The following is a 72089-nucleotide window of genomic DNA, read 5'->3' on the forward strand; positions in this document are numbered from 1 at the left end:
GACCAAGTGCATCCCCCTGGAGATCCCCCGTCTTGTTTGTCGACAAGAAGGATGGTGCAAATCGTTTATGCACGGACTATCGTAAACTTAACGATGTCACCATCAAAAACAAATACCCCTTACCCAAGATCGAAGACTTGTTTGACCAACTCACCGGATCCCGAGTTTTATCCAAGATTGATCTTAGAACTGGATACCATCAACTGAAGATCCGAGCCACCGACATTCCAAAAACTGCCTTTACCACCAGATATGGGTTGTATGAGTACAACGTCATGTCGTTTGGACTGACCAATGCCCCCGCTTATTTCATAAATCTCATGAATAAGATCTTCATGAACTTTTTGGACAAGTTTGTCGTTGTTTTCATCGACGACATTCTCGTCTACTCCAAGTCCGAAGAAGAACATGAACAGCATTTGGAGATTGTCCTAGAAACCCTTAGACAGCACAAGTTGTATGCCAAGTTTAGCAAGTGTGAATTTTGGCTGGAAGAAGTTGGATTCCTGGGACACATCTTGTCTGCAGGAGGAATTGCCGTAGATCCCGCCAAAATCAAAACTGTTATGGAATGGCAAGCCCCAACCACCCAAACTGAGGTCCGCGCTTTTCTTGGATTAGCCGGATACTACCGCAGATTTGTAGAAGGTTTTTCGAGCATCGCTCGACCAATGACCCAACTGCTGAAAAAGGACAGAAAGTTTGAGTGGACCGACAAATGCGAAGAGAGCTTTCAACAGCTCAAGAGTAGACTGACAACAGCCCCAATCCTGATCATGCCAGATATCGCAAAGCCCTTTGACGTATATTGCGACGCCTCCAAGACTGGACTTGGATGCGTACTTATGCAAGAAGGCAAGGTTGTATCCTACCTTTCAAGACAACTCAAGCAACACGAACAGAACTACCCAACCCACGACCTCGAGCTTGCAGCCGTGGTCTTAGCCTTGAAAGTTTGGTGTCATTACCTCATGGGTAATCACTGCGAGATCTACTCCGACCACAAAAGCCTCAAATACATATTCACCCAGAAAGAGCTAAACATGAGACAACGCCGATGGATCGAACTGATCAAGGATTACGACATGGAGATTCACTACCACCCCGGCAAGGCCAATGTGGTAGCAGATGCTTTGAGTCGACTGCCGTGCCAGTTGAACTCCATGCTCGCAACCGAACAGCCCAGCTTGCATCAAGAGTTTGAACAGTTCAGACTTGAACTTGTTAGTGAAGGATTCCTAGCCAGCATCGAACTGCAACCCACCTTGGTTGGTCAGATCAAGGAAGCCCAGAAAGACAACGCTAGCATTGACGGAATCAAGAAACAGATAGCCGCAGGAAAAGCCCCCGGATTCACCGTAGACGAAGCCGGAGTTCTTTGGTACAAAGAACGTCTCTGCGTACCATCGGACTCTGACTTGAAACAAGTCATTCTGCAAGAAGCCCATGACACCCTTTATTCAATCCACCCTGGAGGTACCAAGATGTACCAAGACCTAAAAGAACAATTTTGGTGGCACGGAATGAAGAGAGAGATCGGTAGCTATATCGCTAAGTGTGACATCTATCAGAGAGTCAAGGCAGAACATCAACGACCCGCCGGATTGTTACAACCCCTCCAGATTCCGGAATGGAAATGGGACTCCGTAGGAATGGACTTTATCACCGGACTGCCCAAATCCAGCAAAGGCAATGATTCCATATGGGTAGTGGTCGATAGATTGACCAAAGTCGCCCATTTCATCGCCGTCAAAACCACCTATCAAGGCCCCAAGTTAGCTGAACTTTACATCTCCAGAATAGTCGCTCTACACGGAACCCCCAAATCGATAGTGTCAGATAGAGGATCACAGTTCACCTCAAGGTTCTGGCAGAAAGTGCATGAAGGACTAGGCACTCGCCTAAATTTCAGCACCGCCTATCACCCTCAGACCGACGGACAGACTGAGAGAGTAAACCAGATACTGGAAGACATGCTTAGAGCATGCGTACTGGAATATGGATCCAAGTGGGAAGACTGCCTACCTTACGCAGAATTCTCTTACAACAATAGTTACCAAGCTAGCCTACAGATGGCCCCCTTTGAAGCTTTGTACGGAAGGAAGTGCCGTACCCCCCTGAACTGGTCAGAAGTCGGAGAGAGCCAAGTTTTCGGCCCAGATGTTCTTCGCGAAGCCGAAGAGAAAGTCCACAAGATCCGAGAGTACCTCAAAACGGCGCAATCCAGACAGAAGAGCTACGCCGACAAGAGACGTCGGGAGATGACCTTTGAGATCGGAGACTTCGTCTATCTCAAAGTATCCCCCTTGAAAGGAATGCAAAGGTTCCAACTGAAAGGAAAGCTTGCACCCTGCTATGTCGGACCTTTCAAAGTCCTCAGCCGCCGAGGTGAAGTATCTTATCAACTGGAGTTGCCTGAAGAAATGTCGACTGTGCACGACGTGTTTCACATCTCACTCCTCCGGAAGTGCCTTGAAGTCCCGGAGAAGACCGAAGTTTTCAAGAACATCGATCACCGATCGGTGGATATCAACAAGGATTTGACTTACCACGAAGAGCCGATTCGCATCTTGGAAGAAGCTTACCGAACCACCCACACCCGAAGCATCAAGTTTCTGAAAATCAAATGGAGCAATCATACCGAGGAAGAAGCCACATGGGAACGCGAAGACTTCATGAAGAAGGAGTACCCAGATCTCTTTTAGTACCTAACTTTCTTTTCGATCTCGGGACGAGATCTTTTGTAAGGGGGAAGGGTTTGTAACACCCCAAATTTCAATAAAAAGAAAGTTAGAGAATTCCAGAAAGCAAAATTTCAAACCAACAAAAACTTTTCTATTTGCATATAGTACCATGCATAGGAATTGTGTATTTGAGTGATATGCCATGATGATTGCTTTTACTTGTATTTGATATGCTCTAAAACCCTAGCGTGATCATATGAAGATCACCAACCCAAATAGATCAAAGAGGAAGAAATTCCATTAAATGGAAAACCCTAAAAACCCTCACATATGCCCTATGGCATTTTTATAAATTTTGACCCTAGACCTATTTGGTCTTCACCATTAGTTGAATAATGTTATTAAACACTTATTACAACTTTTGGAATCAAAGTTTCACAATTCAAATGGATTTCAAACACAAATCCCACTCACATATGATAATGGTCAATTTTGACAATTCTAGTCTGATCACCACTTTGAGCCCTTGCCATTCAATTTTCCCAAACCAACTCTTGCTAACTCTTTGCACCATTTCAAAGTCAACATCAAGGTGAACCACTTTGATGAAGATCACCATGCCAAAATCATCTTTGATCATGAGCAAGGCTCATCCAAAGTTTCAACTTTCTCACATATGCAACATTCCCCACTTAGCCATTTTGGCAAATTTTTTAATTCTAAAAATTCCACCACCACCTCAAATCACCTCTGGTCATTTACAACTATTATCAACACTCACTTTTCAAACACATTCACCATTTGAATTATTTCAAATTTGGACAATTTGGCAAATTCCAAATTCGGGCACTATTTGCAACTATTGCAAATAGTGATCTACCTCACCTAATCTAACCCAAAGCTATACTACATTGTCCCCTGGTCCCCTTAAACCATCAAGGCAACATAGCAAACCTAGGGAGAGGAGGAGCAAGGCTAGGACATGGCCATGCCGACCATGTCACCAACCCGACCACCTCCACCTCTCTCCCTTCCTTCCCCAACCTGGCCACCATGCCGTTGCTCGCCACCTCACTCTACTGGACCACCTAGCACCGGCCATTGTCGAGGAGGAGCACTGCATCGGCCAGACCAGCGCGTGCCCATGGCGGCCAGTATGCCACTCGCGTCGCACGTGTGCGCGCCGCAGACACGCCCTGGCCACCTCTCGCCTGGCCACCTCGCACACGCCCTGGACCACCTAGCTGCGGGTTGAGCATCGCCGCGTCGCCACGAAGCTCCCAGACAGCAGCTCGACCACGACCCGTGCCCGCCGCCGCCGGAGACGAAAAGCCGCCGTAGACGCGCCAGAACCCGCGACGCCCCGACCGCGTTAGGCACCGCCTACCCTACCTGTCGCCACCCAGAGGACCACCGTGACGCAAGGAACACCACCGCGCCCTCGCCTAGCTCGCTAGACCGCCGGAGACGCCGCGCCCTTGTCAAGTTCGCCGCAGAGCCTCGGGCACTCGCTCGCCTATAAAAGGAGGCCTCGCCTCGTCGATTCCTTCACACCACCACTCCTCCCTCTCCTTCCTTGGTCTCCCAGCCACCTCGCCGCTCCACATTGACCACCAGAGCCGCCCAATTTCTACCTCACTGCCGCACGCCGCCGCGGAAGCTCGCCGACGATTGGAGCCACCTCAGGCGACGCCGCCGGTACCAGGAGCTCCACCGTCGTCCACAACTTCACCACGCACACTGCCCACCCTAGCTGGAGCCACGGTGAGCTCTCCGACCCCCTACCCTCGCCGCCAGCACGTCGGGTTCTCGTCGGCGACGATGATGAACCACGGCCGTTGATCTGGATTCTAATCCAACGCTCCGCTTTAAAACTTACCGCTTCGGCGTTTAAGAGCCGCTGACAGGCAGGACCCTCTGTCAGGCAGCCCGCGCGGCACTGGACCGTGGCTGGGCTGGCCTTGGGCCGTTTAAATTGAATCTGGCCCGTTTAGTTTTCCCGCCGGCCTTTTAATTCAAATCCAGTTTAATAAATTGCAAATGAATTTCAATACTGCCTCCACTTTGAAAATCAATAGATTCAAATTGGCTAAACCAAATTTGATGAACTTTGTATTGTTGGAAAGCTACTGAAATTCTCTACAACATGCCACTAGTCCCATGGCCAGATTCTTTGTAGAATTAATGTGATAAAAATAACAAGACAGGGACTTTTCCCTATTCAAATAATTCTTAAAAATCAACCAAAATAGATATTAAGTTAATTCCAACTCTAATAGCTCACATTTGACTTACACTAATTGTTTATGCAATAAAATGGTGTGGTCACTTTGCATTATCATGCCCTAGTTTAATTAATGGATCATTTGACTAGTTTAACTAGTTGATATTGTCCAAAACTATTAAAGTAAATTATGTGGAGTCTTATACTTCATTTAAACTTGTCTCACATGAATTCATGGGATGTTTGGACCCCTGGTCCCAAACTCTCTTATATGAATTACTTGAGATTTAAATCAAATGTAGTGTTATTTAAATAGTATGAGGTGATCTACCTCATTTAAATCCTTTTCACAAATGATGATGATGAACATTTGACTTAGGTCAATATGAGTTCATCCATGAGAGTTTGAGAAATTAAATCTTAATAAGATTTCAATGAGAGGAAATTATTTCTCAAGAACCCTATGGAAACTATCATTTACATATGAAATACAAAGAAGTGAATTCTATTTAAACCCCACAACCCATGCACCCTAGTTAATTTATTTGTGTGCATAGACTAGTTTGTGTGCTATATGTGATGTATGGAATAGCCATTGAATTAGTGAGTAATTATACTCGTATTCAAATTTAGACGGTAGCACCGGAGAGTACGCCGAAGAAGAAGGTTGCTACCAAGAGGAGGAGGAGGAACAGTTTGAGAACTACCAAGGCAAGCTAATATTCTTGCAAAGTGCAAAGCCCCTTGGGGCAAGGCACCATGTTTCTTATCTTTTCTTATATGAACCCATCCCAAGTTTTACTTTACAAGTTTTTACTTGTTTTCTAAATGAGTTACTTTGATAGTTAACTTTGGTCCAAGTACAAGTTGATTACTAGAGTAGTGAGTTAGTCTTCTCCAAGCAAAGCAAGTTAGCACCCCTCATGAATTAGAGCTAGTGCTAATGAATTAAAACTTGACTACTCTAGATGGGAACAATGTGAATTTGAAGTGATTTTTAAACCTTGGAATGAAGATGCATTCCATTGAATGATTTTTGAAGGTGAATGTGAACAAGAGAAGATGGTGATTTTTGATAAACAATGATGTTGGTTTGAATGCGATACCTTTCCAATTACTAAGTACCCCCACAATACCTGATTATGGGTAGGGCTTAACTGGAAGTTTATGCGTCTTAGTATGGGTTCCCTCTAAACAAGCGTCATCGGGGTTATGCCGAAAGCTGCCTCTACAACAAAAGAAATGATATGATACGATGCGAAATGTGGTGAATGTCCGGCCCAAGCCCTGTGCAGTTCCCAGGTTGACAGTTGGTCTTCACTGGGAGGCCAAGCTCATGGGGAGAGGTGCTCATACTAGGATTTGTAAGTGAAAGGTTATGGTTGATGATCCGCGTACTGTGTTACGATGATTCGGGGTAATCCCGACGGATGAAATCAAATGTTGTGGCACAAGTGTGCAACCTCTGCAGAGTGTAAACCTATTCGAATAGCCGCGTCCACGGTTACGGACGGTTGGAAAGGCCATACAGTTTCCAATGTCATATCTTTGAAATTGATGTTGAAAGATGATGGTGAAATGACTTGTGGTGAATTGAATTGAAATCACCACTTGAAATGGTGGGAATGACACTAATGTTCCCACTTGAGTTAGTTAGCACTTGAATAAGCTTTTCTCAAACTTTGTGAACTAAAACTAGCTTTATGCAAATAAACTAGAGCTTAGCTAACCATACTAGAATGTCTAGCACTTACATTAGTATTAGTTGCGAGTACTCATCGTACTCACGGCTTTGTCCCTGGCTATTCAAATGGCCAGAGTATGAAGATGACCAAGGAGATGACCAGCAGGACGCCTACGACAACTGAGCGCCTTCCGACGTCAAGCGTTGGCCTGTGGACTAGAGAGTCCTTGTATCTTACGCTTCCGCTATGTTGAACTATGAACTTGTGTGTGTTCGTTGATCAATAGATCAACTATTCATGTAATATGGATCATGTGATTCCAAATTTGTAAGACTTATGGTTTGTAATGAATGATGACTGTGATATTTAACTATTATGCCTCGCAACAACAATATTCCTGGGATTGCGATGTATGACATAATAGGCATTCGGACTTAAAAATCCGGGTGTTGACAAGCTTCCCGAAGATCCCAAAGTCTTACTCGCCACGGAGGAGAGTTGCGGCGACTGTAAGGGGCCAGCCCATATTTCCCGCTGGGGCTTAGCGGGTTTTGGAAGATCTGCTTGGCCTTAAGGACCAAGTCAGTAGGGCTCAGCCGGTGGGTTGTGATCCTTGTCGGGTCCATTGGCCCCGACATCTCGCTGATCTTGTGGGCGCGCCGCTGAAGGGGCAGCACCCGGCGCACGAGGAAGGCGCGGACCAGATCCTGCGCACAGAGGCTGGTCTCGTCTTTGTTGGTGTCGATGAAGCCGGCGATCCGGATGGACTCTTTGTCGTCCTTGGGATGGTGGAGCCAGTTCTTCATGGAGGGCGGCCCGGGAACATATGCCGGAAGATTGATGAAGTCTTCCGGACCGCCGTTCCGGACGTAGAAAAAGGTCCTCTGCCAGGTCCGAAAAGAGTCCAGACCGGAGAGTTTGTAGAAGTTGCTCCCGGAGCGGGGAGACAAGATGCATCCCCCACATCGGATGAAGGGTTTGGACTGAGGAAGTTTCCTATCCTGGATAGAATTCTTCCGAGGATAGTAAAAGAAAGAGAAGTTGTCAACGGAAGGAGTGATACCGCAATATCCCTCCATGAAGGCGGTGAAGGAAGAAAGATAAAAGATAGCATTTCCCGGAAGATGGTGGGGCTGAAGCTCGTAGAAGTCTAGAAAGCGCCGGAAGAAATCCGACGCTGGAAGGCCTAAACCGCACTCAAAATGAGCGGCAAAGACCACAACCTCACCCGGCTGAGGCTCGGGCTGGCGCTCCTCGCCCGGGATCCGGCACCAAACCTCTTCCGGAATCCTCTGGGAGCGGTAGAGCCAGTCGATTTCCGCCTGGGTCACATCGGAGCCCATCCAGGCTCCTCGCGTGTAGGAGTCCAGATCTACTCCGGTGCCCTGGCTGGAGCTGCCGGCTTCTCCTTGGTTTCCGGCAGCAGGAGTCAAGCTACCGGTACCGGCCTCGCTCTGGGCAAGATCTTCCTCGAGACCATCGGAGTGCGTTTCAGACAAAGCTCCTCTGGAAGAAGATGAGGGGATTACGGTGTGGTGGCTACCGGAAGAGGAATCCGAAAGGTAGTCCACGGAAGACATTTTCTGGAAGGGTACACGATCTAACTAGAAACAAGTTTCACAAGATCAAGCCCCGCGCGAAGATCTGCGAGTAAGAGGAAAAGCAAAAGAAAAGAGAAAGTAAATACACTACCGGCCCAATAACTGGAAAGCGAAAAGGAAGAGGGCAAACAGGCATTGGAACTCACCCGAGGCAGCGGAAGATGTGAAGAAGAAGGTTGCCGGAGGCGCAGCAGGCTCGCGGTCGTTGGAGAAGGCCGGCGGCAAAGAGGAGCAGAGGTAGCCCTCGGGAGCCCGACGCAGTGACGGCGGAGGCGCTTCAAAGGCTCTCTGAGCGGCGGAAAGTCCTGGCGCAGCGCGAGGAGCGGATGGACTTCGTCGAAGTAGCGCTCTGGCGGAGACCGGCGGCGACGGGAGCGCAAGGGGCGAGAGGCTCTGTGCACAGGAAAGGGGGCGAATGCGAGAAGAAGACGAAGAGGAACCGCACCTCGATTATATAGGAAGAAGGAGAAGTGGGCCGGCAACCGCTGGGCCGCGGCGGTTCGGTTCGTGGGCCGCCACATGGCATGCGGATACACGCGCCAAAAATAAGAGGACACAGGGAGGCCACATGGATCCAGAACGGCAACGCGGATCTGGTGTGGCGCCATAAATGCTCGCACAGAAGACGAACCGAAGTGACCACTGACACTGACGCGTGTCAGGCACAGTGCGCATGTCACTGACAGGCGCGGTACCCGAGATATTCTCGACCTCGTCGAGGAGAGTTTTAATGATAGAGATGCCGGAGAAAATCGGTACAAAGACATAAGTTCGGCAAGGACGCCGAGGAATTTGATCCACATTCCGGAAGGGTTAAACCGGTACCTTGAGAAAAGAGAACCTGGCATGGTCCGTTGGATAGGATCCACCGGACTATACCAGCTTCGGGGACTAATGTTGGGGGGGATGACCCCCGGTATGCCAAAGGCATGCCAAACCGGATGGTTTGAGCCATCAAAGTACCAGTTTAAAGATTGTTCCGGATAACGAAGGTTGATTCAGAGAATCATACCGGTATACCAGGAAGGGGGATACCGAAGCTAGCTAAGAACGTACCGGAATACCGGAGCAAGCTACACTGTAGCACATCGGCAAGACCGGTCAAAGATGCTCTCCAGAGCTAGAAGACAAAGATGAGCGAAGCACTTCAGCTTTAATCGAAGCCATGACGCTAAAGGCGAAGGATGACGTAAAAGGTGCCGGAGGATGTCACAGCTCCTGATTAAAGGCATACCGGCATCACCGGTAGCTAAAGTAGCTTTGTAAAGTAGTTTGTCTAGTCAAAGATCCCATTAGGATTTCTAAGGGTTTCTTCCCCTGTAAGCCACCCTCTCCCCTATATAAGGAGAGGGGGCACAGCCCTTCGCGGGCACGACCTAATAGCTATCTTTACACAGAAACTTGTAAGCATTTGTGATGAAGAAATAGAGAGATCTAGTGCTGTCTTTGCTCTTGAGTTCTTCATCTTCCACCTTCGACCAAGGCCAAGTTCTTGAGGAATCCATCCGGAAACCTCTCCATCTATACCAAAAACCCTCCCCCGAATCCTCTAGCGTCCATTCGGCCCCAAGATAAGCCATCCCATGGCATATGTCTGTTCACCACGACGACAGCCATGCCTGTGCTTGTGCTGCTGCTTGTACTGCGGAATGATGCTAGCTGCTATGGCTGTGCTCTCTGCTGCTGCAATTGTGAACTAGTGGCTGCTGCTCTACTCTCCATGGCCTAGCTTAAGCTGTGCTATCTTTGCTATGCATGATTCTGTGCAATTTTCCTAAGCCATGTGCTTGCTTATGCTTGCATTTCTTGCTTGAAACTATCCCTGTGCCTCTGTGCTTGATACTACTCTTGCTAGATCATCAAGTGTATTCAATTACTTGCCCTGGCTTGATTAATGTGTGTAATCCTTGCAAATTGCAAGAGCCAGTGCTCCTGGTGTGCTACCCCTTGTGCTAAAATTCCTGGAAATGCTCCATTGAGCATGTTTGTTGGCTGGACAGCACCATCCCTTGATGGTGTGCTTCTGGATACAATTGTAATGCTTCTATTTAATTATTTGTGATGCAATTGTTCAGGTTATGTGGCTATTTAATTCATGTTGTTACTGTGTTGGTGCTAGGCTTGGTTCTAGCAGGCCTTAGCATGCTTTAGCAAGCTCTGGTGGTCAAGTGATCATCAGCTGCTTGCTTATTTCTTGCTCTACTTACTGCCTGTGCCTGTCTGGTGCTTATCCTGTGACTGTGTATCACCATGCCTTGTGCTGGTTGATGGCGTGTAACTCACACGTTCGTTGGGAACCCCAAGAGGAAGGTATGATGCGCACAGCAGCAAGTTTTCCCTCAGAAAGAAACCAAGGTTTATCGAACCAGGAGGAGCCAAGAAGAACGTTGAAGGTTGATGGCGGCGGGATGTAGTGCGGCGCAACACCAGGGATTTCGGCGCCAATGTGGAACCTGCACAACACAACCAAAGTACTTTGCCCCAACGAAACAGTGAGGTTGTCAATCTCACCGGCTTGCTGTAACAAAAGATTAACCGTATTGTGTGGAAGATGATTGTTTGCAGAAAATAGTAGAACAGTATTGCAGTAGATTGTATTTCAGTATAGAGAATTGGACCGGGGTCCACAGTTCACTAGAGGTGTCTCTCCCATAAGATAAACAGCATGTTGGGTGAACAAATTACAGTTGGCCAATTGACAAATAAAGAGGGCATGACCATGCACATACATATTATGATGAGTATAGTGAGATTTAATTGGGCATTACGACAAAGTACATAGACCGCCATCCAGCATGCATCTATGCCTAAAAAGTCCACCTTCAGGTTATCATCCGAACCCCCTCCAGTATTAAGTTGCTAACAACAGACAATTGCATTAAGTATTGCGCGTAATGTAATCAGTAACTACATCCTTGAACATAGCACTAATGTTTTATCCCTAGTGGCAACAGCACATCCACAACCTTAGAACTTTCTGTCCTTGTCCCAGGATATCAATGGAGGCATGAACCCACTATCGAGCATAAATACTCCCTCTTGGAGTTACAAGCATCTACTTGGCCAGAGCATCTACTAGTAACGGAGAGCATGCAAGATCATAAACAACACATAGACATAACTTTGATAATCAACATAACAAGTATTCTCTATTCATCGGATCCCAACAAACGCAACATATAGAATTACAGATAGATGATCTTGATCATGTTAGGCAGCTCACAAGATCCGACAATGAAGCACAATGGGGAGAAGACAACCATCTAGCTACTGCTATGGACCCATAGTCCAGGGGTAGACTACTCACACATCACTCCGGAGGCGACCATGGCAGCGTAGAGTCCTCTGGGAGATGATTCCCCTCTCCGGCAGGGTGCCGGAGGCGATCTCCTGGATCCCCCGAGATGGGATCGGCGGCGGCGGCGTCTCTGGAAGGTTTTCCGTATCGTGGCTCTCGGTACTGGGGGTTTCGCAACGGAGGCTTTAAGTAGGCGGAAGGGCAGGTCAGGAGGCAGCACGAGGAGCCCACACTACAGGCCGGCGCGGCCAGGGCTTGGGCCGCGCCGCCCTGTAGTCTGGCCACCTCGTGGCCCCACTTCGTCTCCTCTTCGGTCTTCTGGAAGCTTCGTGGCAAAATAGGACCCTGGGCGTTGATTTCGTCCAATTCCGAGAATATTTCCTTACTAGGATTTCTGAAACTAAAAACAGCAGAAACAAAGAATCGGCACTTCGGCATCTTGTTAATAGGTTAGTTCCAGAAAATGCACGAATATGACATAAAGTGTGCATAAAACATGTAGATAACATCAATAATGTGGCATGGAACATAAGAAATTATCGATACGTCGGAGACGTATCAGCATCCCCAAGCTTAGTTCTGCTCTTCCCGAGCAGGTAAAACGATAACACGAGATAATTTACTGAGTGACATGCCATCATAACCTTGATCATACTATTTGTAAAGCATATGTAGTGAATGCAGCGATCAAAACAATGTATATGACATGAGTAAACAAGTGAATCATAAAGCAAAGACTTTTCATGAATAGCACTTCAAGACAAGCATCAATAAGTCTTGCATAAGAGTTAACTCATAAAGCAATAATTCAAAGTAAAGGCATTGAAGCAACACAAAGGAAAATTAAGTTTCAGCGGTTGCTTTCAACTTATAACATGTATATCTCATGGATATTGTCAACATAGAGTAATATAATAAGTGCAATATGCAAATATGTAGGAATCAATGCACAGTTCACACAAGTGTTTGCTTCTTGAGGTGGAGAGAAATAGGTGAACTGACTCAACATTGAAAGTAAAAGAATTGTCCTCCATAGAGGAAAAGCATCGATTGCTATATTTGTGCTAGAGCTTTGATTTTGAAAACATGAAACAATTTTGTCAACAGTAGTAATAAAGCATATGTATCATGTAAATTATATCTTACAAGTTGCAAGCCTCATGCATAGTATACTAATAGTGCCCGCACCTTGTCCTAATTAGCTTGGACTACCGGATCATCACAATGCGCATGTTTTAACCAAGTGTCACAAAGGGGTACCTCTATGCCGCCTGTACAAAGGTCTAAGGAGAAAGCTCGCATTGGATTTCTCGCTATTGATTATTCTCAACTTAGACATCCATACCGGGACAACATAGACAACAGATAATGGACTCCTCTTTTATGCATAAGCATGTAACAACAATTAATAATTTTCTCATATGAGATTGAGGATATATGTCCAAAACTGAAACTTCCACCATGGATCATGGCTTTAGTTAGCGGCCCAATGTTCTTCTCTAACAATATGCATGCTTAATCATAAGGTGGTAGATCGCTCTTACTTCAGACAAGACGAACATGCATAGCAACTCACATGAAATTCAACAAAGAGTAGTTGATGGCGTCCCCAGTGAACATGGTTATCGCACAACAAGCAACTTAATAAGAGATAAAGTGCATAATTACATATTCAATACCACAATAGTTTTTAAGCTATTTGTCCCATGAGCTATATATTGCAAAGGTGAATGATGGAATTTTAAAGGTAGCACTCAAGCAATTTACTTTGGAATGACGGAAAATACCATGTAGTAGGTAGGTATGGTGGACACAAATGGCATAGTGGTTGGCTCAAGTATTTTGGATGCATGAGAAGTATTCCCTCTCGATACAAGGTTTAGGCTAGCAAGGCTTATTTGAAACAAACACAAGGATGAACCGGTGCAGCAAAACTCACATAAAAGACATATTGAAAACATTATAAGACTCTACACCGTCTTCCTTGTTGTTCAAACTCAATACTAGATATTATCTAGACCTTAGAGAAACCAAATATGCAAACCAAATTTTAGCATGCTCTATGTATTTCTTCATTAATGGGTGCAAAGCATATGATGCAAGAGCTTAAACATGAGCACAACAATTGCCAAGTATCACATTACCCAAGACATTTATAGCAATTACTACATGTATCATTTTCCAATTCCAACCATATAACAATTTAACGAAGAAGAAACTTCGCCATGAATACTATGAGTAGAAACTAAGGACATACTTGTCCATATGCTACAGCGGAGCGTGTCTCTCTCCCATAAAGTGAATGCTAGGATCCATTTTATTCAAACAAAACAAAAAACAAAAACAAACCGACGCTCCAAGCAAAGCACATAAGATGTGATGGAATAAAAATATAGTTTCAGGGGAGGAACCTAATAATGTTGTCGATGAAGAAGGGGATGCCTTGGGCATCCCCAAGCTTAGACGCTTGAGTCTTCTTAGAATATGCAGGGGTGAACCACCGGGGCATCCCCTAGCTTAGAGCTTTCTCTCTCCTTGATCATGTTGCATCATACTCCTCTCTTGATCCTTGAAAACTTCCTCCACACCAAACTTAGAACAACTCATTAGAGGGTTAGCGACAATAAAAATTAACATGTTTAGAGGTGACACAATCATTCTTAACACTTCTGGACATTTCATAAAGCTACTGGACATTAATGGATCAAAGAAATTCATCCAACATAGCAAAAGAGGCAATGCGAAATAAAAGGCAGAATCTGTCAAAACAGAACAGTTCGTATTGACGAATTTTATCGAGGCACCAGACTTGCTCAAATGAAAATGCTCAAATTGAATGAAAGTTGCGTACATATCTGAGGATCACTCACGTAAATTGGCATAATTTTCTGAGTTACCTACAGAGAAAACAGCCCAGATTCGTGACAGCAAAGAAATCTGTTTCTGTGCAGTAATCCAAATCTAGTATGAACTTTACTATCAACGACTTTACTTGGCACAACAAAACACTAAACTAAGATAAGGAGAGGCTGCTACAGTAGTAAACAACTTCCAAGACACAAAATAAAAACCAAGTACTGTAGTAAAATAACACATGGGTTATCTCCCAAGAAGTTCTTTCTTTATAGCCATTAAGATGGGCTCAACAGTTTTGATGATGCACTCGTAAGAAATAGTATTTGAAGCAAAAGAGAGCTTCAAGAGGCAAATTCAAAACACATTTAAGTCTAACATGCTTCCTATGAAGAGGAATCTTGTAAATAAACAAGTTCAATAAGCATAATGCAACAAGCGTAGAAAGATAAAACAAGTGTAGCTTCAAAAATTTCAGCACATAGAGAGGTGTTTTAGTAACATGAAAATTTCTACAACCATATTTTCCTCTCTCATAATAATTTCCAGTAGCATCATGAACAAACTCAACAATATAACTATCACATAAAGCATTCTTATCATGAGTCTCATGCATAAAATAATTACTACTCCCAACATAAGCATAGTCATTCTTATTAATTGTAGTGGGAGCAAATTCAACAAGGTAGCTATCATTATTATTCTCATCACCATAATCATCAAATGTAGGAGGCATAGTATAATCATAATAAACTTTATCCTCAATTGTAGGTGGCACCAAAATACCACTATCATAAATGGGAGGCAAAGTGTCATCAAAGTAAATTTTCTCCTCCATGCTTGGGGGACTAAAAATATCATGCTCATCAAAACCAGCTTCCCCAAGCTTAAATTCTTCCATAGCATTAGCAATAATAATGTTCAAAGCATTCATACTAATAACATTGCCATTAGCACACATATAAAGTTCCATAGGTTTTTTAATTTTCTCTTCAAACACCTCATGTCCTAACTTAAGATAAATACTATAAAGATCTCTAATATTTTTGTTGTTTTCCATTAAGCCTAACTAGTGAAATAAAAGCATGCATGGAATTAAGTAAAGTAAAACAAGTAACTAATTTTTTTGTGTTTTTGATATAGCGTGCAAGACAATAAATAAAGTAAAGCTAGCAACTAATTTTTTTTGTGTTTTGATATAATGCAGCAAACAAAGTAGTAAATAAAACTAAGCAAGACAAAAACAAAGTAAAGAGATTGGGAAGTGGAGACTCCCCTTGCAGCGTGTCTTGATCTCCCCGGCAACGGCGCCAGAAAAAGAGCTTGATGGCGTGTAACTCACACGTTCGTTGGGAACCCCAAGAGGAAGGTATGATGCGCACAGCAGCAAGTTTTCCCTCAGAAAGAAACCAAGGTTTATCGAACCAGGAGGAGCCAAGAAGCACGTTGAAGGTTGATGGCGGCGGGATGTAGTGCGGCGCAACACCAGGGATTCCGGCGCCAACGTGGAACCTGCACAACACAACCAAAGTACTTTGCCCCAACGAAACAGTGAGGTTGTCAATCTCACCGGCTTGCTGTAACAAAGGATTAACCGTATTGTGTGGAAGATGATTGTTTGCAGAAAACAGTAGAACAGTATTGCAGTAGATTGTATTTCAGTATAGAGAATTGGACCGGGGTCCACAGTTCACTAGAGGTGTCTCTCCCATAAGATAAACAGCATGTTGGGTGAACAAATTACAGTTGGGCAATTGACAAATAAAGAGGGCATGACCATGCACATACATATTATGATGAGTATAGTGAGATTTAATTGGGCATTACGACAAAGTACATAGACCGCCATCCAGCATGCATCTATGCCTAAAAAGTCCACCTTCAGGTTATCATCCGAACCCCCTCCAGTATTAAGTTGCTAACAACGGACAATTGCATTAAGTATTGCGCGTAATGTAATCAGTAACTACATCCTTGAACATAGCACTAATGTTTTATCCCTAGTGGCAACAGCACATCCACAACCTTAGAACTTTTACATCACTTGTCCCGAGATATCAATGGAGGCATGAACCCACTATCGAGCATAAATACTCCCTCTTGGAGTTACAAGCATCTACTTGGCCTGAGCATCTACTAGTAACGGAGAGCATGCAAGATCATAAACAACACATAGACATAACTTTGATAATCAACATAACAAGTATTCTCTATTCATCGGATCCCAACAAACGCAACATATAGAATTACAGATAGATGATCTTGATCATGTTAGGCAGCTCACAAGATCCGACAATGAAGCACAATGGGGAGAAGACAACCATCTAGCTACTGCTATGGACCCATAGTCCAGGGGTAGACTACTCACACATCACTCCGGAGGCGACCATGGCGGCGTAGAGTCCTCCGGGAGATGATTCCCCTCTCCGGCAGGGTGCCGGAGGCGATCTCCTGGATCCCCCGAGATGGGATCAGCGGCGGCGGCGTCTCTGGAAGGTTTTCCGTCTCGTGGCTCTCGGTGCGGGGTTTCGCAACGGAGGCTTTAAGTAGGCGGAAGGGCAGGTCGGGGAGGCGGCACGAGGGCCCACACTACGGGGGCGGCGCGGCCGGGGCTTGGGCCGCGCCGCCTCGTAGTCTGGCCACCTCGTGGCCCCACTTCGTCTCCTCTTCGGTCTTACGGAAGCTTCGTGGCAAAATAGGACCCTGGGCGTTGATTTCGTCCAATTCCGAGAATATTTCCTTACTAGGATTTACGAAACCAAAAACAGCAGAAAAAGAATCGGCACTTCGGCATCTTGTTAATAGGTTAGTTCCAGAAAATGCACGAATATGACATAAAGTGTGCATAAAACATGTAGATAACATCAATAATGTGGCATGGAACATAAGAAATTATCGATACGTCGGAGACGTATCACTGGTGCAGGCTTCTACTTGCTCAAGCAGTTGCTGATGCTTGCAATGATCCATTGGATCATCTGCAAGATTCTGGTGCATCAATTACTTGTGTAATTCATTTATCTGTATTACATTGCTTTACTAAATAGATAAGTGATGTGAACTGCTTTGCAGTAATGATCATTTCATTAAATTTGGTAGGGCTAGATGGATGCCAACACTTGGTTGGGTACCCTAGCCCTCTTTTGAACCCTTCTGGGTGATGATAACTGTGCATGGCTTATTTGTTTGGACTGGTTAAGTGGTTGAGGTGACCTTGACAACAATTCCTTGTTAGGTAGCTCCCACCTTTGTTGGCTTGCTGTGGCTTAGTGAATGCATTACTGGTTAATCCCTTGTTGGATTTCCAGTGATCTTTGATGTTGACAAACAAGAATAGAAACATATTGTCTATCTGTCTGATGGTATGCTAGGTTTTAGGTGCTAGGTGACTTGGTTGGCTAGGTAGGATCATTTCCTTTCTGGATTGCCTTGGTTATGCCACTGTCTTGGTCTAACCCGTGTTCCCTTGGTGATTTCCTATTGGCTCCACCCATTTTTCCTTGCACCAACTGACTAGGTAGCCAGATGATGACACAAACAGGGTACTCACACCCTATGGCTTGTGTGTGTTTGATGCACATGCTTATTTATGAGCAAGACAGATGCTTGCTCATGATTCTCTGTGTATACCTCACTCCACCTCCTAGAATGAGTGTTGGTGTAGTGGATTTGCTTCTGGTTGGATTTATGTGCTTGCCCTGCTCCTCCTGGCTTGCTGGTGATGCTTGATTTGATTCTGCTTGTTATTGGAATAGGTCGAGCAGCTCTAGCTGTTCACCTGTTCTTGCTGTTCTTGGTGTTCTTACCACTTGAGTTGCTGCCGATGAAATGGCTAGGGTTTGGGCTGTGAAAAGTTTATATATGCCCAACTCTTTGCCTATCTGGTCGACAACAGGGCCTGACATGATTTGGTGACTCCCCTGGCTGTGCGTGTGTGCTGTTGTGCATGCACACTCCATGGCTTGCTGTTGAGCATGCACTCAAGCTGTGTGAGCAGCTTGTGTGTGTGGGACTTGTGCAGCTGAGTGGATCAGCTCGGCTGGTTCCTGGTCATATCCTCTCAAATTTTATTCTTTTGCTAACCTGCCAAGTGGCAATGCCACTTGGCATAATCAATTGTTTGATTTGTGTGTGTGTGCAGGGATCAAGAATTGATCAAGATCATCTTGCACAAGCATTTCATGAAGATTACTTGTGTAGTTTAGGACATTTTATTTACTTGTAATTTTCCTTTTTCTTTTTCTATTTCTTCAATTCTTGTAATGTGTTGTAAATTCATAATTCAATTCTGGATATTGTAATTGACATTGTATCTTGTGTGAATATCAATAAAGCTCCAATTTTCCTTAATGAGCTTTATATAATAGTTGTACTATTTATATACTTGATTATTTATATTTGTTTAATGAATTACCTCAATTTGAATTATGAAATATTCATGTGATGTTTTAATTTCAAATTCAAACCCAAGTTATTTGAATTCAATCATGCAACTTAATATTTGTGATGCACTACTCCCCTCTCTTCTCAAAAACCCTAGTTTAGTTAAGTGAGGTCCAAATTTATCGCACTCTCGAAACCCTAACCCTGTAAGGTGTCGAGAGAGAAACTTGTACCCCTTCGATGCAGTTCTCTTTAAAAGCGCGAAATTTCCCCAGAATTTACGATGCAATGCACATCCCTTTCTAAAATCTACCCCTCGATCGTCTCTAAACCTGGGACATTACATGGTGCCATCAGCATTGCGCGTGATCCGGTGAAGCACGAGCTCACCAAACACATCGGTGTTGATGCCTTCTATGTGCGTCATGCTGTGCAACATCAGGTTATGGCTCTTCATTATGTGCCTTCAGAGCTTCAGCTTGCTGACTTCTTCACGAAGGCCCAGACTAGAGCGCATCATAGTTTCTTTCTCTCCAAACTCAGTGTTGTTGATCCACCATGAGTTTGAGGGGGGGGGGGGGGGGGGTGTGTGTGTGTGTTAGAGTTGTATAGTTCCTTTTCCGTGTGTATGAGGGGTTTACCTGCACATTGTCACACATGTACATGTATTGGCCTATGGCTCTGTGTGAATACTAGTTGCTATTCTAACACTTTCATTGGATAATCTTTGGTCATGGATAAGAAAGCAGCTTATAGACAAAGCATATGTCGACACATTTTATGACATACTATCCAGTTTCCCACAAAGCACCAAAAGAGAACTCCGTGGTGGGAAAGAAGCAACATGCAAGTTCCGAAATTACCATAGTAATAAATGCAAATAAATATATGATGTTTATGGTGTTCATTGACATTTGCAAATGGATCCGCCGGTTCACCAATCATTGATGGCTCGAGAACCGCGACAATGGCATTGTAATCGCATAGCTTATTTCAGTTCTAAGAGAACTAGTAACTATAAACAAGAAGAACCGCAGTTTTCTCAAATCAATTTAGTTGCTCAGAGTGAATCAAATATGGACAATCCTCAAAGATATAAAACAAATAATACACGCAAGAAAACTCATCTGAAAACTCCGCGCGGTAGAGTTCCAATCCATAAGGTTGGACGGTGTTCCTTTCCGCAACACCTCACCTTGTTCATTCACAACACTTGACCAGCAACGATTATTAACTTCTTCAGAAACAATATGAACTGCCTTATCCATCCTTGCAGCCAACACCTCATCTGCGTCTGCTTTTGCAGCCGATAATGGATCCTTGACTACACTGAGAAGGTCAGCACAACTTGATTTGAGGGCATCTATGACCTTAGGAACTTCAGGCGTCGAAATTTAATTTATAAGGGACGCGTCCACCGGTGTTTTCTGAGCACCGGAGAATGAGGGCACGGGGGGGAGGGGACGGCTATGCTCAACAAATTATTTGGAGGCGTTAGAGCTGAGCTGTTCAGTTGGTGTGCAACGTTACTGATGCACACGTCAGCGCTTACGCCGGAATCAAGTCCAAATGTCGAGCTGACATCTTTTTTTTTTTTTTTGGTGTCTCGATTCAGTTCCTGGTCTCCCACACAAGGTTGGAGCTGTTCGATCTTCTTTCTCTTTCCAGTACTTTGGATGTGGCATCATAGTTCTATTCTCAGGGAGCAGCGAGCAGTCCAGCTAAAAAGCCTCAGGAAGAAACGAACTACACCATTCAGAAGTGATTTAATGCCTGTTAACATGCCTTTATAGATTGAACCAGAAATACACGAAACTGGAAGCTTACACAACCTGGATGGGGCCATCCCATCATGGGAAAGGCACGTAACTGGAAGCTGATGCCCAGCACTGAAGAATGGCATCATGGGGAATGACCATGATAAACATTGTATTACTAGTAGGGATGGTCTCCAAGGCACATTCAACAGCGCCAACTGGCCACGTATCTGCATCTAGGCCACCTTATATCAAGGTCCAAAAACAGCCAACTGTAGATTTCTGAGAACAGAGGAAATCCAGATCATTTCCTGGAACACAAACACATCATCATATTAATATTACCACCACAGGTGGTCAAACTCGCACATAAACGCCATACATCATCTTCAGCCACAAAAACATCTGAAAACTAGCACCCCAAAACCGTCGTTGCTGGTCAATCAAGAGCTTCTACTTGACAATCTCCCATTTGCAGACCAGCAGGTGATAAAGCCCATAGCATCACATCACAGCCAAACACAAGTACTAACCACGGTCACGGTCATTTACAAAGTGCTAAAAAAATACTGCCTAAAGAGGGGGATCAAGCTACTTTGCACTACCTCTAGCCCTTGGTTCTACAGCAAGGGACGTCTACAAGAGTTACCGCGGACCGCCTGAACTCCATCTTCTGGCCAATAAAACTCGAGGTTGCTGTTAACATTAGACAAGCTGATATAGATAGATGTGCATGGGCACTTTACTTTGCTATGCTGATGTGTTTCCTGATCATGTTCAAAGTCTCCATAACCTGTCAAAGCAAAAGTACAATTAGGAACCTACACAAGAATCCTAATTTATAAGAGCGCAATAAGATCATGCTGTTTAGATGATGAATGCCAACAATTCCGAGAAACACTAGCCAAATTCTAGACACACCACTGACTTGCATTGCATGCAAAGAGAAAATCCATTAATTTAATGGAGAAACAATCGGTAAAATCCGATAAAAATTAGTTACTGGCAGAAGAATCGCAATTTGTAAGGGTGCAAGATCATGCTGTTTGGATGGATGCCAACAATTCCGAGGAAGAGTAGACTAATTCTAGACACACCCATGACTTGCATGCAAAGAGAAAATCCATTAACTTAATGGAGAAACAAATCAGTAAAATCTAACTGAAAATTCTGTGAACATCCGTGTTATACGAATTTGTGTTTTTAGCATATTTCCTTTCGTAACATAACAGAACTAGAGAATGATTAATTGAGACTTACTCCAGTATAGTGTTGCAAAACCGGGGAATAGTGGTCGAGTGCAATGTAAATTTTTGCAAGAAGATCCGTCAAGGTCTCAACCTCATCACCAAGTAAATCCACCTGCAGAAATTCAGAAACAACAACACATTACATCACTCACCTCCCACTTCATTAGGGCATTATATAAGTTTTCATAGCCTTGTTGCATTTTGCAATATAAAGAACTATTAGAAGTTGGGATTTGAAACTTCTATTACCTCAAGCTCAGCTTTCTGAAGATTTGAGCCTTTTGTCTCAGATATCTCCTTATACCACAATGCTTTCTTTTTTAAAAGATTGACTTCTTTTGTGAGGTGCTTACATTGGTCTTTCAATAAACAAAACCTGTACCCAAAAAAGGACGCCATCCTTATTCACAAAAATGGGAATACTCATAACTCCTAAGTACTATGAACTATAAAAAGCTAATCACATGATAAGAAATTAAGAATGGTTAAGAAAAAACTGGCAATCATAAAATAAGCTCATTTCCACAAAAAACAAGTAATCCAAGTTCTGAAAGAATACAAAACAAGCACCTTGATTCACTGTGCTGAACTTTATTTGCAATGATTGTTTGCTGATCCGTAATTTTTTTTTCGAACTCTCTCATAGATCCAACAAGACTTGTCATGCGTTCTTTGAACTCCTTTTCTTTATAAATGGTTGATGTGAATGTCTTCTCCTTCTCTTCGACGATGTTACGTAAATAATGATTTTGGTTCTCCACCTCCTTTAGAGAGTCTGTAGCATTTCTAAACCTATCATGTAACTCCCTCAAATTGTTCTCATTTTGATGAACATGCTGCAGAGCTTGCTCCAACCTGCCTACAATGATATCAAAGTCCTTGTTCTTTTCAGCTATACAGGAGTCTTGCTTTTCCACTTTGTCTGTAAGTAAATCAAGTTGATGGAATAATAAATCCACATGACCCTTCATTGCTCCCAATTCTATCTGACACACAAATGCCTCTTTTTCCCTTACTACTTTACTGAAAGAGTTAACAGTTATCTTCAGATTCTCAATCTCCTGCTTTTGTAGAGCTGATGCTGCTTTGGCACAGCTTTTTTCCTCATTGTACTTCAACAACGAAGAATTTAGGTTTAGCACTGCTTCTGCTACAGCTTCATTCTGAATGACTGAGCAAATGTCTTGCTTCATGTTATTCTCCATCTCATTACCATGCAACCCTATTTTTATATCGTTAACGAACTCTCTTAGTACAATAACTTCTATCCCTTCTCTAATGATGGCGGCAATCCTGGCATCTTCAATATCAGATTCTAACATTCCAATTTTCTTTGCATGATCTGCCTCTATGGATGCAAATTGTGAAGCCTGGGTTGGAAAACCACATGCTGCCTCTTGATTATTAGTGGCAGTACCTTGCAGTTGCTGGATTTCAGAATCTATAGCATTGCTCTTGTCTTGTTGGCTAGCAACAGCAAGTATTTCTGCCTTGATGCCAGAAGTGGTTCTCTTATTATTCTCCAAGAGAAGCCCATCCAATCTCATCACAACTTCTGCAATTTTCTTCCTCACTTGCTCAAATTCTTTATTGTGCCGTAAATGCAATGGGTTAGATCCTTCTTTATTCAGGAGTTTTCGCTTGAGTGCAAATATCTCTTCTGTCTTTCCTTCCACTTCCTTATCATGCTGCCTTTTCATGTTAGTCATCTCTTTATTGAAATGGGCTATCAAAGCATTTCTATCCATGTGCGTCAGACATGAAGGATCAACAAAAACCTCTTTAGAGGGGGCTTCAGGAGTTTCATTCTTTGTTGGGCCATTTCTAGAGAATTGCTCCTTGCCTCTATGTTTACTAACATCTTCTGCACCTTGGGAGTTATACTGCGACCCTGGGAGCCCCCACTCAGAATTCAAGAGTGACTTCGAAATGTCATCAAGCTGCTGGCGAATACTATAAACTTCATCATATTTTCTATCCCGGCCCTCATACAAACTTAAGCTTCCATTTCCCAGATACAGCATCCTTTTGCGCAGCAGCCTTATCTGTTCATCCTTGGAAGCAATCTGCTGAACTACTTCTTTTTCCACATCCTTTACAAAGCCTTTGACAACAGAGTACGTCACGAATGTTGAGAAATCAACCATGGTATTGACATCGTCCCACAAGGAGTCCATCTCATCCACGATGATTAACTCATCTCCGTCCGAAGAAGGTTCACCCTGGATAATGGCATATCCGTCGCTGTCGCTGTGTGGCTCACCCAAGCTCTGTTCATCCTGAGTAGCAACACTTCCGTTGCTGTGACTGAGTGGCTCACCCAAGCTTCGTTCACCCTGAGTAGTGGCACTTCCGTTGATGTCACCGAGTGGCACATCCCAGCTCTCTGACATGTTTGATTATGCTGGAATATGAAGGCGCGACACTGCAGAAATGGAAAAACACAAAAAGGAGGGCATTAAAGCACCTGACTGTAACTAGAACAAGTTCACTGAGTAATCCCCTGCTTCACAGCATCCCCAAATTTGAAATGACTCGTAGGTGTTGAAATGGAACAAATTATCCCCAACTTCTAACAGCATAATGATATATCAACCAAGCAGCAAAGCTTACTAATTTCTGGAACCAAATAGTTCATAATTTCCTAGACAAAACACAAGGATGGGGAGGACAAGGACATCAGCACCAGTACAGTCCAAAACTCCAATACACACATGGTACACCTGACTACATGCTAACCGAGAAAGGGACATGGATTAAAATCCAAAGATGAAGAACAGCAGGGAGATAAATTATTCCTAATTAGTCAAACAGGACAAAACAAGAAACAACTAAACCCAACTAAACCAACTACTGATTAAGACCTAACACCCAACCCCCGAGATTACTCAGCCTCAAACACTAAACGAACTCGGATGGAGTCGACCAAACTATGCTCGAATCGAATCATGGGGAAGAATATCTAAACTAGACCGAAGAAATCCCAGTAATAAGAGCTGGGCGACAGCATGGACGCAGACTTACAGGCAAGCGGATGAAGAAAATGGCAAGAAATCAATGGAAGCACGGCCATGGAAGGCAAGTAGTGCGACAATCAGCTGATGATTTCCGCAATCGGGCAGGGAATCATACCTTTCCTGCCGCACTGCCGGCGGCGTGGTGGGTGCGGGGAAAAGCGGCCGCCTTTCCTCTCCTTTTTCGCCGCCGCCGCCGAAGTGGTGCGCCCCCTCCCGTGTGTGCTGTCGTGGGAGGCGACAGTTCAGCTTCTACTTCTCGGCTCGGCCCAGTAACCAACCCCAATAGCCCATTTTATCAAGAAGCCCAACCCATACTGGCTGCCTAGGCAAAGGAGAGAGAGGGGAACAGGGAATCCCAAGAAACCCCAAGAAACCTCCGTTCGCGGCGGACGAGCGGTCAGCGGCGAGGGTCCGGCACTCCGGCAGCGCCGTCCCGTGGACTCCTATCTCCTCGTACGTATCCTGCTCCATCCGAACTTACCTGTACTTTGTGGTTCCAACTCCTCGAATCGAGCACTGAACAGTTGGGGCTGGGTATGGGTTCGATTTCTTGCAGCGATGGCCGCACTGGCGGAGACGACTGTAGGGGGGAGCGACCTGCGCTCCTTCCTGGCCAAGCGCGGCGTTGACACTGCCGAGGTGGACGACCAGGCTCTCAAGGAGCTGGACAAGAAGTACATCATCGCCAGAGACCTCGCCGCCGACACGGTGCTCTCCAAGATCCAGAACCTGCTGGGGCTGAGGCACAAGGAAGACAGCATCGTCGCCTACGAAGGCCTGACCTACCAGCTTCCGTCTCGTGGCATGGAGCAGCAGGAGTACGAGCCCCTGCTCCGGCAGCTCTGCCTGCGCCGCGGCAAGGTCGATTGTTGCGCGGTCAGCGACCCCAAGACCTCGCGCTGGGCCAAGGCCATCACGGCTGTGCTCTCCGCGGTCCAGAAACAACTCCTCCGTGGCGAGCGCACCAGCAGCCAGTTCCTGTGCTACGGAGATAAGCTCTTCGGCAAGGGGCACAAGACCGTGGATGATGCTCTGCTTGACATATGCTGCCTGCTCGAGTGCACATGGGAATCTCTCAATTTGCATCACGCGTCTCAGGGCATGGTCATTGGGCCAGTGATATTCACATGGGAAGACGGCGAAGTGATCCCTTGCAGGTCCTTTGGTTCGTCTGGAGCCTATATACAGCCGAAATTCTCTAAGATTACTGCCGCACCAGGTGCAGAGGTCAACTTCGTCCTGGTAGTCCAGGGGGCTTCTGTTTTCGACACTTTTGCCATGGGACGGGGCGACCTATTCCTCCGTGAATTCAGCTGCGTGCTCGTCACAGGCGGCGATGGGCAACCGGATATCACCACTCGGGCTTTCTTGCGCAAACTTAAGGATCAACTGTCTGTCCCTGTGTACGCGCTCGTCAATCCGGATCCGGAGGGGCTCTCCATCTTCTGTACATACAAGTATGGATCGCCGGAGGGGCCATTTGACAACGCGGGTCTTACCGTTCCTGACATCAAGTGGATCGGAGTGCATTTAGGTGATGCTCTTGATCTTGACATCGAAGATGCGCTGCCGCTCACCAAACAAGACGTGTCGATTCTGGAAGGATTATGCGCCAACAAGTATGTAATGGGTGATGACCTATTCAGGACCAGCATACATTTCATGTTGTACAGGGGGTTGAAAAGCAAGATCGAAGCTTTGTTCTATCGTCAGTGCCCTCCTTCCGACTACATCCGCAAAGAAATTAACAATCACGAGGACATCTGAGTAGTAGCTCCTTGTGTTAACTTTGGTGGATACACATCTGTGTAGTTTGCCATGTTGAATCTGGTAGGATATGCATTTAGTTTTATGCTGGGTGTGCGATCTATGGTTACTACTAGATCGTGGATGACTCTTGGTGCCTTGTACGCACACTTTTTTGTCCCAATCTAGGTTATTTGTTATGTTATATGGCATTAACCAAATTGTTCCTGGCTTAGCTCTTCTGTCATGAGGAAGCCTATATTTTGGTTCACCTGAAATCAGATTGCAAGACGAGCATCTTTGGCATGTTTGTGGTGAAAATTTCAGAGGTGGGGTGTTCTCTTCAGGTTGCAAAAGCCTTGATTTGAGATATCATTCCTGGCACCACTAGAGTTACAAATGTCAGGTATTCTTGAAAAACCATTTCAGTTAAATCCTATCTTCCAATGATCCTGCCATCTTTTGAAATTGCCTCCTTCACTAATAATATGATTTTGTTCCGTTGATATTGATCCACCCAGACCATATTACCTTTGATATCGCAATATTGTGGTGGTGTTGATCATTTATAGACAAGTATTGCTTTTTTCTGAAGCTATTATTTGTTGAGAATAATGAACTGTGCTCCATGTTTCTTCAGACTGTAGCTGCACCTACAAGTAGCATGCAATCTTACTTATTTCCACTATTCAAGACATGATCTAGGGACCTTTAACAGTTTACCACTGAAATAGTTGGCACTTCTTACTTAACAATGTGTTAAGATTAATGATCTGCTCAACCTGTTATCTTGTGATAGCCTGATAGGTTTGAAAGATCATCTACTGTGGCTTGAAATAGTAGTACCATACGCCTAATATGCTAACACCTCCTTGAGAAGATTGAAGATCACATCGCTTTCACATTGGTGGTAGAATGGGTACCTCTTCTGGGTAATGTTTACACACCTACTGTTTCATCTGAAACAAGAGGAATCACATTCAAATGACATCAGACTTAATGTAGTGTATCGCATTGGAAATCACAAGTTGATGTTGTTTTTAGGAAGAACTGTAGTAATAGCTCACATCATCCTCACTGTAAACAATAGCAGTCATATCCGCAAGGGATTGAATGATCAAAGGATTTGGTTGTCAAGTACGGAATAATTCCTGAATCAGTGTAAGTATTGACCCACTGTTGATTCAGATTATGCAAGCATTCAAAATACACTTGAATTCCTCGTTCAGAAATGTACTACGAGAGTATGGAGGCAGATATATTTCCAAGGATATTTACATGACCAATGTATTTCTTCCTACTAAGGTAAACAAAGATCTAATTCTAGGAGGATGAGGCGGAAGAGGATGGAGGCATGCAACAGTTACTTGCAGAAGGTCGTCTTCGTTCCAGGAGAGGTCGAGCTTGTCCTTCTTCAAGCTTGGCTAGCGCTGCTCCTCCCTTGGCCGTGGGGGACCTGGAGGTCAAGACCATGCCTATCACCAAAGATAAAGATTGTTTAGTTTGCAGAGTTAAAATCGACAACTCTGTCTAGTGCTTGCTAACTATAAATAGAACACGACATCCATTGTCACGAAATGGAGTCATCCAAAAAAACAAAATGGTGTACCTTTAATGATGGGTTTACGGATCAAATATGGGGTGCAAGAAAATAGTAAGGCAATACGAATGAAGCATCATCCAAGTTTTACATCGATCACACCATGCAAGCAACGAGATCCATAATGACGGAGTTCATGTCAATCCATCGATGTGCATAAGGCATCAACAGAGCATTTCCAATATACATAGAAAAATATAGAATCACTAACAGAGTTGGCAAAGGACCACATTCAAGGTAAATCAACTGCTTCAGGATATGTTTCAACTTTCAACATGCCTTAAGTATTATGCATCTAGGCGAAGTTATTCTACAATTTGTATTTGTGCTGGTGAACTTCCATAGTAGAGAATGCATCATTTGCTTTTTACTACACCTTTTTTGGCTACTCGTGCAAATACAACCATATGGTGACAATGTGCATAGTCAATAGTAAGTGATATGATGCGCATTCCATTAGCTATCCCTAATAGTACTTACAGGTTGCACGAAGAATGTCATCATGCACATGGACTGCCCCAGACATCACCACACCAAGGCCAAACCCTGTGAAGATATAGGCATTCTTTGCCTTACATACCAGGACCAAGACAAAATTAACTTGGTAATTCAGACCATTTGAAGTATATAAAAGTTCTGCAATGAACAGTGAGCTATGCAGGCATATTACGTCCATCTGCTACACCCTACAAATGGATACCCACATACTAATCTTGTGTGGCGCATACTCACATTAGAGAAGCATCTCAGGCTATCAAAGATCAAGCACCGGTAGAAGAAAGCATGTCCGCCCGATCTGACAGCCAACACCACCCTCCAGGCCACATCACAACATACTGATTGGTTCTGCTACCTTGGAAACATGCACAATGTAGAAGGGAATGCATCAGTAAGAACTAAAGGACTCGTAACAGAACCATAAGATTAGCAAAGTCTTGGTGTGGCTGCAGTACCCTACCATATTGAACACTTGAAACCTCACGGTAGGATTCAGGGTCACTTTATTTTCTGCTATTGTATGCATCCATTCTTGGTCCTCTACTTGTATGCAGTATATAAGGTTTTCTAGTAAGAAACTGAAAGCAAGAAGAAACTTATTAGAAAACATGTAAGTACATGCATGTATTGAGACAGAAGAGGATGGAGGCATGCAACAGTTACTTGCCAGTGTTGTCGTGGAAGGAAGTGGACAAGGAGGTGACTTGCAGAAGGTTGTCTTCATTCCAGGAGAGGTCAAACTTGTCCATCTTCAAGCTTGGATAGCGCTGCTCCTCCCTTGGTCATGCGGGACCTAGCGGTCAAGACCATGCCTATCACCGCGGATAAAGACTGTTTAGACTAACCCCTGCTACAAGAATAAACCCTAGGCAAGATCATGGCAGTAGCATACGGAAATGTCGAATCGTTGCTAGATCATGATAGGTCTTGTTTCGACCTGAATAAATTAGCCTTGGGCCTTTAGTCAGCCAATCTGGCCCAAGGACACCACGACGCGTAGACACCTAGTGAATCCAGTAGGTCCCACGACTACATGTGGGCCCGACGGGGTTGGGACCAGGGACCCACCAAGCTCTGACATATGGGTCCACAAGTTCTGACATATTGGGTCCACACTCTGGCATGTTGGGCCCACCAAGCTCAAGCACGCTGGGACCCACAAGGCTCTGACATGCGGACCCCACAGATGTCTGGCAAGCCGGACCTACTAAAACTGTCTTACGTGGGTCCCATGAGGCTCTGACATGCGGCGCTCGTAGATCTCTAGCATGCCGGACACACCAAAACTCTCAGAGAAGGGTCCCAGCAGGCTCTGACATGCGGCCCCCATAGGTCTCTAGCATGCCGGACCGACCAAAGCTCTCAGAGAAGGGTCCCAGCAGGCTCTGACCTGCGGGGCCATGCATCCAGAATTGACGGCAGGCAGACACTTGTGCTGGCACGTGCGCAATTTTTTTTGGCATGGCAACTGACATGTGGAACCCATGTTGGTGGTACTGACAGTTCTGGTCCACTTCGCATGCTGGGAGGCTGTCGGAACGGGCGGTCCCACGCAGGTGGGTCGTGTCGGCACCTGACATGCGGGCCCGAGTGCTGCAGGCCAGGTACATGTGTGCAGACAGTGGTTGTCTCCCCTTACAAATATGGGACCCAGTGCTGCAGGCCTTGGACTGTTGTGCGGGCAGACATAAAAGTATGTGAACATGAGCGTGCAGAGTGTGGGTCAGGTGTATCCACCGGCCCGAAGCCAAGTTGTTGGGATGCCCCCTGCTGACTCCGCAGTTTGGGCCTCCAACCATCCGTGACGCTCATTTCTGCACAATCGCTGACGTTTAGACCTCGCCCGTCACTAATTTTTCTGGCCGAGCGGCCCAAATCGCCATCTGTGACGCGAAAACGCCCTATCGTCATAGAAAAAGACAATCACTGATGGATTCTCAATCGTCGGTATCATACCGTCATTAAAGACCCATATGTTACTAGTGATACCAACTTGTAGTTAGGAACAATTTTGAGTCAAATGAGGGGATCAACACCATAAATTGAGTGGAGCAAACTCACCTGTAGATATGAACAACATGGAGCCACACAGGGAACAACCATATATATTAAAAGGGACAAAAGCGTTTGTAGTTAGGAACAAATTTGAATCATATGGGAACAACCTCATAGATTGAGTGAAACAACATTTAATACCAGCTGAACAAATCACATCTACACGAGGAACAACATTTCAGACTCGTGGAACAAATCACATATAAAGGAGGAATAAGACCCGTGGAACAACATTTTAGACACGTGGAATAAATCACATCTACAAGAGGAACAACATTTGCCCATGGAACAAATCACATCTACACGAGGAACAGTATAATGGACCCACGAAACAAATCACATCTACATAAGGAACAACATTTTAGACCCATGAAACAAATCGCATCTATAGAGGAACAAGACACATGGAACAACATTTTACACTCTTGGAACAAATCGCATCTACAAGAGGAATACATCACATCTACACGAGGAACAACATTTTAGATCCATGGAACAAATAGAATCTACACAAGGAACAACATGTTAGACCTATGCAACACATTTCGTCTACTCAGAGAACAAGAATATTGTATCCGAGGAACATATCACGTACTCGGGGAACAAGAATATTATGTTCGAGGAACACATCTCATGTACTCAGGGGAACAAGATATTGCGTCCGATGAACACATCTTGTCCACTCAGATGAATAATATATTGTGTCTGAGGAATACATTTCATTTACATAGGAAACACGAGTACTGCATCGGAGAAAGACATCTCGTTTAAGTAGGAAAGAAGAATATTACATCTAGGGACCAAATCTCATATATTTAGGGAACAAAAGTATTACGTGCCCGAGTTAAACAAAACTGAATTAAAAAGATTACATCTAGGGAACATAAAAATTAAAATGAAAATAGAAAGAAAAAGAAATGAAAGAATCATATATAAAAGGAAAAGAGTGGGAAAAGATTTAAAAAACAATTATCATAATGCAGAATCTAAAAGGCATGAATTGGAATCCAGGGGGTTTTGGAGATACTGCAAAGCATTTGTTTGTTAGAGAGGCTATTAGGGAGCATAAGTTAGATTTCTTAGCCTTGTTGGAGACTGGGAGATCAAACTTCTCTATACCTTTTCTAAATCAGCTTGCAGCGGGATACAATTTTTCGTGGTTTTGTTTACCCCCTCATGGTAGGTCTGGAGGTATTCTAGTGGGAATAAATTCAGATAGCCTACAAGTGATAAAGGTAACTACTGGGGATTTTTGTGTCAAACTTCATCTCAAATGCAAAAGAGATGGTTTTGAATGGATTTTTGTGCCAGTTTATGGGGCTGCCCAAGATTTGCACAAGGGTGATTTTTTAGCAGAATTAGTGCGTATATGTGAATCCGAAACATTACCTATGTTGGTAGGTGGTGATTTCAATATTATTCGGAAAAGGGAAGAAACGAATAATGACAATTTTAATGCTAGATGGCCCTTTGTGTTTAATGCAATTATCGAACATTTAAACTTAAAAGAAATTGCGCTCTCAGGAAGACAATATACGTGGGCGAGTCGTAGAAGCGAACCTACATATGAGAAACTAGATAGAGTTCTAGAATCAATTTCTTGGGAACAGAAATTTCCTTTAGTGACTGTTCGTGCATTAACCAGAGCAGAGTCCGATCACACACCAATTCTCATTGACTCAGGGGTCAAAGCTCATCTGGGTAATATCTCAAAATTCTCTTTTGAGCTACATTGGTTGAAACATGAGGGTTTTTTTTTGAGATGATACAAAAGGAGTGGAATTCGGTGACTAATGGTCTTAATTCTATTGACGTTTGGTTAAATAAATTAAGACATATTAGAAAATTTCTGAAAGGCTGGGCAAAAAATCAAAGTGGAAAATACAAAAAAGAGAAAGAGAGATTAATACAAATTATAGATCATTTAGATATCAAAGCAGAAATTAATCCTCTGGAGCCGCATGAGAGAGAGGGGCTTCAAAAAGCCAATGAAGGTTTGCGTAAGTTAAGAAGGGAGGAAGAATCTAAGTGGGCTCAACGAGTGAAAGTTAAACATATCCAGGAAGGGGGGAATAATACAAGGTATTTTCATTTGATTGCAAATGGTAAACACCGGAAAAAGAAAATATTCCAATTAGAACAACAAGAAGGGACAATTGTTGGAGAAGACAATCTAAAGGTTTATATCACGGAATTTTATAAAAAAATATTTGGGCCACCAGAACCAACTCATATTTCGTTAACTGAAGGAATGGTACATGACATTCCACAGATTTCAGTTAATGAAAATGAAATCCTAACAAATCCTTTTACTGAAGAGGAGGTGTTTGAGGCGATATCACAAATGGAGCATAATAAAGCTCCAGGCCCTGATGGTTTCCTGGCGGAGTTTTACCAAAAATTTTGGAACGTAATAAAGTTGGATTTGATGGCACTTTTTAATGAGTTAAGTACAGGAGAGTTGTCTCTTTTTAAACATAATTTTGGGGTCATTACCTTATTACCCAAGAAAGAGGACGCGGTTCAGATCCAACAATATAGGCCTATTTGCTTACTGAATGTGTGTTTCAAATTTTTTACTAAAGTTGGGATAAATAGAATAACGGGAATTGCCCCAAAGGTTATTAAACCCACACAAACAGCGTTCATGCCGGGGAGGAATATTTTGGAAGGAGTTGTCATTCTGCATGAGACAATCCATGAAATTCATAATAAGAAATTGGATGGGGTATTATTTAAGATTGATTTTGAGAAAGCATAAGATAAAGTTAAGTGGTCTTTCCTACAACAAACCTTGAGAATGAAAGGTTTTGCTACGGAATGGTGTAGCTTAATACAGAATTTCGTTCAAGGTGGGAGTGTGGGAGTTAAAGTAAATGATGACATTGGTCATTATTTTCAAACAAAAAAAGGTTTGCGGCAAGGGGACCGTTTGTCCCCAATGTTATTTAACATTGTTGTAGATATGCTTGCCATCTTGATTGAACGTGCAAAAAATGATGGTCAAATCGGAGGACTCATTCCTCATCTTGTTGAGGGGGGTATCTCTATACTACAATATGCCGACGATACAATCCTTTTTTTTTTGGAACATGACTTACTTAAAGCTGTGAACATGAAGCTAATTCTATGTATTTTTGAAGAATTATCAGGACTTAAAATCAATTTCCATAAAAGTGAGTTGTTCTGCTTTGGAAAGGCAAAGGATGAGGAGGACGAATATAAACGGATCTTTGGGTGTGATGTTGGATCTCTTCCCTTTCGATATTTAGGTATCCCAATCCATTACAGAAAACTGAGAAATTCTGATTGGTATCCAGTTGAATCACGGTTTGAGTGCAAACTAGGATGCTGGAAAGGAAATCTTTTATCTTATGGGGATAGATTGGTGCTTATTAATTCAGTTTTAACCAGTTTACCTATGTTCATGTTATCCTTTCTAGAGGTACCTGTTGGGGTCAGGAAAAGATTGGATTTTTATAGATCTAGATTTTTCTGGCAATCTGATGAAAATAAGAAAAAGTATAGGCTTACAAAATGGAATATTGTTTGTCGGCCTAAAGATCAAGGCGGTTTAGGTATTGAGGTACTTGAACTAAAAAATAAGTGCTTATTGAGTAAATGGTTGTTTAAATACCTCGTTACTTCTGTTTAAGTGTCGTTGCCTGTGTGTGTCGTGGAACTATTTGTGTGGTTGAACTTTTTGTGAGTCGTTATGGCTTATGATCGTGTTTGGAACATTTTATGTTGGAAAATTCGTGGTATCAATGATCCTATGAAATGGCCTTTAGTGCGTAACAAATTAGAGGAAAGTTGTGCCTCCATTATTTGCTTCCAGGAAACAAAAAAGCTGGACTTTGATTCTAGCTTCATCAAAAATTTTGCCCCTAGACGCTTTGATAATTTTGCGTTTATACCTGCGGAGGGAGCCTCGGGTGGATTACTAATTCTGTGGGTTGGTAGCTTATTTTCGGGGAGAATTATGTTGGAAGAGTGCTTTGGGTTGGCTGTTGAATTCACCTCGCATCTCTCGGCTGAAGTATTCACCCTCGTCAATGTTTATGGTCCATGCTCTGGAATTGCTCGAGAGAACTTTGTTGCCTGGCTGTTCCACCTGGATATTGCAGATGATGCACTGTGGCTAATTCTCGGAGATTTTAATTTCTACAGATTTGTAGAGAGTAGAAACAAACAGGGGCAAACTTGGCTGATATTGCAACTTTTAATGAGATTATTAGTTATCTTGGGCTCATTGAACTCCCGATCAAAGGACGTTCTTTCACATGGAGCAACATGCAAGTGGATCCGTTGTTAGTTCAGCTCGACTGGTTTTTCACGTCCACGGCTTGGACTTTGAAATTCCCTAATACTTTGGTTAAACCTTTAGCTCGCCCCACCTCGGATCATGTGCCATGCATTGTTTCTATTGGAACTAAGATCCCGAAAGCTAAAGTATTTCGCTTTGAGAACTACTGGATCCGTTTGCCTGGTTTTTTGGATAAAGTCCAGTCCATTTGGAATATTTCTTGTTATGGTGATAGTGCTAAACGGTTATCGGCCAAGTTTAAACTGTTACGTAAAGGTTTGAAACAGTGGAGCTCCAGTTTCAATGTGTTGGACACTCTGATTGCCAACTGCAATGCCACCATTTTGCGCCTGGATAATTTTGAGGAACTTAGAGCTTTGCATATCTCTGAATGGAATTTCCGCAATATAGTCAAGGATAAACTGCAGTTTTTACTGCTCTGCAAACAGGAATATTGGAAAAAGAGATGTACAGCTCGCTGGGCTCGGTTGGGGGATGAAAATACCTCCTTTTTTCACTCCATGGCTACGATCAGATATAGGAAAAATCTGATCTCCTCCTTGACAAGGGAAGATGGCTCTGTGGTTACAGAACATGGTGAAAAAGCTGGTCTTCTTTGGAATGCTTATCATACCAGATTAGGAGTCTCTATCCCGATAAACCCTCAGTTCGATTTTTCCAAGTACTTCTAGCGTTTTGAGGGATTAGATGTGTTGTCTGTACCGTTCACTCATGAGGAAATCGATAGAGTGGTGTCTCATATGCCAAGTGACAAATCGCCAGGTCCAGATGGGTTCTCTGGTATCTTCCTTAAGGTTTGTTGGCCAGTAGTAAAATTTGATTTCTATAATCTCTGTCAAGAATTCTGGGAAGGGTCTGTTAATCTGCAGAGCATCAATGATTCTTTCATTACTTTGATCCCTAAAATTCTGCCACCGGAAGGACCAAGTGATTTTCGTCCTATCTCTCTTCTGAACATATGTCTGAAATTGCTTACCAAACTGCTTGCTAATCGCCTACAGTCTAAAATCTTGGACATTGTACATGATAACCAGTATGGGTTTCTCCACTCAAGAAATATCTAGGATTGTGTGGGTTGGGCTTATGAGTACATCCACCAGTGCAAGCAAGCGGGGTCGCCTTCTGTTATTCTCAAACTTGATTTTGCGAAGGCTTTTGACACAATGGAACATGAAGCTATTTTGAAAGTGTTTGAAAACTTGGGTTTTGACCCACGATGGTTGATGTGGTTAAGGATGCTGATGTCTTCAGGTACGTCTGAAGTGCTGCTCAATGGGGTGCCAGGGAAGAAATTTATTTGTCGACAGGGGGTTCGACAAGGAGATCCGTTGTCTCCCCTGCTGTTTGTGGGAGTGTCTGAATTATTGCAAGCTATGGTTAATCACTTGTTTCGGGAACAAACTATAAAAGCACCATTAAACATTCCAAATACTGACTTTCCCATTATTCAGTATGCGGACGATACTCTTCTGGTCATGCAAGCCTGCCCTTTGCAACTGACCGCGCTTAAGCTTGTCCTTGAGGAGTTTGCCCAAGCAACAGGTCTCAGAGTTAACTATGCCAAGTCAGCCATTATGTCTATCAATATATCGGATGATTTACTTGCCTCATTAGCATCATCATTTGGATGTCAGGTTGGTTCTTTACCTTTTACTTATCTGGGTCTACCCATGGGTACGACTAAACCAACTGTTCAGGATCTTTCTCCCTTGGTGGGACTTGTGGAGCGAAGGCTAAATGCAAGTGCTAGATTCCTAAACTATGGGGGCAGATTGCAATTTGTCAAATCAGTGCTGTCAACCTTGCCTACCTTTTATATGAGTTCCCTGAAGTTGCAAAAAACTATCCTTAATATTTGTAACAGAGCACAAAGGCACTGTCTTTGGGCCAAAGAGGAGGATTCCTCATCTGTCAATGCCCTTGCTGCTTGGTCTCTGGTCTATCGTCCGAAAAAGCATGGGGGTCTGGGTGTTCGGAATTTGGAACTACAAAATAAGGCACTCCTGATGAAACAGATTCACAAATTTTACTCCAAATCTTCAACTCCTTGGGTGTCTTTGGTCTGGTCGTTATATGGTGATGGTGTACCGCATGCAATGACCAAAAGGGGTTCGTTTTGGTGGAAAGACATCTTCAGCTTTGTAAATGAGTATAGAAGTATCACACGGAGCCAGATTCAAAGTGGATCTTCGACTCTGTTTTGGAAAGATTTCTGGACTGAAGGTGATCTGCTGTGCCACCAGTACCCACGGCTATTTTCATATGCTCTAGATGAAGACATATCGGTTGCCAGGATGGCAAGCTTGGACCAGCTGAACTCTGGATTTGCTCTCCCCCTATCGGTGGAAGCATTCCAGGAATGGCAGGAAGTTACACAGCTAATTGCTAATACCCCAATATCGGAGCATCTGCCTGATTTGCGCATATTCTGCTGGGGCAGCAAATACACTCCTTCCAAGTTCTATAATTTCCTATTTGCTGGTCTTCCCAGTGATATTGCTCTAAATGAAATCTGGAATTCAAAGGCTCTACCCAAGCTGAAGGTCTTTGCGTGGCTTCTGTTTTGGAACAGACTCAACACGTGTGATCTTATGCAAAGGAAGCAATGGCACCTCGCTTCTGGTTATAATTGTGAGTTATGTCTCGATAATGCTCTGGAAACAGTCCAACATCTTTTTTTCGACTGTGTATTTGCAAGACAATGTTGGGCTTTCCTTAATGTTCACTGGGACGCCGCCATGGAGTTGAAACAAAATTATATGTTGGCTAAGGCAGCGTTTAACGGTCCTTGCTTCTTCGAGGTGTTTGTATGTGCCTCTTGGAATATCTGGAAACTCCGAAATGACCTGATCTTCAACCATATGCCAGTTTCTTTTGCTAGATGGAAAGTGTGTCTTCAGAGTGATTTGCTGATTCATCGATACAGAGTTAAACCGGCCAAGGTTCAACCCCTAGTTGAATGGATTGCCTCTACTTTTCTGTAATTTTTCTTTTCTTTTGGAACTTCTTTCCTCCTTGAACAGCTTGTAAGCCTTTGGTTTGGCTGTTGTAACTTTGTACATATTCTTTCTTATATATAAAAATACACCGTAGGGGCTTCCCCTACTGTAGAGGTGTCAAAAAAAAGTACTTAAAGCATAGGACTTTATCGGCAGTACAATCGAAGCCCACAGATTCTTCATTTTGGAAGGGTTTAATGCGAGTAAAGGATGAGTTTTTTAATAGAGGTTTTTTTAAAATTGGTAATGGAAGGAGTGCTCGTTTCTGGGAAGACGTGTGGTTAGGGAAAACCCCTCTGGCAAATCAATATCCATCTTTATATAATATTGTGCATCACAAAAATGTAACGGTAGCTCATGTGTTAGCCCAAATCCCACTGAATATTAGTTTCAGGCGGGCATTACTGGGGAACAGATGGAATTCATGGTTGCAGTTATGCCAAATCCTAATGACGGTAAGTTTAAATGATGAGAGGGATCACTTTGTTTGGGGATTGACATCCAATGGTAATTTTACGGTAAAATCTATGTATGAAGATCTTATGAGCGATCATACCCCTTACTTGAGAAAATACTTGTGGAAGGTTAAAGTTCCTTTGAAAATTTGGATTTTTATGTGGTTCCTTAGTAATAAAGTTTTGTTAACTAAAGACAATTTAGCTAAGCGGAATTGGAACGGGTGTATGAAGTGTGTTTTTTGTGGTGCACAGAAAACTGCTGAACATCTATTCATTGCTTGTCCTTTAGCTAAATTGCTATGGCGTACGGTTAATTTCACTTTCGACCTTCCACCTCCAACCAATATTACAAATATGTTTGGAAATTGGTTAAATGGAGTAGATAGACAATCCAAAGCTTTCATCCATGTTGGGGTTTCTGCTTTATGTTGGTCTATTTGGAGGGCAAGAAATGATATCATCTTTAACAAAAAACAATCCTTTCATTATTTGCAGGTTATTCACATGATGGCTCACTGGGTTCAGCTATGAGCTCTCCTTTCACCGGAGGGAGTACGGGATGCCATGGTTTCTGGATGCACACGGCTCCTGATGGTCGCTCAGGATATCTTGTGCCACGCTGGTTGGCGTCGTGCTAGTAGGCTACAATGATGTGTAGTTTTACGATGCTCCTTTTATTCCGCTGGTTGATTTTTGTATCAACTATTGGCGATGGTTGAGTTTTGTGAGGTGTAAGACTTTATACTTTTGTGATTTTAATGAAAGGCCGTGTGCATCATCATGATGCAGAAGCCGGAGTTAAACTCCCCATTTCGAAAAAAAATCTAAATTCTATCTACGACCAGAAGCAAAGCATACCTACAAACCTGAAAAGAATGCTCAGGTCATGAAGAAATGCAACGCTAGGTGGAACAACTTATAGACGTGCGATTGATTCTCTTTGGTTTACAGATCTGACCTTTGAGGACTAATTAAGAAAATCGGTACACCTTTGTTTCTAAACAAGAACTTAGGATAGCCCAGCGACAAGACCACTACCCCACCCAGGACACGAAACCAAGCTTCACGGAATTTATTTTTTACCTTTTTAGAACAATCAGCTAAGCATTATTCATGAATCATAACGTTTACATGAACTGTCGAAGAGTAAGGAACATTTAGCCACATATGGAGACCTACTCCACTAGATAAAGTATGCTTGGCTAGATTGTGTGCCTCATAGTTGGAGGCTCTACCCTCATGGATAAAAGAACAAGCTTTTTTTTGAACAGGAGAGGGGTCTGGAAGACCCCAGATAGATTTCATTGCACACGTGGCGGGTATATTTTACATCTAGCTCCTTTTACATCACTCGCACGGAAAAACCCAGAATTTGAAGAAAGGACCTCAAAAATTACAAGAAACACCCTGGAGAAAAATATGAAAAAGCAATCAGGCCCTTGGATGTCTCCGCCACCAACCGCCGGCAATCTCCAGACGTCTCGGTCGAGATACGGTGCCAAGATGCCCAGCAGCACGCTTCCGGCGAAGCTTAGCATCCGCCAGCCACCTCTTCTCTTCCGGGGACGAACCACTTGTTGGTGAAGAGGCGTTGAGCTCTGGTGAATGAAGCAGAGGAAGGCCTCCGACTTGGAGGTTGTAGATGGGCCACCATGCCGGCCAAAGATCGCGCCGTCGATGAGGAGCAGCGCGTGTTCCGCACGAAGGAGCTCCGACGAAGAAGCTACATAGCACCCTGTAGGCAGTCGCCGATGAGCACGGATCCAGTCCATCCTTCCGCCACTTATCCTCTCGCCACCACGGCAAGGCAGGGAAGAAAGCAGAGAAGATGAGCCGGAGCAGGACATGATCTCTCCCCACGACACAAAAATGGTGAGCCTCTCTTCTCCTCCTCCTCACCACCATGGCCGGCCAGGGGAGAAGAAAAGGCGAACCAATCAGAAGCAGGATAGCTCTCCCCCACGCCACCACGGCCGGCCAGGAGGGTTTCACCTCTGCTGAGATTTAGGGGGAAAGAGGAGCCTGCAACCACTAGCTTATTGGGGAAGACGATGCTGCTCCCAGCATCTCATCCCTCCAGCCATCGGAGCGGAGGAAGAAGCAGCAACAGCCCTAGGTTGGCCCGGATCTGGCGGTGGAGATCCCGGCCATCGCCTCCACTACGGGGCAGACGCCCAGCGGGTGGCATATGCCACAAAACCAACAACAAACCTAAGGTCTACACCTAAACCTACCCCGGCACCAACCTAGACCGACTCCAGCCAGCTATTCCGGCGGAGTGGCCGTCGGCGGCCCAGCTAAGGAAGAAGAAGGAGCAAACTACTGTAGCAGCATGAGAGGGGTGGAGGGGGAAAATGGCACTGCTTGCTTGACTATAGAACTGAAGTACAAGGCAAGTCTTCCGATAGGGCCAAGGCCTCCCGGCACGCTAGTTCTTTCAAAGTAGGAGGGTCGACTATTCCGTCAAAAACCACGGCCGACGCTCCTAGATAAACGCCTCGCATCCCAGTCTTCGACGGGCGGCCCTAGCTGGCGCTCGCGCGCCAGGATCTAATTGCGCGATCGGTTTCCGACAACCCAATTCGGGAATAACCGTGTTTCCCTTTCGTGGATATAAACGTGCGCCCAAGTTGTGGGCCACAGAGGTTACGTGCCGTATGTGATTTGCCTTCTATTGCAGCTGCACAATTCCCTTTTCGTGCGCGATACAAGTTTCAGAGTTGTACATTATTTTGCTTCCTGTACGTGCGCAATTCCCTTTACTCGTTCACGAAGCAATTCTCCTTATTCCCTTTTTGGGCTAGTGAAATTTTAGGGTTAAAAAAGGGAGGGGAGCAGCATAATCCACTTGCAAATGAAATGAACTACGACTTGCAACATGTAATATAATAACAATTCCATTCTTCCGCAATTCCCTTCTTGGTAACATAAGAACGTAGGTGTTGGTTAACCTTCCAGATACATGTCGATGAAGACTGAATGGGAGGTTTGGTAACATATGGACTTAGGTGTTGATAAAGAGTACATGGGAGGGTTGATAAGTAGGTTCCCTTGTTCCCTTAAAAAAACAAAAAGGACCAAATTTCATATACAAAAAAAAAGATGAAGCTAAAGAATGGAAATGGGTCGGTAACACGTGGACTTATGTGTTGATGAAAAGTGAAAATGTGGGTTGATAATTATTGTTTCCCTTGTTCCCTTAAAAAACAAAAAGGACCATGATGCGCGTGGTTGACGTATTGTCTTTCCGTTCGACACGCGTCCGTTGGGAACCCCAAGAGGAAGGTGTGATGCGCACAGCGGCAAGTTTTCCTCAGTAAGAAACCAAGGTTTATCGAACCAGTAGGAGTCAAGAAGCACGTTGAAGGTTGATGGCGGCGAGATGTAGTGCGGCGCAACACCAGGGATTCCGGCGCCAACGTGGACCTGCACAACACAAACCAAGTACTTTGCCCCAACGAAACAGCGAGGTTGTCAATCTCACCGGCTTGCTGTAACAAAGGATTAGATGTATAGTGCGGAAGATGATTGTTTGCAGAAAACAGTAGAACAAGTATTGCAGTAGATTGTATTTCAGTATAGAGAATTGGACCGAGGTCCACAGTTCACTAGAGGTGTCTCTCCCATAAGATAAACAGCATGTTGGGTGAACAAATTACAGTTGGGCAATTGACAAATAGAGAGGGCATGACCATGCACATACATATTATGATGAGTATAGTGAGATTTAATTGGGCATTACGACAAAGTACATAGACCGCTATCCAGCATGCATCTATGCCTAAAAAGTCCACCTTCAGGTTATCATCCGAACCCCTTCCAGTATTAAGTTGCTAACAACAGACAATTGCATTAAGTATTGCGCGTAATGTAATCAATAACTACATCCTCGGACATAGCATCAATGTTTTATCCCTAGTGGCAACAGCACATCCATAACCTTCGAGCTTTCTGTCACTCCCTGCATTCACGGAGACATGAACCCACTATCGAGCATAAATACCCCCTCTTGGAGTTACTAGCATCAACTTGGCCAGAGCCTCTACTAATAACGGAGAGCATGCAAGATCATAAACAACACATAGATATAAATTGATAATCAACATAACATAGTATTCTCTATTCATCGGATCCCAACAAACACAACATATAGCATTACAGGTAGATGATCTTGATCATGTTCGGCAGCTCACAAGATCCGACAATGAAGCATAATGAGGAGAAGACAACCATCTAGCTACTCTTTATGGACCCATAGTCTAGGGGTGAACTACTCACTCATCACTCCGGAGGCGACCATGGCGGCGTAGAGTCCTCCGGGAGATGATTCCCCTCTCCGGCAGGGTGCCGGAGGCGATCTCCTGAATCCCCCGAGATGGGATTGGCGGCGGCGGCGTCTCTGGAAGGTTTTCCGTATCGTGGCTCTCGGTACTGGGGGTTTCGCGACGAAGGCTATTTGTAGGCGGAAGGGTAGGTCAGGGGGCGTCGCGAGGGGCCCAGGAGACAGGTCGGCGCGGCCAAGGGTGGGGCCACGCCGCCCTACCCCCTGGCCACCTCGTGGCCCCACTTCGTTGACTCTCCGGTCTTCTGGAAGCTTCGTGGCAAAATAGGCCCCTGGGCGTTGATTTCGTCCAATTCCGAGAATATTTCCTTACTAGGATTTCTGAAACCAAAAACAGCAGTAAAAACAAAGAATCGGCTCTTTGGCATCTTGTTAATAGGTTAGTTCCAGAAAATGCATAAATATGACATAAAGTATGCATAAAACATGTAGATATCATCAATAATGTGGCATGGAACATAAGAAATTATCGATACGTCGGAGACGTATCAGCATCCCCAAGCTTAGTTTACGTCGTCCAGGTAAACGATAAACAAAGATAATTTCTGGAGTGACATGCCATCATAACCTTGATCATACTATTGTAAGCATATGTAATGAATGCAGCGATCCAAACAATGTAAATGATATGAGTAAACAACTGAATCATATAGCAAAGACTTTTCATGAATAGTACTTCAAGACAAGCATCAATTAGTCTTGCATAAGAGTTAACTCATAAAGCAATAATTCAAAGTAAAGATATTGAAGCAACACAAAGGAAGATGAAGTTTCAGCGGTTGCTTTCAACTTATAACATGTATATCTCATGGATAGTTGTCAACATAGAGTAATATAACAAGTGCAATATGCAAGTATGTAGGAATCAATGCACAGTTCACACAAGTGTTTGCTTCTTGAGGTGGAGAGAGATAGGTGAACTGACACAACAATAAAAGTAAAAGAAAGGTCCTTCAAAGAGGAAAGCATCGATTGCTATATTTGTGCTAGAGCTTTGGTTTTGAAAACAAGAAACAATTTTGTCAACGGTAGTAATAAAGCATATGTGTTATGTAAATTATATCATACAAGTTGCAAGCCTCATGCATAGTATACTAATAGTGCCCGCACCTTGTCCTAATTAGCTTGGATTACTGGGATTATCGCAATACACATGTTTTAACCAAGTGTCACAAAGGGGTACCTCCATGCCGCCTGTACAAAGGTCTAAGGAGAAAACTCGCATCGGATTTCTCGCTATTGATTATTCTCAACTTAGACATCCATACCGGGACAACATAGACAACCGATAATGGACTCCTCTTTTATGCATAAGCATGTAGCAACAATTAATTTTCTCATATGAGATTGAGGATGTTTGTCCAAAACTGAAACTTCCACCATGAATCATGGCTTTAGTTAGCGGCCCAATGTTCTTCTCTAACAACATGCATGCTCTAACCATTAGGTGGTAAATCGCCCTTACTTCAGACAAGACGAACATGCATAGCAACTCACATGATATTCAACAAAGAGTAGTTGATGGCATCCCCAGGAACATGGTTATCGCACAACAAGCAACTTAATAAGAGATAAAGTGCATAAGTACATATTCAATACCACAATAGTTTTTAAGCTATTTGTCCCATGAGCTATATATTGTAAAGGTAGAGGATAGAAATTTAAAGGTAGCACTCCAGCAATTTACTTTGGAATGGCGGAGAAATACCATGTAGTAGGTAGGTATGGTGGACACAAATGGCATAGTGGTTGGCTCAAGTATTTTGGATGCATGAGAAGTATTCCCTCTCGATACAAGGTTTAGGCTAGCAAGGCTATTTGAAACAAACACAAGGATGAAGCGGTGCAGCAAAACTCACATAAAAGACATATTGAAAACATTATAAGACTCTAAACTGTCTTCCTTGTTGTTCAAACTCAATACTAGAAATTATCTAGACCTTAGAGAGACCAAATATGCAAACCAAATTTTAGCATGCTCTATGTATTTCTTCATTAATAGGTGCAAAGCATATGATGCAAGAGCTTAAACATGAGCACAACAATTGCCAAGTATCACATTATCCAAGACATTTTAGCAATTACTACATGTAGCATTTTCCAATTCCAACCATATAACAATTTAACGAAGAAGAAACTTCGCCATGAATATTATGAGTAGAGCCTAAGGACATACTTGTCCATATGCAACAGAGGAGCGTGTCTCTCTCCCACACAATGAATGCTAGGATCCATTTTATTCAATCAAAACAAAAACAAACCGACGCTCCAAGCAAAGCACCTAAGATGTGATGGAATAAAAATATAGTTTCAGGGGAGGATTCTGATAATGTTGTCGATGAAGAAGGGGATGCCTTGGGCATCCCCAAGCTTAGACGCTTGAGTCTTCTTGATATATGCAGGGGTGAACCACCGGGGCATCCCCAAGCTTAGAGCTTTCACTCTCCTTGATCATGTTGTATCATCTCCCTCTCTTGATCATTGAAAACTTCCTCCACACCAAACTCAAAACAACTCATTAGAGAGTTAGTGCACAATCAAAATATACATGTTCAGAGGTGACATAATCATTCTTAACACTTCTGGACATTGCACAAAGCTATTGAAAGTCAATGGAATCGAAATATCCATCGAGCATATCAAAACAGGCAATGCGAAATAAAAGGCAGAATCTGTCAAAACAGAACAGTTCGTAATGACGAATTTTATTGAGGCACCAGACTTGCTCAAATGAAAATGCTCAAATTGAATGAAAGTTGCGTACATATCTGAGGATCACTCCCGTAAATTGGCATAATTTTCTGAGTTACCTACAGAGAATTTTGCCCAGATTCGTGACAGCAAAGAAATCTGTTTCTGCGCAGTAATCCAAATCTAGTATGAACCTTACTATCAACGACTTTACTTGGCACAACAAAACACTAAACTAAGATAAGGAGAGGTAGCTACAGTAGTAAACAACTTCCAAGACTCAAAATAAAAACAAAGTACTGTAGTAAAAACATGGGTTGTCTCCCATAAGCGCTTTTCTTTAACGCCTTTCAGCTAGGCGCAGAAAGTGTGTATCAAGTATTATCAAGAGACGAAGTGTCAACATCATAATTTGTTCTAATAATAGAATCAAAAGGTAAATTCATTCTATTTCTAGGGAAGTGTTCCATACCTTTCTTGAGAGGAAATTGATATTTAATATTACCTTCCTTCATATCAATGATACCACCAACAGTTCGAAGAAAAGGTCTTCCCAATATAATGGGACAAGATGCATTGCATTCAATATCCAAGACAACAAAATCAACGGGGACAAGGTTATTGTTAACGGTAATGCGAACATTATCAACTTTCCCCAAAGGTTTCTTTGTAGAATGATCAGCAAGATTAACATCCAGATAACAATTTTTCAATGGTGGCAAGTCAAGCATATTATAGATTTTCTTAGGCATAACAGAAATACTTGCACCAAGATCACATAAAGCATTACAATCAAAATCTTTGACCTTCATCTTAATGATGGGCTCCCAACCATCCTCTAGCTTCCTAGGAATAGAAGCTTCGCGTTCTAATTTCTCTTCTCTAGCTTTTATGAGAGCATTTGTAATATGTTTCGTGAAAGCCAAATTTATAGCACTAGCATTAGGACTCTTAGCAAGTTTTTGTAAGAACTTTATAACTTCAGAGATGTGGCAATCATCAAAATTCATACCATTATAATCTAAAGCAATGGGATCATCATCCCCAATGTTGGAAAAAATTTCAGCAGTTTTATCACAGGCAGCTTCAGCAGTTTTAGCAGTTTCAGGCAGTTTTTCGCGCTTTGGATTTGAAGTGGAAACATTGCTAACTCCAATTCTTTTATTATTAATAGTAGGAGGTGCAGCAACTTGTGTAGCATTAGCATTACTAGTGGTGGTAATAGTCCAAACTTTAGCTATATTATCTTCTTTTTCATTTTCTTCTCTTTCCCACCTAGCACGCAATTCGGCCATCAATATTATATTCTCATTAATTCTAACTTGGATGGCATTTGCTGTAGTAACAATTTTATGATTATGATTTTCATTAGGCATTACTTTCGATTTCAAAAGATCAACATCAGCAGCAAGACTATCGACTTTAGAAGCAAGTATATCAATTTTCCCAAGCTTTTCTTCAACAGATTTGTTAAAAGCAGTTTGTGTACTAATAAATTCTTTAAGCATAGCTTCAAGTCCAGGGGGTGTATTCCTATTATTGTTGTAAGAATTCCCATAAGAATTACCATAGCCGTTGCCATTATTATAAGGATATGGCCTATAGTTGTTACTAGAATTGTTCCGGTAAGCATTGTTGTTGAAATTATTATTTTTAATGAAGTTGACATCAACATGTTCTTCTTGGGCAACCAATGAAGCTAACGGAACATTATTAGGATCAACATTTGTCCTATCATTCACAAGCATAGACATAATAGCATCAATCTTATCACTCAAGGAAGAGGTTTCTTCGACAGAATTTACCTTCTTACCTTGTGGAGCTCTTTCCGTGTGCCATTCAGAGTAATTGATCATCATATTATCAAGAAGCTTTGTTGCTTCACCAAGATTGATGGACATAAAGGTACCTCCAGCAGCTAAATCCAATAGGTTCCGCGAAGAAAAATTCAGTCCTGCATAAAAGGTTTGGATGATCATCCAAGTAGTCAGTCCATGGGTTGGGCAATTTTTAACCAAAGATTTCATTCTTTCCCTTGCTTGTGCAACATGCTCAGTATCCAATTGTTTAAAATTCATTATGCTACTCCTCAAAGATATAATTTTAGCAGGGGGATAATATCTACCAATAAAAGCATCCTTGCATTTAGTCCATGAATCAATACTATTCTTAGGCAGAGATAGCAACCAATCTTTAGCTCTTCCTCTTAATGAGAAAGGGAACAATTTTAATTTTATAATGTAACCATCTACATCTTTATATTTTTGCATTTCACATAGTTCAACAAAATTATTGAGATGGGCAGCAGCATCATCAGAACTAACACCAGAAAATTGCTCTCGCATAACAAGATTCAGTAAAGCAGGTTTAATTTCAAAGAATTCTGTTGTAGTAGCAGGTGGAGCAATAGGTGTGCATAAGAAATCATTATTATTTGTGGTTGTGAAGTCACACAACTTAGTATTTTCAGGAGTACCCATTTTAGCAGTAGTAAATAAAATAAACTAGATAAAGTAAATGCAAGTAACTAATTTTTTTTGTGTTTTTGATATAGCAAACAAGATAGCAAATAAAGTAAAACTAGCAACTAATTTTTTTGTATTTTGATTTAGTGCATCAAACAAAGTAGTAAATAAAACTAAGCAAGAAAAAAACAAAGTAAAGAGATTGGGATGTGGAGACTCCCCTTGCAGCGTGTCTTGATCTCCCCGGCAACGGCGCCAGAAATTTTGCTGGATGCGCGTGGTTGACGTATTGTCTTTCCGTTCGACACGCGTCCGTTGGGAACCCCAAGAGGAAGGTGTGATGCGCACAGCGGCAAGTTTCCCTCAGTAAGAAACCAAGGTTTATCGAACCAGTAGGAGTCAAGAAGCACGTTGAAGGTTGATGGCGGCGAGATATAGTGCGGCGCAACACCAGGGATTCCGGCGCCAACGTGGAACCTGCACAACACAAACCAAGTACTTTGCCCCAACGAAACAGCGAGGTTGTCAATCTCACCGGCTTGCTGTAACAAAGGATTAGAAGTATAGTGTGGAAGATGATTGTTTGCAGAAAACAGTAGAACAAGTATTGCAGTAGATTGTATTTCAGTATAGAGAATTGGACCGGGGTCCACAGTTCACTAGAGGTGTCTCTCCCATAAGATAAACAGCATCTTGGGTGAACAAATTACAGTTGGGCAATTGACAAATAGAGAGGGCATGACCAAGCACATACATATTATGATGAGTATAGTGAGATTTAATTGGGCATTACGACAAAGTACATAGACCGCTATCCAGCATGCATCTATGCCTAAAAAGTCCACCTTCAGGTTATCATCCGAACCCCTTCCAGTATTAAGTTGCTAACAACAGACAATTGCATTAAGTATTGCGCGTAATGTAATCAATAACTACATCCTCGGACATAGCATCAATGTTTTATCCCTAGTGGCAACAGCACATCCATAACCTTAGAGGTTTTTGTCACTCCCCCAGATTCACGGAGACATGAATCCACTATCGAGCATAAATACCCCCTCTTCGAGTTACTAGCATCAACTTGGCCAGAGCCTCTACTAATAACGGAGAGCATGCAAGATCATAAAAAACACATAGATATAAATTGATAATCAACATAACATAGTATTCTCTATTCATCGGATCCCAACAAACACAACATATAGCATTACAGGTAGATGATCTTGATCATGTTCGGCAGCTCACAAGATCCGACAATGAAGCATAATGAGGAGAAGACAACCATCTAGCTACTGCTATGGACCCATAGTCTAGGGGTGAACTACTCACTCATCACTCCGGAGGCGACCATGGCGGCGTAGAGTCCTCCGGGAGATGATTCCCCTCTCCGGCAGGGTGCCGGAGGCGATCTCCTGAATCCCCCGAGATGGGATTGGCGGCGGCGGCGTCTATGGAAGGTTTTCCGTATCGTGGCTCTCGGTACTGGGGGTTTCGCGACGAAGGCTATTTGTAGGCAGAAGGGTAGGTCAGGGGGCGTCGCGAGGGGCCCAGGAGACAGGTCGGCGCGGCCAAGGGTGGGGCCGCGCCGCCCTACCCCCTGGCCACCTCGTGGCCCCACTTCGTTGACTCTCCGGTCTTCTGGAAGCTTCGTGGCAAAATAGGCCCCTGGGCGTTGATTTCGTCCAATTCCGAGAATATTTCCTTACTAGGATTTCTGAAACCAAAAACAGCAGAAACAAAGAATCGGCTCTTTGGCATCTTGTTAATAGGTTAGTTCCAGAAAATGCATAAATATGACATAAAGTATGCATAAAACATGTAGATATCATCAATAATGTGGCATGGAACATAAGAAATTATCGATACGTCGGAGACGTATCAGACCACCTTTGTCTACACAAAGAGAAAAAAAGAAGGAGGTAACAAAAGAGTAGATGGGTTGGTAAAACATTGAGTCAACTGTTGATGAAGAGTGCATGGGAGGGTTGATAAGTAGGTTCCCCTGTTCCCTTAAAAAAACAAAAAGGACCAAATTTCATATACAAAAAAAAAGATGGAGCTAAAGAATGGAAATGGGTCGGTAACACGTGGACTTATGTGTTGATGAATAGTGAATGTGTGGGTTGATAATTATTGTTTCCCTTGTTCCCTTAAAAAACAAAAAGGACCACCTTTGTCTACACAAAGAGAAAAAAAGAAGGAGGTAACAAAAGAGTAGATGGGTTGGTAAAACATTAATTCAACTGTTGATGAAGAGTGCATGGGAGGGTTGATAAGTTGGTTCCCTTGTTCCTTAAAAAAACAAAAAGGACCAAATTTCATATACAAAAAAATGGAGCTGAAGAATGAAAATGGGTCGGTAACACATGGACTTATGTGTTGATGTATAGTGAATGCGTGGGTTGATAATTATTGTTTCCCTTGTTGCCTTAAAAAACAAAAAGGACCACCTTAGTCTACAAAAAGAGAAAAAAAGAAGGAGGTAATAAAAGAGTAGATGGGTTGGTAAAACATTGAGTCAACTGTTGATGAAGAGTGCATGGGAGGGTTGATAAGTAGGTTCCCTTGTTCCCTTAAAAAAACAAAAAGGACCAAATTTCATATACAAAAAAAAGATGGAGCTAAAGAATGGAAATGGGTCGGTAACACATGGAGTTATGTGTTGATGAATAGTGAATGTGTGGGTTGATAATTATTGGTTCTCTTGTTCCCTTAAAAAACAAAAAGGACCACCTTTGTCTACACAAAGAGAAAAATAGAAGGAGGTAACAAAAGAGTAGATGGCTTGGTAAAACATTGAGTCAACTATTGATGAAGAGTGCATGGGAGGGTTGATAAATTAGGTTCCCTTGTTCCCTTAAAAAAACAAAAAGGACCAAATTTCATATACAAAAAAAAAGATGGAGCTAAAAAACGGAAATGGGTCGGTAACACATGGACTTGTGTGTTGATGAATAGTGAATGTGTGGGTTGATAATTATTGTTTCCCTTGTTCCCTTAAAAAACAAAAAGGACCACCTTAGTCTACACAAAGAGAAAAAAAGAAGGAGGTAACAAAAGAGTAGATGGGTGATACGCGTACAGCACGCGTCCGTTGGGAACCCCAAGAGGAAGGTGTGATGCGTACAGCGGCAAGTTTTCCCTTAGTAAGAAACCAAGGTTTATCGAACCAGTAGGAGCCAAGAAGCACGTTGAAGGATGATGGCGGCGAGATGTAGTGCGGCGCAACACCAGGGATTCTGGCGCCAATGTGGAACCTGCACAACACAACCAAAGTACTTTGCCCCAACGAAACAGTGAGGTTGTCAATCTCACCGGCTTGCTGTAACAAAGGATTAGATGTATAGTGTGGATGATGATTGTTTTTAGAAAACAGTAGAACAAGTATTGCAGTAGATTGTATTCGATTAAAAGAATGGACCGGGGTCCACAGTTCACTAGTGGTGTCTCTCCCATAAGATAAATAGCATGTTGGGTGAACAAATTACAGTTGGGCAATTGACAAATAGAGAGGGCATGACAATGCACATACATGATATGATGAGTATTGTGAGATTTAATTGGGCATTACGACAAAGTACATAGACCGCTATCCAGCATGCATCTATGCCTAAAAAGTCCACCTTCAGGTTATCATCCGAACCCCTTCCAGTATTAAGTTGCAAACAACAGACAATTGCATTAAGTATGGTGCGTAATGTAATCAATAACTACATCCTTGGACATAGCATCAATGTTTTATCCCTAGTGGCAACAGCACATCCACAACCTTAGAACTTTCTGTCATTGTCCCAGATTTAATGGAGGCATGAACCCACTATTGAGCATAAATACTCCCTCTTGGAGTTAAGAGTAAAAACTTGGCCAGAGCCTCTACTAATAACGGAGAGCATGCAAGATCATAAACAACACATAGGTAATAGATTGATAATCAACATAACATAGTATTCTCTATCCATCGGATCCCAACAAACACAACATATAGCATTGCAGATAGATGATCTTGATCATGTTAGGCAGCTCACAAGACCCAACAATGAAGCACAATTAGGAGAAGACGACCATCTAGCTACTGCTATGGACCCATAGTCCAGGGGTGAACTACTCACTCATCACTCCGGAGGCGACCATGGCGGTGAAGAGTCCTCCGGGAGATGATTCCCCTCTCCGGCAGGGTGCCGGAGGCGATCTCCTGAATCCCCCGAGATGGGATTGGCGGCGGCGGCGTCTCTGGAAGGTTTTCCGTATCGTGGCTCTCGGTACTGGGGGTTTTGCGACAAAGGCTATAAGTAGGCGGAGGAGATAGGTCAGGGGGCCACACGAGGGCCCCACACAATAGGCCGGCTCGGCCAAGGGCTGGGCCGCGCTGCCCTAGTGTGTCGCTAGCTCGTGGCCCCACTTCGTATCATCTTCGGTCTTCTGGAAGCTTCATGTGAAAATAGGCCCCTGGGCGTTGATTTCGTCCAATTCCGAGAATATTTCCTTACTAGGATTTCTGAAACCAAAAACAGAAGAAAACAACAACTGGCTCTTCGGCATCTCGTTAATAGGTTAGTGCCAGAAAATGCATAAATATGACATAAAGTATGCATAAAACATGTAGATATCATCAATAATGTGGCATGGAACATAAGAAATTATCGATACGTCGGAGACGTATCAGCATCCCCAAGCTTAGTTTCTGCTTGTCCCGAGCAGGTAAACGATAACAAAGATAATTTCTGGAGTGACATGTCATCATAACCTTGATCATACTATTGTAAGCATATGTAATGAATGCAGCGATCAAAACAATGGTAATGCAATGAGTAAACAAATGAATCATATAGCAAAGACTTTTCATGAATAGTACTTCAAGACAAGCATCAATAAGTCTTGCATAAGAGTTAACTCATAAAGCAATAATTCAAAGTAAAGCATTGAAGCAACACAAAGGAAGATTAAGTTTCAGCGGTTGCTTTCAACTTGTAACATGTATATCTCATGGATATTGTCAATGTAAAGTAATATAACAAGTGCAATATGCAAGTATGTAGGAATCAATGCACAGTTCACACAAGTGTTTGCTTCTTGGGATGGAGAGAAATAGGTGAACTGACTCGACATAAAAGTAGAAGAAAGGCCCTTCGCTGAGGGAAGCATTGATTGCTATATTTGTGCTAGAGCTTTGGTTTTGAAAACATATAGAGAGTGTAAAAGTAAAGTTTTGAGAGGTGTTTGTTGTTTTCAACGAATGGTAGTGGGCACTCTAACCCCCTTGCCAGACAAACCTTCAAAGAGCGGCTCCCATTTTTATTTTTTTTATTTTTGGGTGGCACTCCTTCCAACCTTTCTTTCACAAACCATGGCTAACCGAATCCTCAGGTGCCTGCCAACAATCTCATACCATGAAGGGGTGCCTTTTTATTTTAGTTTTATTATGATGACACTCCTCCCCACCTTTGCTTTCTCAAGCCATGGCTAACCGAATCCTTCGGGTGCCGTCCAACAATCACATACCATGGAGGAGTGTCTATTTTTTTGTTAATTAATTTGGGACTGGGAATCCCATTGCCAGCTCTTTTTGCAAAATTATTGGATAAGCGGATGAAGCCACTAGTCCATTGGTGAAAGTTGCCCAACAAGATTGAAAGATAAACACCACATACTTCCTCATGAGCTATAAAACATTGACACAAATCAGAGGTGATAAATTTTGAATTGTTTAAAGGTAGCACTCAAGCAATTTACTTTGGAATGGTGGAGAAATACCATGTAGTAGGTAGGTATGGTGGACACAAATGGCATAGTGGTTGGCTCAAGGATTTTGGATGCATGAGAAGTATTCCCTCTCGATACAAGGCTTAGGCTAGCAAGGCTATTTGAAACAAACACAAGGATGAACCGGTGCAGCAAAACTCACATAAAAGACATATTGTAAACATTATAAGACTCTACACCGTCTTCCTCATTGTTCAAACTCTTTACTAGAAATTATCTAGACCTTAGAGAGACCAATTATGCAAACCAATTTTTAGCAAGCTCTATGTATTTCTTCATTAATAGGTGCAAAGTATATGATGCAAGAGCTGAAACATGAGCACAACAATTGCCAAGTATCACATTATCCAAGACATTTTACCAATTACTACATGTAGCATTTCCCGTTTCCAACCATATAACAATTTAACGAAGAAGATTCAACATTCGCCATGAACACTATGAGTAAAGCCTAAGGACATACTTGTCCATATGCAACAGCGGAGCGTGTCTCTCTCCCACACAATGAATGCTAGGATCCATTTTATTCAAACAAAACAAAAAACAAAAACAAACCGACGCTTCAAGCAAAGTGCATAAGATGTGATGGAATAAAAATATAGTTTCACTAGAGGAACTTGATAATGTTGTCGACGAAGAAGGGGATGCCTTGGGCATCCCCAAGCTTAGACGCTTGAGTCTTCTTGAAATATGCAGGGGTGAACCACTGGGGCATCCCCAAGCTTAGAGCTTTCACTCTCCTTGATCATATTGTATCATCCTCCTCTCTTGATCCTTGAAAACTTCCTCCACACCAAACTCAAAACAACTCATTAGAGGGTTAGTGCACAATCAAAATTTACATTTTCAGAGGTGACACAATCATTCTTAACACTTCTGGACATTGCACAAAGCTACTGAAAGTCAATGGAATCGAAAAATCCATCAAGCATAGCAAAACAGGCAATGCGAAATAAAAGGCAGAATCTGTCAAAACAGAACAGTTCGTAAAGACGAATTTTATTGAGGCACCAGACTTGCTCAAATGAAAATGCTCAAATTTAATGAAAGTTGCGTACATATCTGACGATCACTCACGTAAATTGGCATAATTTTCTGAGTTACCTACAGAGAATTAGGCCCAGATTCGTGACAGCAAAGAAATCTGTTTCTGCGCAGTAATCCAAATCTAGTATGAACCTTACTATCAACGACTTTACTTGGCACAACAATGCACAAAACTAAGATAAGGAGAGGTTGCTACAGTAGTAACAACTTCCAAGACTCAAATATAAAATAAAGGTGCAGAAGTAAAATCATGGGTTGACTCCCATAAGCGCTTTTCTTTAACGCCTTTCAGCTAGGCGCAGAAAGTGAGTATCAAGTATTATCAAGAGACGAAGTATCAACATCGTAATTTGTTCTAATGATAGAATCAAAAGGTAACTTCATTATCTTTCTAGGGAAGTGTTCCATACCTTTCTTGAGAGGAAATTGATATTTAATATTACCTTCCTTCATATCAATAATAGCACCAACAGTTCGAAGAAAAGGTCTTCCCAATATAATGGGACAAGATGCATTGCATTCAATATCCAAGACAACAAAATCAACGGGGACAAGGTTATTGTTAACGGTAATGCGAACATTATCAACTCTCCCCAAAGGTCTCTTTGTAGAGTTATCAGCAAGATTAACATCCAAATAACAATTTTGCAATGGTGGCAAGTCAAGCATATTATAGATTTTCTTAGGCATAACGGAAATACTTGCACCAAGATCACATAAAGCATTACAATCAAAGTCATTGACCTTCATCTTAATGATGGGCTCCCAACCATCCTCTAGCTTCCTAGGAATAGAAGTTTCGCGTTCTAGTTTCTCTTCTCTAGCTTTTATGAGAGCATTTGTAATATGTTTTGTGAAAGCCAAATTTATAGCACTAGCATTAGGACTCTTAGAAAGTTTTTGTAAGAACTTTATAACTTCAGAGATGTGGCAATCATAAAAATCTAAACCATTATAATCTAAAGCGATGGGATCATTGATGGCGTGTATTTCACACGTTCGTTGGGCAACCCCAAGAGGAAGGTATGATGCGCACAGCAGCAAGTTTTCCCTCAGAAAGAAACCAAGGTTTATCGAACCAGGAGGAGCCAAGAAGCACGTTGAAGGTTGATGGCGGCGGGATGTAGTGCGGCGCAACACCAGTGATTCCGGCGCCAACGTGGAACCTGCACAACACAACCAAAGTACTTTGCCCCAACGAAACAGTGAGGTTGTCAATCTCACCGGCTTGCTGTAACAAAGGATTAACCGTATTGTGTGGAAGATGATTGTTTGCAGAAAACAGTAGAACAAGTATTGCAGTAGATTGTATTTCAGTAAAGAGAATTGGACCGGGGTCCACAGTTCACTAGAGGTGTCTCTCCCATAAGACAAACAGCATGTTGGGTGAACAAATTACAGTTGGGCAATTGACAAATAAAGAGAGCATGACAATGCACATACATATCATGATGAGTATAGTGAGATTTAATTGGGCATTACGACAAAGTACATAGACCGTCATCCAACTGCATCTATGCCTAAAAAGTCCACCTTCAGGTTATCATCCGAACCCCTTCCAGTATTAAGTTGCTAACAACAGACAATTGCATTAAGTATGGTGCGTAATGTAACTAGTGACTACATCCTTGAACATAGCACTAATTTTTTATCCCTAGTGGCAACAGCACAACACAACCTTAGAACTTTACATCCTTTGTCCCGGGTGTCAATGCGGGCATGAACCCACTATCGAGCATAAGTACTCCCTCTTGGAGTTACAAGCATCTACTTGGCCAGAGCATCTACTAGTAACGGAAAGCATGCAAGATCATAAACAACACATAAGTATAACTTTGATAATCAACATAACAAGTATTCTCTATTCATCGGATCCCAACAAACGCAACATATAGAATTACAGATAGATGATCTTGATCATGTTAGGCAGCTCACAAGATCCGACAATGATAGCACAATGGGGAGAAGACAACCATCTAGCTACTGCTATGGACCCATAGTCCAGGGGTAGACTACTCACACATCACACCGGAGGCGACCATGGCGGCGTAGAGTCCTCCGGGAGATGATTCCCCTCTCCGGCGAGGTGCTGGAGGCGATCTCTGGATCCCCGAGATGGGATCGGCGGCGGCGGCGTCTCCGGAAGGTTTTCCGTATCGTGGCTCTCGTGACCGGGGGTTTCGTCACGGAGACTTTATATAGGCGGAAGGGCAGGTCAAGAGGCGGCACGGGGCCCCACACTACAGGCCGGCGCGGCCAAGGGGGCCGCGCCGCCTATAGTGTGGCCCCTCCGTGGCCCCTCTTCGTCTCTCCTTCGGACTTCTGGAAGCTTCGTGAGAAAATAGGCCCCCGGGCTTTGATTTCGTCCAATTCCGAGAATATTTCCTTACTAGGATTTCTGAAACCAAAAACAGCGAGAAACAAGAATCTGGCACTTCGGCATCTTGTTAATAGGTTAGTTCCAGAAAATGCACGAATATGACATAAAGTGTGCATAAAACATGTAGATAACATCAATAATGTGGCATGGAACATAAGAAATTATCGATACATCGGAGACGTATCAGCATCCCCAAGCTTAGTTCTGCTCGTCCCGAGCAGTAAAACGATAACACAGATAATTTACGGAGTGACATGCCATCATAATCTTGATCATACTATTTGTAAAGCATATGTAGTGAATGCAGCGATCGAAACAATGTATATGACATGAGTAAACAAGTGAATCATATAGCAAATACTTTTCATGAATAGCACTTCAAGACAAGCATCAATAAGTCTTGCATAAGAGTTAACTCATAAAGCAATAATTCAAAGTAAAGGCATTGAAGCAACACAAAAGAAGATTAAGTTTCAGCGGTTGCTTTCAACTTGTAACATGTATATCTCATGGATATTGTCAACATAGAGTAATATAATAAGTGCAATAAGCAAGTATGTAGGAATCAATGCATAGTTCACACAAGTGTTTGCTTCTTGAGGTGGAGAGAAATAGGTGAACTGACTCAACATTGAAAGTAAAAGAATGGTCCTCCATAGAGGAAAAGCATCGATTGCTATATTTGTGCTAGAGCTTTGATTTTGAAAACATGAAACAATTTTGTCAACGGTAGTAATAAAGCATATGCATCATGTAAATTATATCTTATAAGTTGCAAGCCTCATGCATAGCGTACTAATAGTGCCCGCACCTTGTCCTAATTAGCTTGGACTACCGGATCATCACAATGCATTGTTTTTACCAAGTGTCACAAAGGGGTACCTCTATGCCGCCTGTACAAAGGTCTAAGGAGAAAGCTCGCATTGGATTTCTCGCTATTGATTATTCTTCAACTTAGACATCCATACTGGGACAACATAGACAACAGATAATGGACTCCTCTTTTATGCATAAGCATATACCAACAATTAATAATTTTCTCATTTGAGATTTGAGGATTGTTGTCCAAAACTGAAACTTCCACCATGGAGCATGGCTTTAGTTAGCGGCCCTATGTTCTTCTCTAACATATGCATGCTTAACCATATGGTGGTAGATCTCTCTTGCTTCAGACAAGACGAACATGCATAGCAACTCACATGAAATTCAACAATGAAAAGTTGATGGCGTCCCCAGTGAACATGGTTATCGCACTTTAACAAGCAACTTAATAAGAGATAAAGTGCATAATTACATATTCAATACCACAATAGTTTTTAAGCTATTTGTCCCATGAGCTATATATTGCAAAGGTGAATGATGGAATTTTAAAGGTAGCACTCAAGCAATTTACTTTGGAATGGAGGAAAAATACCATGTAGTATAGGTAGGTATGGTGGACACAAATGGCATAGTGGTTGGCTCAAGTATTTTGGATGCATGAGAAGTATTCCCTCTCGATACAAGGTTTAGGCTAGCAAGGCTATTTGAAACAAACACAAGGATGAACCGGTGCAGCAAAACTCACATAAAAGACATATTGAAAACATTATAAGACTCTACACCGTCTTCCTTGTTGTTCAAACTCAATACTAGAAATTATCTAGACCTTAGAGAAACCAAATATGCAAACCAAATTTTAGCATGCTCTATGTATTTCTTCATTAATGGGTGCAAAGCATATGATGCAAGAGCTTAATCATGAGCACAACAATTGCCAAGTATCACATTACCCAAGACATTTATAGCAATTACTACATGTATCATTTTCCAATTCCAACCATATAACAATTTAACGAAGGAGAAGCTTCGCCATGAATACTATGAGTAGAAACCAAGGACATACTTGTCCATATGCTACAGCGGAGCGTGTCTCTCTCCCATAAAGTGAATGCTAGGATCCATTTTATTCAAACAAAACAAAAAACAAAAACAAACCGACGCTCCAAGAAAAAGCACATAAGATGTGATGGAATAAAAATATAGTTTCAGGGGAGGAACCTGATAATGTTGTCGATGAAGAAGGGGATGCCTTGGTCATCCCCAAGCTTAGACGCTTGAGTCTTCTTGATATATGCAGGGGTGAACCACCGGGTGCATCCCCAAGCTTAGAGCTTTCACTCTCCTTGATCATGTTGCATCATACTCCTCTCTTGATCCTTGAAAACTTCCTCCACACCAAACTCGAAACAACTCATTAGAGGGTTAGTGCACAATATAAATTGACATATTCAGAGGTGACACAATCATTCTTAACACTTCTGGACATTGCATAATGCTACTGGACATTAGTGGATCAAAGAAATTCATCCAACATAGCGAAAGAGGCAATGCGAAATAAAAGGCAGAATCTGTCAAAACAGAACAGTTCGTATTGACGAATTTTAAAATGGCACCAGACTTGCTCAAATGAAAATGCTCAAATTGAATGAAAGTTGCGTACATATCTGAGGATCATGCACGTAAATTGGCTTAATTTTCTGAGCTACCTACAGGGAGGTGGACCCAGATTCGTGACAGCAAAGAAATCTGGAACTATGCAGTAATCCAAATCTAGTACTTACTTTTCTATCAACGGCTTAACTTGGCACAACAAAACACAAAACTAAGATAAGGAGAGGTTGCTACAGTAGTAAACAACTTCCAAGACACAAAACAAAGTACTGTAGGTAAAAACATGGGTTGTCTCCCATAAGCGCTTTTCTTTAACGCCTTTCAGCTAGGCGCAGATAGTGTGTATCAAGTATTATCGAAGGGTGATGCATTCTCAGCGGGGTGTGGAGTTTTCTCAACTAGGCATAGTATATTGGATACATAAGTTTCAGCATCTCCCTTTTCATTAGTCTTAGGCGTGCTACTCTCATCAAACAAATTTTCAGGAACTAGCCAAGCATAGTTATTTTCTAATGCATCATTCATACCTAAGAGCTTACATGGTATTGGTGCTTTGATCTCCCCTCCATCATCAATATTATTAGTGTATCTTATTCTATCCATATCCATCTTTTCAAGGAGACTAACAAAATTAGTAGGAGAACCAAGCATATTAAATTTAGCAAACACCTTTCTAGCTTCTCTTGCTAGACCACCAAATTCTCTAAGAAGGGTTTCTAATACAAAATCTTTCTTTTCCCCCTCTTCCATATCACCAAGTGTGAAAAACATGTGTTGGATTATAGGATTAAGATTAACAAATTTAGTTTCCAACAGGCGAACTAAATGCGCAGCAGCAATTTCATAAGTAGGCGCAAGGTCTACCAAGTGTCTATCTTCAAAATTTTCAATAGTACTAACATGATTGAAAAATTCTTCTATATTATTTCTCCCAACTATAGACCCACGTCCTACCGGTATGTTTTTTGTGGTAAAATTAAAAGGAAACATGATGAATAAAGTAAATGCAAGTAAACTAATTTTTTTGTGTTTTTGATATAGCAAACAAGATAGCAAATAAAGTAAAACTAGCAACTAATTTTTTTGTATTTTGATTTAGTGCAGCAAACAAAGTAGTAAATAAAACTAAGCAAGACAAAAACAAAGTAAAGAGATTGAGAAGTGGAGACTCCCCTTGCAGCGTGTCTTGATCTCACCGACAACGGCGCCAGATAAAGAGCTGTTGCCGGGGGAGGTAATTCTGTGTGGTGTAGCTTTTCTTCAGATCCCCGGCAACGGCGCCGGAAAAAGAGCTTGATGGCGTGTATTTCACACGTTCGTTGGGCAACCCCAAGAGGAAGGTATGATGCGCACGGCAGCAAGTTTTCCTCGAAAGAAACCAAGGTTTATCGAACCAGGAGGAGCCAAGAAGCACGTTGAAGGTTGATGGCGGCGGGATGTAGTGCGGCGCAACACCGGTGATTCGGCGCCAACGTGGAACCTGCACAACACAACCAAAGTACTTTGCCCCAACGAAACGGTGAGGTTGTCAATCTCACCGGCTTGCTGTAACAAAGGATTAACCGTATTGTGTGGAAGATGATTGTTTGCGAGAAAACAGTAGAACAAGTATTGCGGTAGATTGTATTTCAAGAAAGAGAATTGGACCGGGTCCACAGTTCACTAGAGGTGTCTCTCCCATAAGACAAACAGCATGTTGGGTGAACAAATTACAGTTGGGCAATTGACAAATAAAGAGAGAATGACAATGCACATACATATCATGATGAGTATAGTGAGATTTAATTGGGCATTACGACAAAGTACATAGACCGTCATCCAACTGCATCTATGCCTAAAAAGTCCACCTTCAGGTTATCATCCGAACCCCTTCCAGTATTAAGTTGCTAACAACAGACAATTGCATTAAGTATGGTGCGTAATGTAACTAGTGACTACATCCTTGAACATAGCACTAATGTTTTATCCCTAGTGGCAACAGCACAACACAACCTTACAACTATCTCTCACTGTCCCAGGTGTCAATGCAGGCATGAACCCACTATCGAGCATAAGTACTCCCTCTTGGAGTTACAAGCATCTACTTGGCCAGAGCATCTACTAGTAACGGAAAGCATGCAAGATCATAAACAACACATAAGTATAACTTTGATAATCAACATAACAAGTATTCTCTATTCATCGGATCCCAACAAACGCAACATATAGAATTACAGATAGATGATCTTGATCATGTTAGGCAGCTCACAAGATCCGACAATGATAGCACAATGGGGAGAAGACAACCATCTAGCTACTGCTATGGACCCATAGTCCAGGGGTAGACTACTCACACATCACACCGGAGGCGACCATGGCGGCGTAGAGTCCTCAGGAGATGATTCCCCTCTCCGGCAGGGTGCCGGAGGCGATCTCCTGGATCCCCCGAGATGGGATCGGCGGCGGCGGCGTCTCTGGAAGGTTTTCCGTATCGTGGCTCTCGGTACTGGGGGTTTCGTCACGGAGACTTTATATAGGCGGAAGGGCAGGTCAAGAGGCGGCACGGGGGCCCCACACTACAGGCCGGCGCGGCCAAGGGGGGGGCCGCGCCGCCCTATAGTGTGGCCCCTCCGTGGCCCCTCTTCGTCTCTCCTTCGGACTTCTGGAAGCTTCGTGAGAAAATAGGCCCCTGGGCTTTGATTTCGTCCAATTCCGAGAATATTTCCTTACTAGGATTTCTGAAACCAAAAACAGCAGAAAACAGCAACTGGCACTTCGGCATCTTGTTAATAGGTTAGTTCCAGAAAATGCACGAATATGACATAAAGTGTGCATAAAACATGTAGATAACATCAATAATGTGGCATGGAACATAAGAAATTATCGATACGTCGGAGACGTATCAATCATTGTCCTCAATGTTGGAAAAAATTTCAGCAGTTTTATCACAGGCAGTTTCAGCAGTTTTAGCAGTTTCAGGCAGTTTTTCGCGCTTTGCATTAGAAGTGGAAACATTGCCAACACCAATTCTTTTTCCATTAATAGTAGGAGGTGCAGTAACATGTAGAGCATTAGCATTATTAGTGGTGGTAATAGTCCAAACTTTAGCTATATTATCTTCTTTAGCATTTTCTTCTCTTTCCCACCTAGCACGCAATTCGGCCATCAATCTTATATTCTCATTAATTCTAACTTGGATGGCATTTGCTGTAGTAACAATTTTATTATTATGATTTTCATTAGGCATAACTTTCGATTTCAAAAGATCAACATCAGCAGCAAGACTATCGACTTTAGAAGCAAGTATATCAATTTTCCCAAGCTTTTCTTCAACAGATTTGTTAAAAGCAGTTTGTGTACTAATAAATTATTTAAGCATAGATTCAAGTCCAGGGGGTGTATTCCTATTATTGTTGTAAGAATTCCCATAAGAATTACCATAGCCGTTGCCATTATTATAAGGATATGGCCTATAGTTGTTACTAGAATTGTTCTGCTACGCATTGTTGTTGAAATTATTATTTTTAATGAAGTTCACATCAACAAGTTCTTCTTGGAAAACCAATGAAGCTAACGGAACATTATTAGGATCAACATTAGTCCTACCATTCACAAGCATAGACATAATAGCATCAATCTTATCACCCAAGGAAGAGGTTTCTTCGACAGAATTTACCTTCTTACCTTGTGGAGCTCTTTCCGTGTGCCATTCAGAGTAATTAATCATCATATTATCAAGAAGCTTTGTTGCTTCGCCAAGAGTGATGGACATAAAGGTACCTCCAGCAGCCGAATCCAATAGGTTCCGCGAAGAAAAATTCAGTCCTGCATAAAAGGTTTGGATGATCATCCAAGTAGTCAGTCCATGGGTTGGGCAATTTTTAACCAAAGATTTCATTCTTTCCCAAGCTTGTGCAACATGCTCATTATCCAATTGTTTAAAATTCATTATGCTACTCCTCAAAGATATAATTTTAGCAGGAGGATAATATCAACCAATAAAAGCATCCTTGCATTTAGTCCATGAATCAATACTATTCTTAGGCAGAGATAGCAACCAATCTTTAGCTCTTCCTCTTAATGAGAAAGGAAACAATTTTAACTTTATAATGTCACCATCTACATCCTTATACTTTTGCATTTCACATAATTCAACAAAATTATTGAGATGGGCAGCAGCATCATCAGAACTAACACCAGAAAATTGCTCTCTCATAACAAGATTCAGTAAAGCTGGTTTAATTTCAAAGAATTCTGCTGTAGTAGCAGGTGGAGCAATAGGTGTGCATAAGAAATCATTATTATTTGTGGTTGTGAAGTCACACAACTTAGTATTTTCAGGAGTACCCATTTTAGCAACAGTAAATAAAGCAAACTAGATAAAGTAAATGCAAGTAACTAATTTTTTTGTGTTTTTTAATATGGAGATTGCAAACAAGACAGCAAATAAAGTAAAACTAGCAACTAATTTTTTTGTGTTTTGATATAATGCAGCAAAAAAAAGTAGTAAATAAAATAAAGCAAGACAAAAACAAAGTAAAGAGATTGGAGGTGGAGACTCCCCTTGCAGCGTGTCTTGATCTCTCCTAAGAACTAGCGCTTTAAAAATCTGCTTGATACGCGTACAGCACGCGTCCGTTGGGAACCCCAAGAGGAAGGTGTGATGTGTACAGCGGCAAGTTTTCCCTCAGTAAGAAACCAAGGTTTATCGAACCAGTAGGAGCCAAGAAGCACGTTGAAGGTTGATGACGGCGAGATGTAGTGCGGCGCAACACCAGGGATTCCGGCGCCAACGTGGAACCTGCACAACACAACCAAAGTACTTTGCCCCAACGAAACAGTGAGGTTGTCAATCTCACCGGCTTGCTGTAACAAAGGATTAGATGTATAGTGTGGATGATGATTGTTTGCAGAAAACATTAGAACAAGTATTGCAGTAGATTGTATTCGATTAAAAGAATGGACCGGGGTCCACAGTTCACTAGTGGTGTCTCTCCCATAAGATAAATAGCATGTTGGGTGAACAAATTACAGTTGGGCAATTGACAAATAGAGAGGGCATGAAAATGCACATACATGATATGATGAGTATTGTGAGATTTAATTGGGCATTATGACAAAGTACATAGACCGCTATCCAGCATGCATCTATGCCTAAAAAGTCCACCTTCAGGTTATCATCCGAACCCCTTCCAGTATTAAGTTGCAAACAACATACAATTGCATTAAGTATGGTGCATAATGTAATCAATAACTACATCCTCGGACATAGCATCAATGTTTTATCCCTAGTGGCAACAGCACATCCACATCCTTAGAACTTTCTGTCACTGTCCCAGATTTAATGGAGGCATGAACCCACTATCGAGCATAAATACTCCCTCTTGGAGTTAAGAGTAAAAACTTGGCCAGAGCCTCTACTAATAATGGAGAGCATGCAAGATCATAAACAACACATAGGTAATAGATTGATAATCAACATAACATAGTATTCTCTATCCATCGGATCCCAACAAACACAACATATAGCATTACAGATAGATGATCTTGATCATGTTAGGCAGCTCACAAGACCCAACAATGAAGCACAATTAGGAGAAGACGACCATCTAGCTACTTCTATGGACCCATAGTCCAGGGGTGAACTACTCACTCATCACTCCGGAGGCGACCATGGCGGTGAAGAGTCCTCCGGGAGATGATTCCCCTCTCCAGCAGGGTGCCGGAGGCGATCTCCTGAATCCCCCGAGATGGGATTGGCGGCGGCGTCTCTGGAAGGTTTTCTGTATCGTGGCTCTCGGTACTGGGGGTTTCGCGACGAAGGCTATAAGTAGGCAGAGGAGATAGGTCAGGGGCCACACGAGGGCCCCACACAACAGGCCAGCGCGGCCAAGGTCTGGGACGCGCCGCCCTAGTGTGTCGCCAGCTCGTGGCCCCACTTCGTATCATCTTCGGTCTTCTGGAAGCTTCGTGTGAAAATAGGCCCCTGGGCGTTGATTTCGTCCAATTCCGAGAATATTTCCTTACTAGGATTTCTGAAACCAAAAACAGCATAAAACAGCAACTGGCTCTTCGGCATCTCGTTAATAGGCTAGTGTCAGAAAATGCATAAATATGACATAAAGTATGCATAAAACATGTAGATATCATCAATAATGTGGCATGGAACATAAGAAATTATCGATACGTCGGAGACGTATCAATGGGTTGGTAAAACATTGAGTCAACTGTTGATGAAGAGTGCATGGGAGGGTTGATAAGTAGGTTCCCTTGTTCCCTTAAAAAAACAAAAAGGACCAAATTTCATATACAAAAAAAAGATGGAGCTAAAGAATGGAAATTGGTCGGTAACACGTGGACTTATGTGTTGATGAATAATGAATGTGTGGGTTGATAATTATTGTTTCCCTTGTTCCCTTAAAAAACAAAAAGGACCACCTTTGTCTACACAAAAAGAGGAAAAAAGAAGGAGGTAACAAAAGAGTAGATGGGTTGGTAAAACATTGAGTCAACTGTTGATGAAGAGTACATGGGAGGGTCGATAAGTAGGTTCCCTTGTTCCCTTAAAGAACAAAAAGGACCAAATTTCATATACATAAAAAAGATGGAGCTAAAGAACGGAAATGGGTCGGTAACACATGGACTTATGTGTTGATGAATAGTGAATGTGTGGGTTGATAATTATTGTTTCCCTTGTTCCCTTAAAAAAACAAAAAGGACCACCTTTGTCTACACAAAGAAAAAAATAGGAGGAGGTACAAAAGAGTAGATGGGTTGGTAAAACATTGAGTCAACTGTTTATGAAGAGTACATGGGAGGGTTGATAAGTAGGTTCCCTTGTTCCCTTAAAAAAACAAAAAGGACCAAAAATTCATAAAATGAAAAAAAGATGGAGCTAAAAGAATGGAAATAGGTCGGTAACACATGGACTTATGTGTTGATGAATAGTAAATGCATAGGTTGATAATTATTGTTTCCCTTGTTCCCTTAAAAAATAAAAAGGACCACCTTTGTCTACACAAAGAGAAAAAGGAGGTAACAAAAAGAGTAGATGGGTTGGTAAAACAATGATTCAACTGTTGATGAAGAGTGCATGGGAGGGTTGATAAGTAGGTTCCCTTGTTCCCTTAAAAAAACAAAAAGGACCAAAATTTCATAAAATGAAAAAAACATGGAGCTAAAGAATGGAAATGGGTCGGTAACACATGGACTTATGTGTAGATGAATAGTGAATGTGCGCGTTGATAATTATTGTTTCCCTTGTTCCCTTAAAAAAAAGGACCACCTTTGTCTACACAAAAGAGGAAAAAAAGAAGGGGGTAACAAAAGAGAAGATGGGTTGGTAAAACATTGAGTCACTTGTTGATGAAGACTGCATGGTAGGGTTGGTAAGTAGGTTCCTTTGTTCCATAAAAAAACAAAAAGGACCAAAATTTCATAAAATGAAAAAAGATGGAGCTAAAGAATGGAAATGGGTCGGTAACACGTGGACTTATGTGTTGATGAATAGTGAATGTGTGGGTTGGTAATTATTGTTTCCCTTGTTCCCTTAGAAAACAAAAAGGACCACCTTTGTCTACACAAAAAGAGAAAAAAAGAAGGAGGTAACAAAAGAGTAGATTGGTTGGTAAAACATTGAGTCAACTGTTGATGAAGAGTGCATAGGAGGGTTGATAAGTAGGTTCCCTTATTCCCTTAAAAACAAAAAAGACCAAATTTCATATACAAAAAAAGATGGAGCTAAAAAACGGAAATGGGTCGGTAACACGTGGACTTATGTGTTGATGAATAGTGAATGTGTGGGTTGATAATTATTGTTTCCCTTGTTCCCTTAAAAAACAAAAAGGACCACCTTTGTCTACAAAAAGAGAAATAAAAGAAGGAGGTAACAAAAGAGTAGATGGGTTGGTAAAACATTGAGTCAACTGTTGATGAAGAGTGCATGGGAGGGTTGATAAGTAGGTGACACGCGTACAGCACGCGACCGTTGGGAACCCCAAGTGGAAGGTGTGATGCGTATAGCAGTAAGTTTCCCTCAGTTAGAAACCAAGGTTTATCGAACCAGTAGGAGTCAAGAAGCACGTTGAAGGTTGATGGCGGCGAGATGTAGTGCGGCGCAACACCAGGGATTCCGGCGCCAACGTGGAACCTGCACAACACAAACCAAGTACTTTGCCCCAACGAAACAGTGAGGTTGTCAATCTCACCGGCTTGCTGTAACAAAGGATTAGATGTATAGTGTGGATGATGATTGTTTGCAGAGAACAGTAGAACAAGTATTGCAGTAGATTGTATTTCAGATGTAAAGAATGGACCGGGGTCCACAGTTCACTAGTGGTGTCTCTCCCATAAGATAAATAGCATGTTGGGTGAACAAATTACAGTTGGGCAATTGACAAATAGAGAGGGCATGACCATGCACATCCATGATATGATGAGTATTGTGAGATTTAATTGGGCATTACGACAAAGTACATAGACCGCTATCCAGCATGCATCTATGCCTAAAAAGTCCACCTTCAGGTTATCATCCGAACCCCTTCCAGTATTAAGTTGCAAACAATAGACAATTGCATTAAGTATGGTGCGTAATGTAATCAATAACTACATCCTCGGACATAGCATCAATGTTTTATCCCTAGTGGCAACAACACATCCATAATCTTAGAGGTTTCTCTCACTCCCCCAGATTCACGGAGACATGAACCCACTATCGAGCATAAATACTCCCTCTTGGAGTTACTAGCATCAACTTGGCCAGAGCCTCTACTAATAACGGAGAGCAAGCAAGATCATAAACAACACATAGGTATAAATTGATAATCAACATAACATAGTATTCTCTATTCATCGGATCCCAACAAACACAACATATAGCATTATAGATAGATGATCTTGATCATGTTCGGCAGCTCACAAGATCCGACAATGAAGCATAATGAGGAGAAGACAACCATCTAGCTACTGCTATGGACCCATAGTCCAGGGGTGAACTACTCACTCATCACTCCGGAGGCGACCATGGCGGTGTAGAGTCCTCCGGGAGATGAATCCCCTCTCCGGCAGGGTGCCGGAGGCGATCTCCTGAATCCCCCGAGATGGGATTGGCGGCGGCGGCGGCTCTGGAAGGTTTTCCGTATCGTGGCTCTCGGTACTAGGGGTTTCGCGATGAAGGCTATTTGTAGGCGGAAGGGCAGGTCAAGGGGCGTCACGAGGGGCCCAGGAGACAGGCCGGCGCGGCCAAGGCTTGGGCCGCGCCGCCCTACCTTCTGGCCGCCTCGTGGCCCCACTTCGTTGACTCTTCGGTCTTCTGGAAGCTTCGTGTGAAAATAGGCCCCTGGGCGTTGATTTCGTCCAATTCCGAGAATATTTCCTTACTAGGATTTCTGAAACCAAAAACAATGAAAACAGCAACTGGCTCTTCGGCATCTCGTTAATAGGTTAGTGCCGGAAAATGCATAAATATGACATAAAGTATGCATAAAACATGTAGATATCATCAATAATGTGGCATGGAACATAAGAAATTATCGATACATCGGAGACGTATCAGTAGGTTCCCTTGAAAAACAAAAAGGACCAAATTTGTCAACACCCGGATTTTTAAGTCCATATGCCTGTTATGCCATACATCGCAATCCCAGGAATATTGTTGTTGCGAGACATAACAGTTGAATATCACAAGTCATCATTCATTACATACCATAGTCGTCTTACAGATAGGGATCACATGATCCAATATTACACAAATAGTTGATCTATTGATCAACGGACACAAAGTTCATAGTTTCATAGCGGAAGCGTAAGTAGAAGAGGCTCTCTAGTCCACATGCCAACGTCTGACGTCAGAAGATTCCCTAGTTGTCGTAGACATCTTGGTTGCCGTCATCTTGATAGTTCTGCTCCTCTTCATAGTCTGGCCATTTGAATAGCCAGGGACACAGCCGTGAGTACTTTAAAGTACTCGCAAACTAATACTAATGTAAGTGCTAGACAATTCTAGTAAGGGGGTGCTATGCTCTAGTTTATTTGCATAAAGCCAATTTTAGTTCACAAGTATTTGAATAAAACCTTATTCATGTGCTAACTAACTCAAGTGGGAACATTAGTGTCATTCCCACAACATTTGTTGTGATTCACCACAAGTCACCAATTCACCATTCATTTCACCAACATTTTCAAGAATTTGACATCGGAAACTGTATGGCCTTTCCAACCGTCCGTAACCGTGGACGCGGCTATTCGAATAGATTGACACTCTGCAGAGGTTGCACACTTGTGCCACAACATCTGATTTCATCCGTCGGGATTACCCCGAATCATCGTAACACAGTACGCGAATCATCAACCATAACCTTTCACTTACAAATCCTAGTATGAGCACCTCTCCCCATGAGCTTGGCCTCCCAGTGAAGACCAACTGTCAACCTGGGAAGTGCACAGGGCTTGTCCGTAAAATTCACTTCAATTCACATCATTTCTCAACAACGGAGGCAGCCTCGGCATAACCCCTATGACGTGTGTTCAGAGGGAACTCATACTAAGATACATAAACTTCCAGTTAAGCCCTACCCATATCAGGTATTGTGGGGGTACTCATTATTGGAAAGGTATCGCATTCATACCAATATCATTTTTATCAAAAATCACCATCTTCTCTTGTTCATATTCACCTTCAAAATTCATTCAATGAAATGATTCATCATTCCAAGGTTTCAAATTCATTTCAAAGTCACATGTTCCCATCTAGAGTAGTCAAGTTTTAATCATTAGCACTAGCTTTAATCATGAGGGGTGCTATCTTGCTTTGCTAGATTGAGACTAACTTTACTACTCTAGTCACCTTCTTTCACTTTGACCAAAGTTAACTATAAAAGCAACTCTTTAAGAAAACAAGTAAAAACTTGTAAGGTAGAAACTTGGGATAGGCTTATGGTAAGAAAAGATAAGATTAATGGTGCCTTGCCCCCAAAGGGCTTTGCACTTTGCAAGAATATTAGCTTGCAACCTTATAACTTGCAATAGTCTAGCTTGCATTGGTGTTAGCTTGCCTTGGTTGTTGAGGTGGTCAAAGTGCTCTTATTCTTCTGGGTAGAATCCTTAGTTTCCTGGTATTCTCCGGCACTAGCGTCTATACACGAATACGAGGATACAATCACAAAATCTTAAGTAACCTTAATTAGCCTTAATGGCTCACTCCAAATGATCTAGCATCATTTCTTAGCATTGCTACCAAGAATTAATCTAGGGTTTTCTTTCTTAGGGTTAGGGAAATAATTGCTTCTCCTTACATATGTAAATGATACTTTCCATTTAGTTCTTGAGGAATAATTTCCTCTTATTGAATCTTCTTAAGATTTAACTTCCTCAAACAATTATACATGAACTCATGTTGACATAAGTCAACCATTCATCATCATCATTTGAGGAATTGATTTAAATGAGGTAGAATACCTCATATCATTTAATAATTCCTATTATGATTTAAAATCACCAAGCATTTCATTTGAGAGTATTTGACCAGGGGTCAATACTTCATATGAAAGTATTTGGGACAAGATTTAAATGAAGTGAATCACTTCATATAATTTGCATAATACTTTTGGACAATATCACCTAAATAAACTAGCCATAGTGTCCATTAATTAAACTAGGGCATGCTCATACAAAGTGACCACACCATTTTATTGCAGAAACAATTAGTGTAAGTCAAATGTGAGCTATTGGAGTTGGAATTAACTTAATATCTATTTTGGTTGATTTTTAATAATTATTTGAATATGGAAAAGTCCCTGCCTTCTTCTTTTTATCAGATTAATTCTACAACAGATCTTGAGGTGGGACCAGTGGCATGTTGTAGAACTTTTAACTAGCTTTCCAAAGATATAAAATTCATCAAATTTGGATAAGCCAAACAGATTCTATTGAATTTTGAAAACAGGGTCAGTATTCAATTTGGTTTAAACAGAAAATAAAAATTCAAATGATTTGGGCTGCGTGGGATATTTAACAGGCCAGTGAGGGAGAGAGAGAAGTGGGCCGGCCCAGCTAGCGCTGCGGGCCAGCTGACAGCAGGCCCCACCTGTCAGCGAGCCAAACTTACCGAAACGGTATCGATCACTGCGAGCCGTTAGATCAGAAGCAGATCGAACGGGGGAGAGTCGTCGTCGTCGTCGACAAGAGGGGAGTGCTGCCGCGGCGGAGGTAGGGGGTCGACGGTGATCCTGGACTCCGGCGAGCGGCAGCGTTGACGCGAGGCGACGTTGTCGACGACGGCGAGCTCAACGGTGGTCGTGGGAGCTCCGGGGGTGGACGAAATCGACATCGTCGCTGAGGTACTGGCGCGGCTAACTCCGGCAAAATTGCGGCAGCGGAGTGGACAATGTGGAGCAGAGAGGTGTTGAGGAAGGTCAGGAGGGAGAGGGGAAGTCGAGGGCGTGCTCAGTTCGTCCAGGGGCGGCTTCCTTTTATAGGCGCTCGAGGTGCGGCGAGGGTACTGTGGAGGTCGACAGCGGAGCGGCGCTTCCGGCGAGGGATAGGGGTAGGCGAGGTGGGCG

At 42.6% G+C, this 72089-nt stretch overlaps 3 protein-coding genes and 1 long non-coding RNA gene across 5 annotated transcripts; 2 read left to right on the top strand and 2 right to left on the bottom strand.

The window, feature by feature from the left end:
• Window positions 1-20792: 20792 nt before the first annotated feature.
• On the bottom strand, window positions 20793-25017 carry LOC127342149 (WPP domain-associated protein). Of its 2 annotated transcripts, none has more exons than XM_051368092.2 (5): window positions 24868-25017; window positions 22306-24160; window positions 21985-22111; window positions 21746-21847; window positions 20793-21278 (listed from the first exon to the last, which is right to left on the bottom strand). In XM_051368092.2, the coding sequence occupies exons 2-5, from the start codon at window positions 24126-24128 to the stop codon at window positions 21228-21230; spliced, it is 2103 nt and encodes a 700-aa protein (XP_051224052.1). In that variant the 5' UTR covers window positions 24129-24160; window positions 24868-25017; the 3' UTR covers window positions 20793-21227. The 2 variants fall into 2 exon arrangements, with proteins under 2 accessions (XP_051224052.1, XP_051224053.1); XM_051368093.1 differs by having other exon boundaries at window positions 24760-24891.
• A 46-nt stretch (window positions 25018-25063) lies between these two features.
• On the top strand, window positions 25064-26844 carry LOC127342150 (DNA topoisomerase 6 subunit A3-like). Its single transcript, XM_051368095.2, has 2 exons — window positions 25064-25205; window positions 25309-26844. The coding sequence occupies exon 2, from the start codon at window positions 25311-25313 to the stop codon at window positions 26517-26519; it is 1209 nt and encodes a 402-aa protein (XP_051224055.1). The 5' UTR covers window positions 25064-25205; window positions 25309-25310; the 3' UTR covers window positions 26520-26844.
• A 1714-nt stretch (window positions 26845-28558) lies between these two features.
• LOC127338341 (uncharacterized) lies at window positions 28559-29218 on the bottom strand. Its single transcript, XR_007874300.2, has 3 exons — window positions 29057-29218; window positions 28831-28951; window positions 28559-28669 (listed from the first exon to the last, which is right to left on the bottom strand). It is a non-coding gene; the product is annotated as an uncharacterized lncRNA (long non-coding RNA).
• Window positions 29219-36194: 6976 nt separating this feature from the next.
• On the top strand, window positions 36195-38966 carry LOC139837963 (uncharacterized). The gene is made up of 3 exons (XM_071827295.1): window positions 36195-36229; window positions 36843-37521; window positions 38931-38966. The coding sequence occupies exons 1-3, from the start codon at window positions 36195-36197 to the stop codon at window positions 38964-38966; spliced, it is 750 nt and encodes a 249-aa protein (XP_071683396.1).
• Window positions 38967-72089: the final 33123 nt, after the last annotated feature.

This window comes from Lolium perenne, chromosome 3, assembly GCF_019359855.2.
Source record: "Lolium perenne isolate Kyuss_39 chromosome 3, Kyuss_2.0, whole genome shotgun sequence".
In the NCBI taxonomy this organism is placed as follows: Eukaryota; Viridiplantae; Streptophyta; class Magnoliopsida; order Poales; family Poaceae; genus Lolium; species Lolium perenne.

What these genes read in the sequence shown, in the direction of transcription:
- LOC127342149 (XM_051368092.2), bottom strand. Translation starts at nt 24,128, where the DNA reads ATGTCAGAGAGCTGGGATGTGCCACTCGGTGACATCAACGGAAGTGCC. An exon ending in GTTCAGCACAGTGAATCAAG is followed by an intron (nt 22,112 to 22,305) that starts GTGCTTGTTTTG and finishes TTTTGGGTACAG; the next exon opens with GTTTTGTTTATTGAAAGACC. An exon ending in TTTTGCAACACTATACTGGA is followed by an intron (nt 21,279 to 21,745) that starts GTAAGTCTCAAT and finishes TTGCTTTGACAG; the next exon opens with GTTATGGAGACTTTGAACAT.
- LOC127342150 (XM_051368095.2), top strand. Translation starts at nt 25,311, where the DNA reads ATGGCCGCACTGGCGGAGACGACTGTAGGGGGGAGCGACCTGCGCTCC.
- LOC139837963 (XM_071827295.1), top strand. Translation starts at nt 36,195, where the DNA reads ATGGTTGATGTGGTTAAGGATGCTGATGTCTTCAG. An exon ending in AAGGATGCTGATGTCTTCAG is followed by an intron (nt 36,230 to 36,842) that starts GTACGTCTGAAG and finishes TATTTGTAACAG; the next exon opens with AGCACAAAGGCACTGTCTTT. An exon ending in AGGCTCTACCCAAGCTGAAG is followed by an intron (nt 37,522 to 38,930) that starts GTCTTTGCGTGG and finishes CATTATTTGCAG; the next exon opens with GTTATTCACATGATGGCTCA.